Source organism: Mytilus edulis, chromosome 9 (genome assembly GCF_963676685.1).
Source record: "Mytilus edulis chromosome 9, xbMytEdul2.2, whole genome shotgun sequence".
NCBI lineage: Eukaryota > Metazoa > Mollusca > Bivalvia > Mytilida > Mytilidae > Mytilus > Mytilus edulis.
The window spans coordinates 57,545,068-57,617,156 of NC_092352.1; the positions used below are offsets into that span (position 1 = coordinate 57,545,068).

The window sequence follows — 72,089 nt, forward strand, 5'->3', positions numbered from 1 at the left end:
ATGCCTTCTTCCACCACCCCTCTCCTCTGTACAACTAGCTTTCGGAAGAGGTCAAAATGATGAATGAAAAATAACATGAATTGGATTGAAAGTTGTCTCATTGGCACTCATACATCTTTTTATATCTATTCACTTGTAATTTACCTGTAATTTACCTGTTAAAAAAATCGGCGCAAACGAAGAAAAAAATCGGCGCAAATGAAGAAAAAAATCGGCGCAAATGAAAGAAAAAATCGGCGCAAATGAAATGCAGATCGGCGCAAATGCAAAACGCCGGCCATAGCATGTATATGCTTCTTGCAAATAAAGTATTCATTCATTCATTTAAGAACCTGATTGTCTCCACAGCTTAATAAATATATAATTTTTTGCTGATTGTTTAGTAAAGTCAAGTTTTTTTTTATGGCAAACAAGGTCAAAGAGAGCATCTCATCTCTATCAGAGTTAAAATTTTCACATGAAGTTAAAAAAAAAAAACATCTTCAACACAGCCAGAGGAGCACTTTTTGCCAATTCTTTCATTTCGTGGAATATTAGAAAAACAACCAAATTCAATTTGAAGCTTATGATCAGATAAACGTAATTTACAAATAGCTCTTATAAAATCAAAGTTCTTAACCAAAGAGAGATAATTCTCATAGCCAAAATGTTGTTTAAGTTATAATAATTTCAACTTAAATGATAGTTAAACTGTACTCAGACTGATATTTTTACGTTAACGGGTCATTGTAAATTCTCTTTTGTTTATTTTTAGATACATGTATTCACTGTGTCTAAACCACACCGGCAAAATTTGCTCGGACTCGATGGTATCTAACATCCGGCACAATGACGGAACACCAATAGACAAAAGAAAGGTAGGTTTCTCCTTATTTTTTTTATTTTTTTTATGATATCGAAGAATATATATACATATACAACTATTTTCTATTGTGAGATGCAATATTTTCTACAACCGTTCTATATTAACGGAGAAATAAGTCAAAATGCATGTCAAAATGACGAATTGAGTGAACCTTGCCTCGAAATTGTTTAATTTCTCGTTAAATTGTTCACATTGTACGGAATGAAAGGTACGGGAAGAAAGATATTGACATGAAGATTGCAAATTTAGTTATTATGAGCATCTCAATAATTGTATTTCTGTGTATGAAACGAAAGAAAAGGGTCATGTCAAATTAAAATAAACCGGTTTCGTCAATGTTGTTACTACACAATCACCCGGTTTCGTCTATATATATCACCCGGTTTTGTTTGTTTTTTTGAACAAACAATTTATGAAAAGAAACTTTGGCACGGATCTGAACATTGTCTTTCGAGAATTTAAATAAATATTTATTGTAAAGTAAACTTGGCGTGTTAAAATCTATTTTAAACGGGCACTTTTGGACATAGTTAATTATGATAATACACATTTTCCTAATGAAAGGCGTATCCCTTATTTCACTTAACTTCAAACTAATTTTAAATGGAATATAAATAGTTTTTGAGATATGGCGCGACATGTTAAAAAACCCCACATTCCTGTTTCACTTACATTTTCTGTAACTCAAAAAGATTTAATTTGATTTTCACTAAAAGGTTTGCAGATCGTTTGACCATTATAAGAAATAACTATGTTTAATTTTAAGAAAATAAGATAAGCTGTCCTGAAGTTACGGTGCGACATGTTTATGCTGGACAGACGGATAGATAGACGGACAGACGGACGGACCGAATGACTGATAGATGGAGGAAGGGACTGATGGAAGGACGGACGGACAGACGGGTGTATACAATAATGCGTCCTGTCAAAATTAGGACGGGCGTGTAAAAACGTAAAGAAATGAAAAAAACTCGTAATTAAAGGTCAATAAGTTTTATTATGATATCGGCCAAGTCGATTTATTTGTATATTTGTCTGCCTTATCATTTTTGCTATATAACTTTTATATATATTTGAAAAAAATGTATAGAAATCGATAAAAAGAACTTGATATTCGGCATTTATTATAATAAACATAATCCAACTCACATAATCCGATTTCCCGGGTGTCCCTGTTTTCTCATTTCTTACAATATTTTAATTCGGTATACACTTTATAAGATAAGTGGCGAATCTAGATGACGTATAGGTTGCATGCCCGACCCCACCTTTGGTTGCCAAAACTATATTGATTCCTGTATTTAACGATTTTGTAAAGCAAAAAATAATCGCTCGGCGGTATGTAAAAGTTGTTCGAATTACGTCCACTTTGAAATAAACTGAATCCGTCTGTCCGTATATATTGTCAAAATATATTGACCAACGACAGTGTACGATCATCATAACACAACGGCGACAGTACAGACTCGTTTTTTTTTTAGTAATGTTAACAAAATAATTATTATTGAATTTTGTTGATGACCTGAGACTATTATACTAATTTGTACATAGCAGTATAGTTACAATAAGGGATAAAAAAAATTATTTTAATGCATGGTAGTTGTAATCCTACATTCATTTTCTATGTCGATTATGCATGCATATACAGTTGTCTTATTATCAACGTTTATCCTTAAAAAGATTTATTTTTAACGATTGTAGAAAAGATAACATACATAGAATGATTAGATTACTTATAAAGGTGTCCATCCTTTTGTGCGAGAAAATCACATATCAATTGTGTGTTTCGATTTTTAAGACCGTAAACTTTAATTTCAAGTTTAAACATGTTCAACATATTTTCCCATAACTCATATAGAAAACGCATATTTAGAGAGCTTTAATCTCAATATGCTGTTAAAAAAATTTCGAAATGCAAAGTAAATTAAAATATTTGTGTTCTATAAGAGTAGGAATTCAAGTGTTTGCTTATTATTTATTTGAATCTGAGACTCATATAAATAATAAGCCATTGTCCGGTGAACGAACTTGTTTTCCAACGACCCACAAAACTCCTTTTGAACGCTGAAGTTAAATCTATAATACTAAAATTACGAGGTCCAATTTGTCAGCCGTCATCACGTAAAAACGACGAATCAAAGAATTCAACTTTATATATAACTAATATAGTACAAAGGTGTAGATTAAAAATTACACCACTCCAGACCCTTTTGTTTTCCACGTAATTAATATTGCCAATAATTAAGAAGTTCCGGATCGAGTCCGATACCGATACCAATAGTATATTCACCTGTTACCTATTACCTTATCTGACAGGCGCACCCCCAAACGGTGTATTCAGGATTAATATGCTATATACACGGGTCTTAATCACAGGGTTGACACTACTAAATTGTCAAATTGTTACCTATTCTATTGTAGTATTTTAATCAGTAAGAATTTCTAAGATAACAATACGAATACTAAAAATCTGTGACTAAAAATAAGGCGTATAGGTACAGTTTTCAATTTGTTAACGGGCATGACGTAAAACAGCGAATTAAAGAATTCAACTTTATTTATAACTAATATAGGACAATGCTGTTGATTAAAAAATACTCCATTCCAGGACCTTTTGTTTTCCAAATAATTAATATTACCAATAATTGATAATTTCCAGGTCGACGGGTTTAAACAGAAAGATTTGAAAGAAAAGAAAACTGTGTATCTTATAATTGGCATGACTTTATCAGATGACAATACTAATACTAAAATAATTAAGGCTTGCGCATAGTTATATAGTATTACTTTAATTCAGTCATGGACCCGCGATATCACGGGTGTGTTCTAGTAATCAATTATAATGTAATGCGATTATGATTTTTTTTATTTGACCAAACCGGGTTATGCATTTTGAAATCTATGACGAAACCGGGTTGTATACATTGACGAAACCGGCCAGTTCCATTTTGACATGACCCATTTCTTTCGTTCCATACACAGAGATACAATTATTGAGATGCTCATAATAACTAAATTTGCAATCTCCGTGTCAATATCTATCTTTCCATACCTTTCTTTCCGTACAATGTGAACAATTTAACGAGAAATTAAACAATTTCGAGGCAAGGTTCACTCAATTCGTCATTTTGACATGCATTTTGACTTATTTCTCCGTTAATATAGAACGGTTGTAGAAAATATTGCATCTCACAATAGAAAATAGTTGTATATGTATATATATTCTTCGATATCATAAAAAAAAAAAAAAAAGGAGAAACCTACCTTTCTTTTGTCTATTGGTGTTCCGTCATTGTGCCGGATGTTAGATACCATCGAGTCCGAGCAAATTTTGCCGGTGTGGTTTAGACACAGTGGTATTATATGTTCACTTTTCGCGGGGAACGTTTTTCTCGTGCTTGAGACTCAAATTGAATGTCTATACTTGACTATTTAAACCTCGTCTGGACACTACACCTTTAGATTGGGGAAAACTTTCGTACTGGTAAGTTGTAATTTAAATTTTATTTTATTCGTTTTCATTTATTTCTTTATACATTGTATTTGATACATAAAAAAAAATATCGATTCTAAAGTAAAAAACATTAATTTTTTTTTGTTAATCCGGGTAATGTCTTAGAGAAAAAAAATCCTATATATAATACCTGAGACAAGTGCCTGTGTTCTTAATCCATAAATTTACCTTTCCGTTCTAAAAATGGAAGATAATTTAGGATTTAGGGTTTATAAAGAAATGGGGAACATTTTGATAGCGACATTGAAGTAAAATGGTTAAGGTTTATGACCCTTTCTGCAGCCATGTTATGTGATAAAAGACGATGCATAATTGAGATGTGTAATTTTGTACATATACATGGGGAAAACTTTGTGCAAATCTTTATTTTTTTCTATTGTTTCATTGCATTTTATTTTAAAAAAAAAGGGGGGGGGGATTTTGGAGTTAGTTGCCAAATTGCAATGGAAACGGTCTGATAAAAATGACCGTACATCATTTATTTATTTATTTTATTTTATTTACATTAAAATAACATCAAATGATAGTTTTACAAAATTAAGGGGTAAATTCATAGTCTTGATTCCAACTTTCAAAATGATGATTTCTTATTTGTTAAACAGTTTTCCTCCTATTTATTTCCACATGAAATTTTACCTTTTCTTACCAGAATGAGATTTATAAAAAGTGGGAATAGAGGGAATGAACCACCTGACGGATCCCTTCCAAGTCGGGAATAAAGGTGAAGGGAAGTCATTTTTCTTCTAATTACTTTGATACTGTCCACTCAGATAATTAATAGTTATCCCACAAGGACGCGGTGTGTCAGTGTAAGATCACCCCGATGGCCGGAGGCCAGAGGGTGATCTATAACATTGACACACCAAGTCCGAATGGGATAACTGTTCCCAGCTGTTTTAGATTCGACGGAAAACCATTTACAATTCATAAAATCTAGTTTAGAATGCCACACAACCATTATAATATACTTTATATATATTACTATATGATGTATACCCTTAATGACCCTCAAACCCGATGAATAGATATCAAATAATGTAAACTCGCCCCACTTGCCAATCGGCCCACACTATATCGCCACTTTATAAAAAAAATCGACCCACTCTTGTTTACCGACTTGCCCCACTTTTGAAAAAGTGTAAAATCAAATTGAACAATCAGTCTGAAAACTTACTTATTCATGTAATAAACGAAAAAGGTTTAAACCCCATTGAATAAAGGTTTGACAACTCGCGGCCGCCCCACTTATAAAAAGATCTTGCTTCCTTTAAATATGTCAAATTACTATTAATTCGTATCCAGTCGTCCTGGTGTAGTGGTATGTGTCGTGGCTTGATATGCTAAAGGTCTTGAGTTCGAATCCTAGCATATACACTGGATTTTTTCTACGAGAATTTTGATAGATAGTCTTCTCCGTATAATTGTTTGTAAGTTTTATAGTGGATTTGACATTCCCGCAAAAATGTTACAGAACAAAGGAAAGCATGCATAACAAAGAAACTCAAACTGGGATGATCTGGTGAGGGTGGTCCGGCTCAGATCACCCCTGTTAGAACAAAGGAGCTGGGATGTAAACTCTTTAACTCGCCTATAAATGTGTAGAGTAGATATCTATTGTTCATGCCTATCAAGGACAATCAATACAAGACAAACCAGTTCTTACCCGAGAGGGAGCATCTCAAAGTTATATCCCAACTTAGTTTATTTTTTATTTACACCTTCTACAGGAAGGGAAAACAATGCCCAATAAAATCCAAAAAAGATTTCATCTTTCCGATATGCTAAATACATTTAACTTTTATATATCTAGTAGATGCTAGGCCTTAAAACTTTACAAACTGTACAGGTAAGTCTGCACACAGAGTAATTTTTGATTTAAAAATTCGACCATATTTGTCCATTTGTTGTGATGAACCTTAAACTTTGGTGAATTGTTTATATCTGTTGACGTAAATAAGCTCTCTTTCAATTTTCGTGAATTTCTGATTTGACATTGAAGTGATTGCAGATCATTGCACTTCATTCTTCGAAAATGCGATTGGCGTATCATTTGCTCATTGCGCAGCTGCTTATTTGTTATTGCATTTCAATATATAGCGGAGAAAGTTTTTTAAAGCACTTTCTATTCATATGGTAATTTATTTTGTTTTTATGTATCTCTATTTTAAACAAACTGCTTAATTTGGTATATCGTTGTAAAATTCTATGACTACAAATGTACTTAGAACGGAAATTATTTTAATGTGTTTAATCATACATGTACACGTTTTTCTTCGTTTACCCTTAGTGTGCATTTCTTTCTAACAAAAACGATGCAAACGGCTAAGCGCGCACATGTTTTGAACATTTCTTTCAAACATACGTTTGCAAAGTTTACATAAACTTTGACAAACTATGCAAACGATAAAAATGCGTCTGCAGTTTGTCGTTTGTCGTTTGTTGCTACATTTGTTTCTTACTTCAACCTGATGAAACGAAGTATTTGTTTCTACGTTTGTAAAAAGCCTATTTACCAACAACTTGTGCATTGAAAGTTCAAACAGGGTCAGTAAAGACTTATTAAACGATGTATTTGTTTCTATTTTTTTTTAGCGTTTAGAAAACAACAACAAACGCGACACAACGTTTTACAAAATTTTGTTTAGAAAGAAATGCAGCCTAATATGAAAATTGTTGTGATTAAAGTATGCCAACATTTACTTTTCTCAATTGACCGTAAGAATATGTATTTTTGTAGAATAGCGTCTAATGTATCACTACATGAACTCTAATTTAACTTAAATTATTTCATTATTTTTCATTAAAAATAACAGAAATATAAGAGTTGTATTACCCTATTGCTTTAGAATTATTGGTAATGAAGAACCTATTATAAAAAATAATCACAAAGTACAATAACACACATTTACCCAATGAACTGATCTACACATTTTTCTTCAAATTTCTTCTATAGTAGAAATGCATTTCTAACCTTAAATAGTTGATGGACAGAAATGTTGTCCTGACGGGGTTTTGACAGTGCTATTTCGGATCATTCTGACGGATCTGAACGGAGAAAAGAAGTTGATTTCAACTGTAGCGTGAGTGCAGACATATCATAACATATAAGCAAAGTTAACAGTTGTAATTGTTTACTTGCTTGAGCGACACAACGGATATAATGTGTGGAGCATGATATGTTTACCCTCCCCGAGGACCCGTTTTTATTAGGGTTTGTGTTCCTCAGTCTTGAGTTTTTTGTATAATGTTTGTTTGTCCTTTCTGTGAATGGTCTTATTATTTTCATGTGCCACATCGGTATATCCTATTTGTTTGCCCCATTTATGGTTTATAATGTTTTCTGGTCTGTGCCTCCGTTCATTCGTTCGTCCGCCTGTCCCGCTTCAGGTTAAAGCTTTTGGTCGAGTTAGTTTTTAATGAAGTTGAAGTTCAATCAACTTGACACTTAATACACTTGTTCCCTATGGCATGATCCTTCTAATTTTAATGCCAAATTAGAGATTTTACCCCCATTTTCACGGTCCACTGAAAATAGAAAATGATAGTGCGGATGTGGCATCCACGTACTTAGGACACATTCTTGTTTTATTTTATTTTTTGACGAAAAAGTAACTAATTTAACTTTTACATTAATTTCAGCTTTTCCAGGACAAACAATGGCTAGAGTAATATTCATTCTCGCAGTTGTGACATTGTTCGTAGTCTCAGTAGAGTCAGACGAACTTAACTTCTGTGATGAAGTAGATTGTACAGCTAGCTCTTTTTCTTTACGTCCTGAAGAATGGCCTCGGTGGTATGTAGCTATGGGGTTTGACGCAAAGGGTCAACTGCATGGGATTCACAAAACCATATCTCTCGGTAATAGTCACAAATTTAATTTTGAACGCATCAAGGCAAACGAACCATATTTCTACATAACATCAAAGAAATGGCAAGAATGGTATGTTTACATGACCGATACACGAGACGGTTTGATTCAGTCGACCAAAACAAAGCCAGGTGAGGAAGGCGAGTGGAAGATCCAGAAAGTTTCCGAAGGAGTATACACATTGTTTCCAAAGAAATGGCCTAACTGGCACATGTGTATGAAAAATGACTATAAGGGTACCATGTACGGGTGTCCAGAAGGGCGTTTTTTCATAGACAAAAATTGAAATATGGAACTGAATTCTTGACCTTTTGTTTATCAAAATCTATGAATAGAAATAAAATTGAAAAAACATTTATTTTAACTTTATTTTTTTTAATTTGACATGGTACATGTGTAACATTCATGAAACAAAAGCAAAGGGTAAGAGGTTTTTTTTTGTTTTGTGTTACTCATCTCATAAGGATATCGCAAACATTACCTTCACCTCGCTGCGATTTTCAGTTGACTCCTAGCAGACGGTTTGTGGCGAAATTCTTTGGTTGGTGTCAAAAATAAAATATTGTCAAGTTTCCAACAATAAAAAAGAAAATATTGTCAAAGAAATCCAGAAAAATGTTCTTGTTGACTATTCGACAATCACTGTAATATACATGTAGCAACAATCCAACAATTATTCGATTGGGGAACACATCATTATTTAAAATGCATAACTTGGCAGGAACGTACATATAAATGGACCAAATACTTCAATTGGACCGGAAAACAATTCACATAGAAGAGCGCACACGAAAGAGAATGTATCTAAAAAATATTGCCTGAAGAGAGACGAATGGTACTAAATAGACATTCAACTCATAAGCCACAAATAAATGGATAGCGCCCAGGATAAAAAATGAAAAAAGACTAACAAATTAACACTATTACAAAAAACACAACATATGAAATAGACTGACGTCCACTTGTATTTTTGTCCATCTGATGAGTTAAGCCTTTTTCAACTGATTATTATAGTTAGTTCTTATGTTGTACTGTTATACCACTGTCCCAGGTTAGGGGGAGGGTTGGGATACCGCTAACATGTTTAAACCCGCCACATTATTTATGCATGTGCCTGTCCCAAGCATGGAGCCTGTAATTCAGTGGTTGTCGTTTGTTTATGTGTTACATATTTGTTTTTTCGTTCATTTTTTTTTTTTTTTTACATAAATAAGGCCGTTAGTTTTCTCGTTTGAATTGTTTTACATTGTCTTATCGGGGCCTTTTATAGCTGACTCTGTGGTATGGGCTTTGCTCATTATTGAAGGCCGTACGGTGACCCATAGTTGTTAATGTCTGTGTCATTTTGGTCTTTTGTGGATAGTTGTCTCATTGCCAATCATACCACATCTTCTTTTTTATATGAGCTTAACGAGCCGCATCAAAAACTAAATGATTTCATGTGCTCCGGATATGTAAGTAGATCCTGTTCCACATGTGGCACCCGTCGTGTTGCTCATGTTCGTACAAATCTGTTAAGTCTCAATTCTGTAAGTCATGTTTTTCAGAAAAGTGGACGGGATTGCAGTTACGACATAAGGAACACGAGGAACATATCCGCTATCATCTGTGAAACGGATGTTTCGTAACGATTAAAAGTAACTTTTAAGGAATGATTTCAACTTCACCACTTTTACCTCTTTGAGTAATATCTTCCTTGTGAGCCGCAACCTTCTATCCGAAAATCATAATAGGAAATAAAAGTCCTGGATTATCATATCAATTAAGAAATGTATACTCCGTAATCAGGCGCTGCCGAAATATTGATACATAAAAATAGAAAGTTCACAATAGGGAACGGCTGAAATCTTTTTTTCATAAAGTTTTGTTTTCGACCGACCCACATTGTCAATTTTGAGATGTAATTCACAATACGAGACGGACTTGTCTGTATCTGGTGTATACCTTATCTCAACTTTGATGGGATATATGTGTTCAACAGTTACATAGTCACCACATTACAAATATGTTGTCAATCAAGAACAGCCGATTTCATTGAGTATGCATCCAAAGGTATTATCTTTGGTAAGCTTGCTTGTTATCTGAACTGTTAAGTCAATATAAGTTCCGGTATACATACTACCCTAGTTTCGAAGTAGCTTAGTCCAATATACAGATTGGTTATCTGTCGGACAAGTCTACTCTTAAACAGGTCGCTCTTAAACAGGTCGGGACCACTACCTTGTATGGAAATGCATAAATTAGCATACTTATGTTTTCGCACATGTAATTGTTTATTTACATGTGACGCAAATTATTTTTACTTAGGTTTTTGACCAATCCACTAAATTAGCAACAATGCATGATGGACTACTACGTGTTTACAATCAACATATAACACGTGTTATTTACTGGAATACAACACATTTTTTCGTGCAATGCGGGATTCACAATTTCACTTAGTTTTTCATTTTGTGTATCCTCATTTATAGTTCGTGATACAAAGTATTCCTTTCATGCTCAGATTAACGAAGAGTTGTTTCTATTCGAAGAAAAAAAGGGTTTGAATTACCCGATATATAACCATTAATATGTTTGATGATGGCATGTAGATTTCATGTATTCGTCCACCAGACGGCAACGAAAAACACGATTGCCCATGATACAAACTTACTATACAGTAGTGTAAAGTAAGGCGCCGAAAACATCCGGTGCTAATATTCACGAGTGCAGCAATTTGCGTATAGATAATTAAAGGCAAATGTGTGACCCTTGAATTTTTTGTTCGTAAATAAGGGGAAATATTTACATACATGGCAGTGTTAACAAAATCTATAAGACTAGTATTTATTTTTGTCACATTTCAGTATATGAGACTTCCAAACTGTTCCCTTAATTTTGAAGGTAGTTAAGTCAGCAACTGTGGTTTCATTTTGTTTTCGTTTTTTGACGGGCTGGAACATTTGCTAAACTGAATAAAATCATTACAGCTGATTTCCTAATGTTTGTAAAGTAAAACTTTGGTTGGCTTGCTTGCTTTGTGTGTATAGTTGTTTATACAAGCTTTGAAAATAAGATTGACATCTTTAAACAATAAATAAAGGCATAGTTTAACTTGTATATTTTATATTTGAATTTAATTGGTTGTTATCCTAGTAATATGATTATACAATATACAAACAAAGCAAGCAAGCTAACCAAAGTTTTGCTCTACATGCATTAGGAAATAAGCTGCAATGATGTTATCCATATATTATGTATGTGCGACGAGGTGGAAAATTTGATATGTTTTGTGAAAATTGCAGCGTTGGATCTAATATAAAAAAAAGATGTGGTATGATTGCCAATGGGACATCTGTCCACAAGAGACCAAAATGACACAAAAATTAACATGTATATGTCACCGTACGGCCTTCAACAATGAGCAAAGACCATACCGCATAGTCGGCTATAAAAAAAAAAGGTTTGACAATGTAAAACAATTCAAACGAGAAAACTAACGGCCTTAATTATATAAAAAAAAAATGAACGAAAAAACAAATATGTAACACATAAACAAACGACAACCACTGAAATACAGGCTCCTATATATACAACTCAATTTTGATCAAGTGCTCAAAAGAACGAAACAAAGATGTCTTGTTGAAAGCACACCAGTACCAACAATCAATGCAGACGAATTAGTCAAACTACGCAACAGAGACTATAACAACGACTCCGAAAGACTAGGACAACGACTCCGAAAGACTAGTCCAGAGTGTGCCTAGTCTCGATCATCCAGCCGCTTTATTTTTCAAAGTAGAGCGTCTGGATGACAAGTGATATAAAAATGGTAATTTATGACCTTCGGAATAGTATCGGCTTTTTTAGCCTGTTGTCAAAGATAATGTCCAAGACGAATAACCAAGAAGTTGGTTATTGACTTCGGAAGAAATGACATTACGATAATATTATTGAAAAGCCCGAGTGAACCGATTGTTGTTTAAAGCTATTTATATATTTTTGTGACGACATACAATTCATGGAAAACACCATACAGCATGGCTTACATGGGCATGGACGCGAAGGAAAAACCAGCACATCCAACCTTGGTAAGATCATAAAGATGTTATAACAACACACACTGTAACATAAATTGCATATGCAACCTGATACACCGAGTAGTTATATTCTTTCATGCATGTCCGTGCAACGATAACGAGTTTATAATTATACAATTAAGTTGACTGGGACAACTCGAACAGTCGTATACGTTATAAATACATTTTGGGTTGATGTGTAGTATCGTTAACTTTATAAATACTTGATGTAAAACTTCTATTACGCCGACATAGCACCTTCATCCAAGATAAGTTTGTTTATATATCTAAATAAGGGAGCCTGCATCTTGATATGTGTAAAAAAAAAAGGGGGGGGGGAGGTGGAGAGATACACAATGTTGTACACATTCAAAGAAGATGCCATTTTTTACATAGTACACTAAAAGGTCAAAATGATTTATACATTCGATTTTCTGCAAAACAAAAGACAGTGGAACAATATTTTCAGCATCAATGAAAAGAGGTGTCAATGACTGCGACAGCAACCAGTGAACGGAATGACATAAATTACCAAATGTAGACATCATCATGATTAAGAGATTATCATCTAGACTAAAACAAAAAGTGAAGATAAAATTGCCAAAAGCTCAACATTTCACAAATTAAGAGATGTGGTATGAATACCAATGAGAACTATCCACCCAAGTTCAAATGAATTGGATGTGAGCAGCCTTCAACAATAAAAACATCCATGCATATGGTTTGGATAGAGAATACAAATAGGGAATGTGTCAAAGAGACACTGGGTAACCCGACCAAACAACAGTAAACAGCCCAATGCCACCAATGGGTCGGGTCTTCAACAAAGCAAGATAATCTTGCACCCTGAAGTGGGATTTAACTTGCACCAGGACAATAATTTATAAAATATATTTCTATGATGGGTTTTTTAAACAATTTGTTTTTCATATATATGCTATGCTGGTGACTAAAAATTGATATGATTTTAATATTTACTTTCTTTTGTAGACAAACCAAAAATGATTTATGGACACAGATTTTATGTGCAAAATGTGACGAATTAAAACAAAAATGTAATATTAAGGATTTTGTTTGTATCATAAACATGCTTCAATTTTATTAGAACAAGATTCAAACTGAAAGATTTTTTTTTTAATTACTGATGCATCAATCAGTATAAATAGATCATAGAACCAAAAATGTTGGGATTATTTTGACAGCCGCCACAAAGCGAGAGAAAAAAATACACAGACGTATATTGATTAAATGAAACAAATATCAAGAAACACATTGTTGTCAGATATGTTAGGGAAATTAGATTTGTATTAACAAACTAAAAAACGTATGAACAATTAAACAGTTAGTTTTTATTGTTGAATTGCATCTCATTTTCATGTCGGGCCATCTTATAGTTGACTACATTGTATATGGTAGGAAGTTTCTTAATATTGAAGGCCATGCAGTGATCACATTTGCGTATAATATCCATGTCATTTGAACTCTGCTGTGTTGTTGCCTCGTTACAACATGTAGCAATCATACCAATTTCCTTACTTTTATAATAAAGGTTCACAGGAGAAGTTATTGTTCTTGCGAAGCTGTCCTTTATTGCATGCTAATACATGATGGAATTTATAAGAGTTGGAGAATTAAAATACTCTTTTGAGTTTTTATGTTTTTCACAAGTTACTATGCAGTATGGGATAAATCCCATTCCATCTTTTCCAAGTGCATGATTCAAACATGCATTCAAAGAGTATTGAGTTTCATGACTGACGGTTAGTTTCTATCTTTCTCCATGGACACGGGCTACATTGTCAAAGTGGTTTTGTGTAAAGGTTGGTTCTTAAAAATTTTCTTCCCAAAAGGATTAGGCGATTATTGGTGTAACAGCTAAGAAACATTCAGACTTCTGTCGTTTGCAGTTTTAAGATCAGTTAATTTTGTAAATGAAAATTGAGTTGGCTCATTGTGTGATCTCGCTAAACTGCCAGTTATACTTGTTAAGGAACTTTTCTACACATGCAATCTTAGTATTTGTATGAGATGTTTTTCTTTACATAGACGTAATTTGATGTGTGCTTTTTTGTAAGGTAAGTGCATCAGATATATAAAAAAAATAAGACGGCATAAATTATTACAGGAATTTATAGAAATGAGAATAATGAGACAAAACAAGGAAAATTGGATAAAAAATTAAAGAATAGAGACTAACGGTGACACAATATACTGATGGTTGGTTGATTAACGTCCAGTGACAAACATTTCATGCATGTTTAGGATGATGTGATACAATACAAAGAATAGAAAATAGTGGTATTTTATAGTATGAAGATAAGAGAATAAAGTGGACAGGTGTGCAATAATATAAGAATAATTTGATCTTGGGTTGCTTTTTCATCGTCTTGTGGTAAATAATAGTAATGTTCAGGACGAATAGAAATTAACAATAATTATAAAAAGGAGGTCCTAATTTATAGCCTGTTTGGGATACAGGTTGGAGAAATTATGACTCACTAAAAAATATTGTATAGAAGCAGAAATATAGATTTAAGCCGTATAACGGTCCACCTACGGACACCTACTTAAGCGTGCAGAGAGCGTGGTATCCTCTATACACGTGGCTGGTTCAGAACCTGTTATTAGGGAGGGGAACTACGGTCACTCATGCTACAGAGTTTCCCTACATAATCAACCACATTTTTCCTACGAAAAAAATGGGGTGTATGGTGGATCCGCCTATGACGAGTGCTATAATATTTACACAGGGCCGTAACTAGGCCTCAGAATAAAACGAGGCAGGCGTTTGGGTACCGCCGTCTGTGGTACCCAGGTAATGGGGGAATCACGGGTGACACAACCGGCCGATAACTAGAGAAGTAGTTAATGATCAAGTCTTGGATAAAAACCATGACAAAAAAAAAGAGAAAAACTTATATAAAGTACTTTTGATCAACAAAAAAATATCCGAAATGTGAATATAAAGTACACGGCCAATTAAAGCTTACTTTTGACTCTAGTTTATACATCACTCAGTTTCAGACAACGGAACTCTGAGAACAGAAATACGTGTGAAATTGTTTTTTAAAATTTCCCATCAGCAAGTTGGCCAACATAGAGTGCGCTACAAGAATGTCATATACATTTACTACTACACTGTTTACTGTTGTTTTTTTTTTAAATTATATTGGGGATAACGGAAGTGCTATTTATAGATATGTTCTATATTTAATTATTTGTTACGCCCCCTATAAATTTTTGACCAGTCCGGTTAATCACCCCAGACGCTATATTTAAATATGCGTCTGGGTAATCGAGACTAGAGTGTGCCCACCTTTACAACCTGCAAGACATCACACCATACCCGGCACAGTCGGACGATACCTCAACTACCAATTTCAAGACATGAATGGATGATGGAGACCAAGACCCTATCCTGATATTCAGCACCACTTCAACGTGAGCCACTTTACAGCAGCTTCTACTCTTTATGTTGATAGCACCGTTTTACCAGTTGTACTCCATACAAAGCTTTGTGGATGGAGCTATGTATCCACTCGTCTTTGCGTTACTACCAGGAATTCCTGACAATATGCACGTATTGACTTTGTGATGCAACACTTTTCAAAGTTTATGTTATAGATAATGCATATTTTTAGGTTTTTCTTGTCGTAGAACACACCGAGGGGTGTCAGGATTGATTAAATGAAAGACCGACCGAAGGGAGGTCTTTCTTTGAACAATCCTGACACCCCGAGGTGTGTTCTACGACAAGAAAAACCTTAAAATATGCATTATCTGACTTATATACCGTCAAAAAATTATTAATTTTATAAAGATATGTAAAATTAAGTATCCTATTGTACCGACAACACTAAAGTGGAATATTCCTTTCTAATGCGTTCAGGTTTTAATACGCCCTGCAGCTGGGAAATAAAACTCACTAAATAATTTAGATATAAACCTATTAAAAATTATCATCCATACACAATAAAAATATTACTGTAACTGCATGAAGTAAGACACAAATGTATTGTTACCATCCAATAACGGTGTATGACAAATACAAGACACATTGTAAGTAATTTAAATAAATTGTACCACTTAGCTTATGGAAAAGGGGGAGGGGGTATGTTTTTTTTCCTTCTATTTGTTATGTTATTTCTATCGCGGAAAAGTGGTTATTGTTTTAACAATTTTACTTGAATCGAATGAAAAATTCAGAAAGATTGTCTTTTGAATAGCAATACATTTTATTAAAAGATAATCAGGATATAATTATATACCCTCCGCACCCGACCCTTTCGTGAGTTACGTTAATGTTATTCAATAGACTATAAGATTATCTTATTAGTTGATCATTTGATAGAGTAAAAGGTATACATAAATTTTAAAAAGTTAAGAACTGACACGAAGACATTGTAGGTCACAGTATGATTTCCTATTCAGTGTGTATCGTTCTGAACATGCATGAAATACTTGCCACTGGTCGTTAAACAAGCAACCAAAAATCAATCAACCTATTCAGTTTGACTCAATAAGATTTTCAAAATCTTACACACCAATATGTTTAATCTTGATTTATTTTATGAAAGTCTACATTAAAAATCATCTGACATATATGATAATGTTTCTTTATTGTAGCGATAAATTAACAAAACTTAACGTTATTTGTTTCTAAAATTAAAATGCGGGACTACAATGACGATTTCCTTTACACCTATCATCGATTGAACTTTAAAAAATAAATTTCTAAATCGGCAACAATAAACTATTAGACGAATAAAGTTTTGAGGTAAATCATAGATTGCATGTTTATCAAGGAAAATAATGACCTCACACAGGTCATTATGTTATGCCTTTGAGCATATTTCATTGAAACATGGTGTCGTCCGGGTTGATTCTGAAAAAGAATGACCTGTCGTTCTGAAAGAAAATAACTCCATATAGGTATATAATTTTAAGAAAATCCATATTGTTCAAGCAGTAACAGCAAAAAAATACTTTCAACAGCTCGACAAATATCTATTAGATTTAGCTACCTGTAATTTACTTTTCTGTTTAATTAGTATGATTGTTTTGATAAGCATGCACTTTTGTTGTGATAACTATTTGCACCTATTCCTGGAATGCCAACATAATTTTACAGGTAAATTGTCGGTAGATCAAATGATGTTGACATTCAAGAAATAAACCCTATATACGGTGTCTTCCTCCTATTCCCACTTTTTAAAAATACTATTCCTTCTATTCCCAATTGCAAATAACAATAGATGTTTTGATAAATAATTTGTTTTTATAACAATCAAGGTTAATTAGAATTTCACCTAGGATTTACCTGTAAATTTTTTTAAAGCATAACATGTTTGGTACACTGTTTAGGTATAAAGTTTTATCTTGTTTATTTGTAAGGTTTCTTTTTTCTTCAAAGAAAAACTTTAAAAAATAAAGAAGAATTATGATAAATGAATTGAAGTTAAGATTTAATTTAATAAATTTTTGAATGTGTACTGAAAAATAATGAATTGGAGTTAGATTTAATTTAATAATTTTTTTTAATGTGTACTGAAAAATAAAGAAAAATTTTGATAAATAGATTGGAGTTAGGGCCCCCTTTTTAAAATGGCTAAATCCGCCCTGCCGCTTTCATAACACTTATTTTAAGCATACTGAATATTATGATGTTCTTACTTTCAGTTCAGATCCTGATAAAAATTTTACTCATCCAGTACAGATAGAAGTGTTTCAGTGAAAGTGTTTGTGTTTTTCAGAAATGATTTTTGAATGACATTATACAGGTTTAAAAGAGCTCATAAAAATTTCATAATGGACAGTGGTCATTTCATCTGAAATTTCACTTGTTTCAGGTCGTAAAATTATTGCCCAGGTACAATGTATAACAATGGAAAAAACCTGTTCAACAACTTTAACAAGGCGAAATTGAAGGTCGAATAGTGAAGCGCGTAAACAATACTTTTTTAATCTGAGCATGCAAATCGAAGATTATGTTATATATTTTACAATAATCATATTCGCAGAACAAAAACATATATTTTGAGAATCCCAGACACTATATTAGTTGACAGTTCTTCCACTAATTCCACGTGTTTTCCGTTGTAGTAAATTCATAGTAGCCCACAATGCATTGTAGCTCATTGAGTCGATTGGTCAGTTTTTCAAGGCCGTATTGGCCTTGTGTTTGGGAAATTAATATGCAAATATATTCTGACGTAAAGAAATCTAGAGTTCTCGACCTGTTAAAGTATGATAGTTTACCTAACTTACAATGACTTGACGGTTCGACTAACAAGCAAGCTAACCAAAGATATTACCTTTGGCTACACATTCAATAAGATCGGCTGTAATTAAACATCTTGATAATGTCAGTTTGAAAGATATTTTTTTTACTTTACTTTGCGCTACATCTCACTTACTAGTATTAGAATCCATGTGATTTTTTTACATACAGTATAAATGTAAATGGATATCTATATACGAAACACGTGCTAGAAATCTAGCAGCAAAAAGTACAGCTGAAATTGTAAATTAGTTGTTGGTGCCACTTTCAACTTTTTGCATATATCATGGTGGCCAGATTATCGCTTGATGAAGCTTGATAGATGGTAGAGAACCAACGACCAAAACTTGCAATCCAAACTAGAGGCTCTAAAGAGCATGTGTCGTTCACCTTGGTCTATGTGCATATTAAACAAAGGACACGGATGGATTCATGACAAATTTGTGCTTTTATGATGGTGATGTGTTTGTAGATCTTACTTTACTGAACATTCATTATCTTTATCTATAATCAACTTGGCCCAGTAGTTAGTGGAAAGTATTTTGTAAAAATTTACAAAAGGAGTAGGTCCAGTAAGACCCCTTTTTGGCCCCAAAGTATAGCAGTTTTACAAAATTGTTAAAATGTAAGCTTTTAGTTATTTGTTGGAAAGTAGAATGCTTCTTCTGCATAAATATGGGCTGTTTTTGACAATACAATACACATATATCGGGTACTAGTACCATTAATTAGTCATGCTAAATTACTGAAATCTTCACAATTTTAGCATTTCAGTTAAATTTTAGAGATCTTTAGACGGTTGTCGTCCTAAATGAAAGTGGCCGCATTTTTGTTCATTCTTAATATTGAAATGTAAGTTGTATTTGATGATAATACATAACATATATAAAAGTTGAGGATGAACACGGATGCGGCCACTTTCATTTTTGACAAAAACCATCTGAAAAATGACATTTTTTGGCATATTTGATAGATTTTTTATATTTAAGCTTGAATCGGAAGGTTTTTTAAAAATGACTCGATCAGTTAAAATCTTTCACATAAACTAATTGAATCAACTGAATAAAAGTGTCCAAAATCTTTCATCAGATGAACCTGAAATTTGAGGCCAAAATTGGCCATTACCGCCCTTTGTGAAAATTGTTAAAAATTGACTATAAAGGACAATAACTCCTTAAGGGGTCAATTGACCATTTTGGTCATGTTGACTTATTTGAAGGTCTTACTTTGCTGTACAATATTGCTACTTACAGTTTATCTCTATTTATAATAATATTCAAGATAATAACCAAAAGCTGCAAAATTTCCCTTAAAATTACGAATTCAGGGGTAGCAACCCATCAACTGGTTACCCGATTGCTCTGAAAATTTCAGGGCAGATAGATCTTGACCTAATGAACAATTGTATCCCGTCAGATTTGCTCTAAATGCTTAAAACATTTGCTTGTAGAGATATAAGCCAAAAACTGCATTTTACCCTATGTACTATTTTTAGCCATGTCCGCCATCTTGGTTCGCAGGCATGGTCATATGACACATTTTTTTTTAACTAGATACCGTATTGATGATTGTGGACAAGTTTGGTTAAATTTGTCTCGGTAGTTTTAAAGAAGATTTTTGCAAAAGATTACAAAACTTTACGAAAAATTGTTAAAAATTGACTATAAAGGGCAATAACTCCTTAAGGGGTCAACTGACCAATTTGGTCTTACGGTTATTATCTTGAATAGTGTTATAGATAGAGATCAACTGTACACAGCAATAATTTTGGGCAAGGTGAGCTAATAATTAAAAAAAGAGTCCAGCACACCATTTATGAACTGTATTTGCACTGACAAGCTCAATGATCACATGGTAGTCACGGATTACAATTATAAACAAACTAATTCAATCTTGGCATTGCACAAGGTCATGTTTTTCTCTGACTGTTTATGACGTCTTTACACTAAATGCATTGGATGTAGGATGTGTACTGATTGATAATTTAGTCTAAGAATAAAATGCATGATTTTTTTTTTACGAACTGTTTTTTTGTGACTGAACTCTCAGATCTATAATAAGTGTCTTTTTGTTGTTGGGATATACAAGTACCCAGCCACGTCCACTCTGTGTTCTTAAATTTGTGGTTCTCTTTGCCCTTCAAAACCCACGAAAATTGGTATAACACGAATTAAAATGAATCCACAGTATACATATTTGTATCCATCTGATGAGTTAAGCCTTTTTCAACTGATTTTTATAGTTTGTTCTTATGTTGTACTGTTACACTACTGTCAAAGGTTAGGGGAGGCTTTTGATCCCTCTAACATGTTTAACCCCGTCACATTCTATATGTATGTGCCTGTCCCAAGTCAGGAGCCAATAATTCAGTGGTTGTCATTTGTTTAGGTGTCACATATTTGTTTTTCGTTTATTTTTTGTATATAAATAAGACTGTTAGTTTTTCTCATTTGAATTGTTTTACATTTTCATTTCTGGGCCTTTTATCGCTGACTATGCAGTATGGTCTTTGCTCATTTTTGAAGGCTGTACAGTAACCTATAGTTGTTAATTTCTGATACATATACCTGTATGCAGATTTTTCTAATATTACAATAAATAATCTTGTATCTTTTAAGATCGTTTCTTGTTACTTCAAATTCGTTGAACATATATTCAATAAAATGTCTAATCATTTCATAAGTTTAATAAAAACAACAAACAACAACAACAACACTGCAATATGAAACAAAAATGAGATTTACAATAAAAAAAATTAAAAGATTACTAAGGCAGCAACCATTTGATTTTCTGGGGGGGGGGGGGGGGGGGGGGGCTATGGTTTTTTTTGGAAAAAAAAGTTTGTTTCCAGTTTTTGGAGAAAAAAATAATTTGTTTTTGATTCTGAGAAAAAAAATATTGTTTGTTTCACCCTCAGCTGCCACTATATGTAATGCTAAAATTGAAAGAAAAAAATTGTTTTCGACTTGTCGCGAAAAAAATAGATTGTTTTTCGCCACAGGCGAAAAAAAAAATTTGTCCAGAAAAAAAAAACCATAGCCCCCCCCAGAAATTCAAATGGTTGCTGCCTAAAATACTGAAAAAAAATCAAGGTATAAAATCAAATTATTCTAACTATTTGTCAAGAAGAATGATACTTTCTTAACAAGTAACACACTTGATCATAAACTAAATAGTTAGCACCGGCTGCCAACCCCCCTTTTATCAGCCCTGGTGAAAGTCCTTTATAAAGACCTCTGACGCTTCCCTCTTCTTTCATTATTGTGATCATACAGTCCCACAGTCCATTATAATGTCTTACAGCACCAAAACCTTTCCTGGCTTTCTCAAAACCCTGTATTTCTAGTCTCTTTTTAATAACATCCAGAGGGTAAATTATTGTTTTTGCAATAGCTCCTGCACTAGATCCACATACTAAGACTTCTGTTACACCTACAAATAAAAAATAAATTTCTTTCTCATTTACTTAAGTTAGATGATGGTTTAAATTAAAATCCATAGAAGTCTTTTTAAACTAAGATGTCATAATGAAGTTAGATCATGCTTTTTTCAAAAAGAAAACTTCACTATAGAATTTTGAGATACAATATGAGAAGATAGCTCTTATAATATGCTTTCAAATTAGAAAAGAAATAAATGGGTGACTAGACTAATTTTCTTGCTTCGTCATAAAATATATTAATTCACAACACATTCTATTGTAAAGTTACTTTATCTGAATTATTTCCCCTCATATCTCAGTTATCTTCCCTTAGGTAGGCCGTAGCAACTGTAGCAACATTTAAACTAGAGGCTCTTAAGAGTCTGTGTCGCTCACCTTGGTCTATGTCCATACATGTATTAAACAAAGGACACAGATGAATTCATGACAAAATTGCGTTTTGATGATGGTGATGTGTTTGCAGATCTTACTTTACTGAACATTCTTGCTACTTACAATTTTCTCTATCTATAATAAACTTGACCCTTTAGTTATACAGGAAAATATTTTGTAAAAATTTACAAAAATTCAAAAAATGAATGAAAATTGTTAAAAATTGACTATAAAGGGCAATAACTCTTTGAGGTGATCTTACTTTGCTGAACATTATTGCTGTTGACAGTTTATCTCTATCTATACTAATATTCAAGATAATAACGAAAAACAGAAAAATTTCTTTAAAAATTACTAATTGTGGGGCAGCAACCCAACAACCCATTGTCCATTTCATCTGAAAATTTCAGAGCAGATAAATATTGACTAGATACACAATTCAACCCCTTTTCAGATTTGCTCTAAATGCTTTGGTTTCAGAGTTATAAGCCGAAATCTACATTTTACCCCTATGTTCTATTTTTAGCCATGGTGGCCATCTTGGTTGGTTGGCTGGGTCATCGGATACATATTTTAAACTAGATACTCCAATGATGATTGTGGCTAAGTTTGGTAAAATTTGGCCCAGAGGTTTCAAAGGAGAAGATTTTTGTAAAAGACTACAAAATTTACGAAAAAATTGGTAAAAAATGACTATAAAGAGCAATAACTCCTTAAGGGGTCAACTGACCATTTTGATCATGTTGACTTATTTGTAGTACTTACTTTGCTGAACATTATTACTGTTGACAGTTTATCTCTTTCTATAATAGTATTCAAGATAATAACCAAAAACAGCAAAATTTCCTTAAAATTACCAATTCATGGGCAGAAACCCAACAACGGGTTGTCCAATTCATCTGAAAATTTCAGGGCAGATAAATATTGACCTGATGAACATTTATACCCCTTTCAGATTTGCTCTAAATGCTTTGGTTTCAGAGTTATAAGCCAAAATCTACATTTTACCCCTATGTTCTATTTTTAGCCATGGCGCCCATCTTGGTTGGTTGGCCGGGTCACCGGACACATTTTTTAAACTAGATACTCCAATGATGATTGTGGCTAAGTTTGGTAAAATTTGGCCTAGTAGTTTCAGAGGAGAAGATTTTTGTAAAAGTTAACAGACGACGCCGGACGATGACAGACGACGATAGACGACACCGGACGACGACAGACAAAGAACGCAAAGTGATGAGAAAAGCTCACTTGGCCCTTCGGGCCAGATGAGCTAAAAACAGCTGCGCCATGAGCGCATGATATGCCCGACTTCTTGTGTGGAAGTTTTATGCAATAATCATAAATAGTTTCTGAGGAAGTTTTAAGCAATAACCATTTATTGTTTTTGAGACACGGCAGGACATGTGAAACCCCCACCCTGTTTTTTTTTTACAAATATCACTAAAATAAAATTTTAAATCAAACCAAAAAGTATACAGATCTTTAAATTAGTATAACAAAGAAGTGTGTACAGTTTCAAGCAATAATCATAAATTGTTTTTGAGATACGGCGCGACATGTAAAATAAACAGCTGCGCCATGAGCGCATGATACGCCCGACGTCTTGTGTGTAAGTTTTATGCAATAATCATAAATAGTTTTTGAGAAAATTTTAAGCAATTACCATTTATTGCTTTTGAGATACGGCGGGACATGTGAAACCCAAACCCCCCCACCCTGTTTTTTTTTTTACAAATATCACTAAAATAAAATTTTGAATCAAACCAAAAAGTATACAGATCTTTAGATTAATATAAAAAAGAAGTGTGTAAAGTTTTAAGCAATAATCATAAATTGTTTTTGAGATACAGCACGACATGTAAAAACCCCCTCCCCCTTTTTTACAAAATACTCAATAACTCAAAAATGAAATTTTGAATCATCACCAAAAAGTATACAGATATTAAGATTAATATAACAAAGAAGTGTGTAAAGTTTTAAGCCATAATCATAAATCGTTTTTGAGATACGGTGCGACATGTAAAAAACCCTCCCCCTTTTTTACAAAATACTCAATAACTAAAAAATGAAATTTTGAATCATCACCAAAAAGTATACAGATATTAAGATTAATATAACTAAGAAGTGTGTAAAGTTTTCAGCAATAATCAAGAATCGTTTTTGAGATACGGTGCGACATGTGAAAAAAAACACACCCCTGTTTTAGTTACAAAGTGGCGTAACTCAAAAAAATTAAATTTTATTTTCACCAAAAAGTATACAGATCATTTGACCATCATAAAGAACAACAATATTAAGTTTCATGAAATTTAGATAAGTCGTTCTCAAGTTACGGTGCGACATGTTTACGCCGGACAGACAGACGGACGGACAGACAGACGGACGGACAGACAGACGGACGGACGGACGGACACCAGACATTTGTATACCATAATACGTCCCGTCAAAATTTTGACGGGCGTATAAAAAACCCTCCCCTTTTTTACAAAATACTCAATAACTCAAAAATAAAATTTTGAGTCATCACCAAAAAGTATACAGATCTTTAGATTTATATAAAAAAGAAGTGTGTAAAGTTTTAAGCAATAATTATAAATCGTTTTTGAGATACGGCGCGACATGTAAAAAAAAACGCCCCCTTTTTTACAAAATACTCAAAAACTCAAAAATGAAATTTTGAATCATCACCAAAAAGTATACAGATATTAAGATTAATATAACTAAGAAGTGTGTAAAGTTTTAAGCAATAATCAAGAAACGTTTTTGAGATACGGTGCGACATGTGAAAAAAAAAACACCCCTGTTTTAGTTTTAAGCCATAATCATAAATCGTGTAAATTCACATTGCGATAAGACGTGTCACGGTACTTGTCTATCCCAAATTCATGTATTTGGTTTTGATGTTATATATATTATTCTCGTGGGATTTTGTCTATGTGTGTTACATTTTAGTGTTATGTCGTTGTTCTCCTCTTATATTTAATGCGTTTCCCTCGGTTTTAGTTTGTTATCCCGATTTTGTTTTTTGTCCATGGATTTATGAGTTTTGAACAGCGGTATACTACTGTTGCCTTATTTAGTTACAAAGTGCCGTAACTCAAAAAGTTTAAATCTTATTTTCACCAAAAAGTATACAGATCATTTGACCATCATAAGAAACAACTATATTAAATTAAGTTTCATGAAATTTGGATAAGTCGTTCTCAAGTTACGGTGCGACATGTTTACGCCGGACAGACGGACGGGCGGACTGACAGACAGACGGACGGACGGACAGACAGACAGACGGACGGACGGACGGACACCGGACATTTGTATACCATAATACGTCCCGTCAAAATTTTGACGGGCGTATAAAAATGAATCAAACAAAACAAAAAATGTTTTTTTTGTAAAATATAGCAGTAAGTATGATAAAACACATAATTTCATCTGATCTAAACATTAGTTACTGAAATAAACTCTTAGAGATGCTTGATTATTTTTTATCATAGATATATTTGGCTCTATATAAACGGCTTTTTTCAAGTTTAGATGACAAATCCACTACAATATAATCAAATTCTATCTCATGATTGACAGCTATGCAAATTTCAAAACATTTGATCTGCAATACTTGAATCATCATCTGAATAAAATGTGAGGCAACTGAAGATATGCTTATATCTTCATTTGTCAATCTGAATGTGTCCCCCAAAAAAATTTAGACAGGGATTTACTATTTCATGGATAAAGAATATACATTTGATCATAATCAGGCGGAAACTCAGTTGAAACAGAACTAAAGAATTGGAGCTCTTTGTTAGAGAAGGTGATAAATGCTTACTGTAATGTTTACTATAGTAACATAAAAATTAAAAGTTAATAGAAACAAATAAAATGACAATTGTCCTATTTTAAAAACACCATTTGCATAGGTTTAAATTTATCTATTACATAGTTAAGCAGAACAATTACATATCAAGTCGTCGACATATGTATCTATCAAGTTGGATGTAGAAAATGCATAACCTCCAATTTTTTTATAAAAATACCACGTACGGAGAACATATTTATCTATTAGTTCAGTAATTTTCGTGTCTGCCCTTCCATTATTTGACTCAAGAAAAAGTTCTATAAAATGGGTAACAATTGTATTGAAAAGAGAAAATCGAGTGCGCCTTTTTATGTTAGGGCTTGTTTGAGTTGAATATTGTCTTGAAATTGTACAAAGCAAGAATTTTTGATACATCATCTCACTTCAGGACAGATTCTATCATTTTTATATGTTAAAGTTACAGGTTGACTTTATAACACAAAAAAATCACAGTACTAAAAGATGAAATATATGGGTCAAGTGAAATACCAATCTAATGAATCATAAAAACAGATTAAGTGTGTTCGAATAGCTATTTTTTTATTAAAAGTACTTGACGACAGTCTTTCAAGTTGGATGATGAAAATGCATATCTTCGAAAACAAATAATTTTTTGTGTGTGATAACTAAGGTTTATAGTCTTCAACCACTAAAAAAAATCTAGTCTTTTCACGAAATATTTAATTAGACATTTTTTAAATGTTTATAAATTTCCAAAAATTCCACCTGGATGGCTTTCCATTTCTAAGATAGTGAAAATGAACTGGTGTAATGGGGAGATAATTTTGACAAAGTAGAATCCTGACTGCATAATGTAAACAATCAGATATCAAACTTGATTACATAACAGTTCAAGTCTGTTTATTGATTGACAGGTGCAACAAATACAATTTTTTCTAAATCCATTTCCTCTACCTGCATGTGACCTCTTATGACCTGGATTGTCAAACCATCCTCTCCACAATCTTGTAAACAAAGCAAAGAATCCAAACTGGAGGCCCATTTGTGGTCCAATTTGTGCAACAGCCGCACCAAGACCTTTATAAAAAGACAGGAAACCTTCTTCTTTGATCATGGTTTGAATTCCTGAATATAATGAGGAATATATCTGAAAAGAAGAAAATAAGTTCATCCAAATTTTATTTCTAAGATAAGTCGATCTTTTTAAATCTTCTATATATATAGACTTCATATAAGTATTGATAAAACTCTACAAACAAGATGGAATATTGAAAAAAATTTCCAAGCATCAAATGGCCTTTGCCAGCTGTCTTCAAAAAACATAATAAAAACAATATGACTTCTTTTTGTATAAAATGAGAGCTCACAAAAGGTGGATACAGAAACTTTCATAAGGGGGGCCCACTGACAGCCCTAAGAGGGGGCCTGGTCCATTCATGCTTCTGTAATTCCCTATAAAATCAACCAATTTTCCCCATAAAAGTGTCCCCTGCCCCCTGGATCAGCATATATCCACTCATTTGATCACTATATTATAGTATGAATTGAAGAAAATGTGAAAACAAAGTAATTTAAATCTAGATGACAGAAACATCAAAGTACAAGCTGTTCCTTCTTAACTTTGAAGTTTGTGTGTGCATTTACAACCTTGAAATGCAATTTACACTTTTTTCTCTATTTAAAATAATATTTGGACAAAATAATCAAACTGTAAATGATTTGATAAAATATATGAATGCTATTATAAAAGTTGTCTTTTCTTTTTTTTCAATTTTATTTAATTCCTCTATTTCATTTTATTTAATGAACTCTATAAGATAAGATAAGATAAGATAAGATAAGAATTTTATTAATCTAATCAAGAACCCATAAAGGGCATCATTTTACAACACAATATGATTGGAAAAAGCAAAACAGAAAACTAATACCATACTATAACATTATGGACAGGACCAGAGCCTAACACAACATGTGTTTTATATAACTATTATATTAAATCTAATAACAATAAAATATTATATTATTTCATATATTTTGTTTACATCTGGATCTTATTTCTAAACCTTTAATAATGTAATTTCCTAGGCACATGAGAGTTGGTAAATGCTCATTTGTGAACAGCCAGAAATATTTCTTGTCATTAGGTAGTTCTTTAAAATTAGTACAAAAAGTGATAACTTTATCAAATAACAGTTTCCTCTGTTCATCATATAATGGACAATTTACTGTAAAATGGGTCTCATCTTCAATAGAATTTGATCCATGTGATAAGCAGTGATGACATAGACGTTGAGTTTTCTCTATGTATTTTTTACTATATCTATCTTTCTCAATTCTAAGATCATGAGCACTTATTTTCATTTTACATATAGCTCTTCTTATACTAAAATCTTTAATTGATAAATAAGCCTCCTTTACAAAGTCAGTCTTGAGGTTGAAATAATTTTCTAATTTACTATTACCTTTTTGATAAGGTTTCAGATCTTTTGACCAACCAAAATGTTTTAAAACTATTACAAAGTTTACCTTTTACAAAGTTAATTAATTTATTGAGCTTTGTATCTAAATTTTGTATATCAAGTGATTGAAGTACATATTTCATAGATGAATACCAACAATTAATGTTTTCTGCATCTAAAATTTTATTACAAACATAAGCATCATAAAGTAACCCTTTGTCCAACTTGTTAAGCCTGTGTACATATTTTACCATAGATATAATGACAGAAAAATAAAGAGGAAATCTTGCAACCTCTGATAACACTGCTAAATTTGAGGCTTTCTTATTTACACCAAGAATATAGACTTTAAATATCTGAAATGTGATTTTTCCAAATAATCATTTATGTAGATTAATTCAAATAGATAATCACTTTTTTTCTTGCAAGCAGCAGAGTTAATTTTAAATGAACCCCAAATTTCACTACAATATAATAAAATTGGTTTTATTGTGTGATCATATAAATGTATTGCAGTATCAATACTTGGATTACAAGCTGACATGGATTTTTGTAATTTGAATTTTGCCTTTAAGGATTTTTTGAATAGCTCTTCTTTCCCCTGTTTAAAAAGACCACTAGAGGTAAAGACTATCCCTAGATATTTACATTTATTAACACATTCTACAGCCTCTTTATCTAAATAAAATGATTCCTTCAAAAATTTTCCAGGCTTGTTAAAAATTAAAACTTTTGTTTTGGACAAATTTACATCTAGACACCAGTCAATACAATAAGTATGCAATATATCAAGTCGGTTTTGAAGACCTTTTTTAGTGTTTGATAATACAATAATGTCATCAGCGTACATAAGACAATCAATTCTACGCCCATTGATATCAACAGCATCTGGACTTGGCTCAAATTTTGGCGGCAGATCGTTAATGAACAGCTTAAATAAGTTTGGACTTAAAACATCCCCTTGTCTTACCCCAACTAGCGAGCTGAAAGATGGTGTTAATACATTGCCCACTTTCACAGACATTTCATTCTTGCTGTACATATCTTTTAAAATAGTATAAAATTTTCCAGATATGTTGTTTTCCAATAATTTATATTTAATACCACAGTGTATGACCCTGTCGAAAGCCTTTTTAAAGTCCACAAAGCAAGCATAAATTTTTCCCCCTTTTTTGTTAGTATATTTGTCTAATATGGTTTTTAAAACAAACATATGATCAGATGTTCTACTCTTTTTTGAAAAACCAATCTGACATGGATGAATTATATTATTTTTATCAAGATGAATGTCAAGTCTTTTATTAAGAATACTGACTATACAAAGAGAGATAACTCAAAAATATCTAATGGAAGTTTTGACATGTTACAGAGGTAAATAAGACACATGGTGGTTTTTTACCGTATATTATACATCTACAGAAGTTTGTGAAATGCAAGGATACAGCTCTTACCTTCTCATTTCCCTGGGCAACAAATCTAGTCCGCAGTACATCCATTGGTTGTGCCACAGTAATAGCAATACATCCTGCTAGTCCTCCACAAACTGTGTGGACTATTGGACGGTGCTTTGTTGTAAACTCATGTGGACAAAATCTCCATGCAACAGAGGTCAGCAACTCAAATGATGCAAACTAAAATCAAAGAATAAATTCTACATATTATTGAGAAAAAAAATATGAAATTTTCTACATTATCGTTTATTTCAAATCACAGTGAAGACTGGTTATTTATTTTATGATACAATGCTGCATGAACATTTGTTTTCATTTTCGGACAAAATCGCAAACAAAAATATTGTAGTAAATAATACATACAGTTGTCTCATTGGCACTCAAACCATAACTTCCTATATCTATATACAGTAAAGTAAATAATATTGCAAACTATTAACTAATATACACTTTCCCAATAGAGTGCAAATTAAGTAAAGTATACATATAAATACTAGGTTTAACAAAACGAAAAAAACAATATTAAAACCTTGTGTGTCTGAATCGCATCTCTGGTCTCAGAGATAGCAAACTTCAGATTAACTGATATATGTTTAAATTTTGCCTAATCTGTGACAAACTATCTAAAAATTATAACAAAAAAACCAAAATGTATCTATTGTATTTTGTGTAAATATTTTATAATGATGCATGAAACTACATCATACATGTATGATCAAAGCCTACTTGAATTATCATTACTCGTGAAATTTAGACAGAACAAGGGACATACAGACTACAGCATATCGTTTTAAACCTCTTTGTTAAAAATACTACAGATATTTAAAAATTGAATGAATGTGTAAATATATTTGTAATATTTTTATACCTGAGTGAAACCATATGCAACAGATAATATCTGTGCTGGAACATGCCCTTTCCACAATGCAGTAACTCCTTCTTCTTTTATGATAGACTGGAACGCTTGTCGGATTCCCCAATACTTAGAAAATGATGTACTTGTTGGTTTACATACAGGTTCAACTTGAAGCTACAAGAAATCAGAAACTAAAGTAAAATCATGCCACAAGAAAGATAACTCTATTTTATAAGTACATTCACTTGGCTCAATAGAAAGTGTCTTCCTAGACCTGCAAACATTTTTTTATTTGACAACCATCACATTGTACACATATATAAATCCATAATACTTGAAAAATAGCTGTTCCTTTTAATTACAAATGCATTGATATAAACATAAATGTTCACTGTAGGGGAACTTTGATTCATATATCATGATTAAAAAACACAATTTTCTGTTTTTGTTATACATGTATACATTTTTGTATTCAGGCTAATGCATAAAATATAATTTAACACTACATTTGTATACAATATTTTTTTGCTATGAAAAATTATATTAAAGGGAAACTTCGCAAAAAAATCAAAAATTGATATTATGTCCATTCTGTATAAAAAGGCTCAAATTTATAGATATTAAAGTTTTATTCCGCTAGATAAGAGATCAACATCGATTTTAAAATTTGAGTATATATTTTCTACGCTCCGCCATCTTGTCATCTTCTACGATTATAATCACGATATGTCTATAAAACACAAAGGACCAAAACTACAGTAACCGATGTAGTCGTAATTGCGTGTCGATATCTTGTCAATCGTACGATTGTTTTATCTGACTAACTATAAACTTGATACGGAAAATGTTCTTATTTTTTTTTAAATGACCATTATTATATATCTGTTATTTTTAAACTGTTAATATTCGAATTAGTTAAAGAGTCACAGTTCAAATAATAAATAAGTGTTCCGTGAAAATTGTTTTCAAAAATCTAATTCGTTCATAATTCTTTAAAGTAATAAACTTTATTCAAATAAATTCAGATCTTTCCTCATCTGATCACCAGCATGGCTAAAGGTATTACTCCCAAAGGTATTGTGAGGGGTGTGAGGACTCAGGTGACACGTCCGGGTATTCAAGCGATTTCCTGTCGGGCTTGCAAGTTCATGCATCGTTTCACTTCTGTAGGTATTGATCAGTGTACACGGCAGACTTATAACTTTCCATTTTGAACTATCAGGTGTATAATACACATCTCTGTCTTGTGTGTCCGAAAGTGATATGATGCCAATAATTTAACTCGTACGCTTGTTTATAAATAACATTTCTGGTGTAAAGAATATTATTTATGAAAATATAAAAAATACCACAAAAAAAAAAAGATTTGTAGAAATAAAAATCTATATACATATTTTTTCCGAGGGTTAATTTGGGAAAATGTAATTTGTCAATTATAGTAAAGGACAGACTGGTAAAATGTACGCACTTGTCGATGTTGGCTTATACGCCTGGATAGAAAGTTACGGAACTATAGTGCAATTTAAAATATATACATGTATCAGACTATATTGTATACCAAAAGAAGAAGAAGAAGAAGAAGAGAACCAGTTTGATTTAAATACAGGTCGATATATATCTTGCTTTGGTTCATCGAAGTTATGAACATAGTAAAATCCCAGTTTTATGTATCAATTAGATTGTTCTCGAATAAAGGAAGAAATTCGTCATCATCACAATTGTTCCGACATTCATGTAAAATATATGCAACTGGACGTACACTAATAATCCCAAAGGGGTGTGAGTATTTTCTAGGAAAACTATTGAGTATTAAAGTTTCAAATCAATTTCGGGATTTATTTTCTTTCTTGCCGTGATATGATAGCAATTTAATGAATAAACTGCTTGTTCGCTTTAGCGGTATCAGAGACATGTATATATGTCTCTGGCGGTATTCTTGCCAGTTGAACAGCCTTATAAGTTACATTCAAAAATAGGGAAAGATGACATAAAATTCGCTGTCTTTTGTTTTTGAACATCGTTGGTCAAATAGATAGAGTATTATACGTTGTGAGACGAGGACTATTTCAACAAATACTATAAATTCAAGTGGAAGTTTTCGTTTTTTGCAATTTGAGAGTAAATGATGTATCAAACGTTCAAGAATACGCATGTAAAATGTGTCACTGGATATAAAAAAAAATCAATCTCAAAACCTACTTCCGTATGGAACTTCCCCTTTCAGTGACCTGCAAATTTAACAGATGATACACTTTATAAGATTTGCATGTCCAACAACGACCCACTACTCTACATGTGTTACTGACAGCCTAAGATAGTAATTCTTCTGTTAGGTCAATTCTCTTTCGAACAATACCAGAAAACATGGAAAATAAGTTCTTTAAATTTTGACTCTGGAATTAACACCATTTTTTCGTGCGACAAACTTTATTTCTGGCGATGAGCAGACATGGACGGAAAACAATAAACAGATAGGTTTAATATTTGTTCATTCATTTAACATGTATAATATGAATACGATTGTACTTAAAAAAAAACTTATATAGTTAGTTTCAAGAACAACCGGGTTCAGACAAACTGTTATGAAATCGATGCTGTTACTTATGCATTCACCCAATTCAATATTACGATCAAAGAGAGTAAATTAGTGGCAACATAGACATTCCGTTAATAACGACATAAGTATGCAGTTAGTACACGAACACCAATCTGTGTTTTAAAAACTAGCGATGGTTGCTAAGGATATCTTGATTTCGAGAACTTTCTGCAGCTTCCATTTTATGGAGTTCTTCTTCGGTATACCCTGGCTCTAGTGCGTACCCAATATGACCATACTCGTCAAAATCTGACTCTTTTGACTGACTGGAACCACTGTTATAGTACTATCATTCTCCGAACAAGATATTTTTATTTATGATTTTATGATAAATTTTTGGACCATATATAAACTGTTCTATAAAAACAAGCACGCAAAAATCATAAGATAGAAATATAAGTAATATGTGAGTAAAGTTAATTGAATCATTTAAGTTAATATCCTTTGGGCTCGAATGTAGTTAAAACTAATAAATGTGTTTTATAGGATAGCTCAAATCCTCATCCAAATAATATAATCTAGTATATGTAATAAAACCCTTCCTACTACACCGAGTTTTAATGCCAAGCGGTAGACATATTTTAGGTACCAATTAAGTAATTGAATGAGTAATAGATAACAATAATTAATCATGAATGTGCAAAGATTTAAAAACAAAAGTATTTTTCTTTGTTCGTACATATTATACTCCGCTTCGGTAGATTTATCTACTTATCTTCAGATAGTTTCAGATATACATTAATACATGGCTTTCAAAAGTCTAAATGTAAGTGTTCTCGTACATTTTTTGCCTAATAAAGAAAATCAAAATGCTTTGGTAAAGCTATTTCTAATTCCCCCTTTTCAATGAGACATACATCAAGGACAAGAGGTGTATATCATTTCATTCTGACACATGAATTAAGTTTCCCGTCTTAACCGAAAATTGTTTAAATTTTATTACTTAGTAAATTAATTTATTTGAATTGAAATAAATGATACAGCAAATATAATTAAATAATTCCACGGCGATCTATTTTTATTTGTAACAAACTTGAAACTTGAATTAGTATTATAGATGTGTATATTGAATGCTCCCTTGTTTTATAATCCACTGATCCGAATAGACAGTCACACCTGGCAAGGTGTGCCCTAGAGGCGTGGTTAAATACCGAAGTGCAAATAACAATTTACCTTTCAACAAGCCATCTAAGAGTATTCAATTTGCCACAGAACCGTGAATACACACATCGTATAAATCTAGTCAAAGCAGAGATAGTAAAAGGTCAATAAGAGTACACCAACATATTGTCTTTACAGATTATTGTACTTTAATTTGTTCACCTCATATATCAGTCCGAAAATGCATTAATTAATAAATTTATAACTTTTTTGGTTGTCTACTAAAATAATTCGAATATATACGTTTAACATAGAAAATTTATCTCATGAATGTGTACAATTGCACGTCTGTGCGTCTTATCTTCTTATTATCGGATGTTTATTAGATAAACCATAAGTCATCGGCGCGCTTACGATTACGTTTAAATATCATTAAAAACCAAGACTTTTACTGATTGTATTTTAAATCCCGGCATGCAAAAACCAGGAGAAAACGTCACGACCTACAGGAAGTAGTTAAAAAAATTTCATTAATTGTTCAATTTCTCCTTTATTACTGGACATATAGCGATAAAACTTTGTGAATATATATATTTTGTCATAATGAACATATTTGAACCATAAGTAAAAAATCGCGAATTTTCCCTTTAACAGTTGCACAAGGTAGATACGATGTTCAGATGTCATGAGAACTTCAAGTCAATGTTTTATTCAATGTCAAGTGGGATAGTCTCAATGAGACTATAGTCAACCAATCGAAAATCTATTTAGCTATCAAAATTTACATACAATTAATGGATTAATATCTTTTCATACCTGAAATCTTATTTTGAGAACATCAAATGGTTGACAGACAACCCTGGCTACAAATCCAGAGAAAGCTCCAACAGCTGCATACTCCTGTGAAGATAGTTTATACTCTTCTGGTCTATAGCCTACCATTTAATGGACACAGTTTATCAATAGGAACCCTATTAATATAGACGGTCACACAAGTAGCATATGCAAAATAGGTACATTTTTTTAATACTCAACCCAAAATTGTAATTTAATTTGAAATCTCATTTACAAATGTACATATATTAATGTATACATGGTATACATCACATTTTACTGTAACAGCATTGACATTTACACATTTTGTTAGTCCGAGATTGTTTTGAGGTGAAGGCCCCATAGAGTCCTCTTAATGACTTGAGATGTCTCAGTTTGTTTGCTGTACCAACCCATGCTTTCTGTCCAAGGTCATGTGAGATGTGACAATGTCCATGTACAATTTTGTTTCTTACTTGCTTTAAATGTTTCCCCAATACAGTATTTGATACCTGAAAGGATACTGGTAAAATCAGCACACAGTTTGTTTCTTAATTTTATTAAACATGCAAAATAATTAGTTAAGGTGGTATTTCAGGAAAGTTTAAACAGTGTTAAACCAACTATCATGCAAAATGCTCAACTGGTTAAAACATGCATATATAACAAATATCCAATACACATTAAGTTGAACCAAGTATTTGTTTAATAGTAATCTTACTATACAAATTCTTGGTTAAGGTGGTACCTAACACTACAGGGAGATAACTCTGTAAAGTCAGCTAAACGTTTTAATTACGTTGTGTTGTAGAAGGAATATTAAGCTTCTCAATGATTAAAATTTGGGTTTGTCAAACTGCTACATAACCAGTGTAATTTTTCTGACAAAATGGTTGGTTCAAAATTTTTGAAATATTTATATTTTGGTTAAAGGGTCTTTTGTGTGTGTACGCCTGTTTCTGGTATTCATAATATTATATTATGTATTAATTTAAATATGTTTCCATTTTACATTTTCTTGTGTAATTAACGGCGTGTTAATTTAAGTAGGTTTTAGTTATCATGTTAATGAATAAAAGTACAAGCAAAAGTCTTAATTTTTATATCTGACAAAATTCATTAAAATAAAAAAAACACAAACAAGTTGTTAATAAAACACATATATAATTGAAAATAACAAACCCTATTGATAATACAGGCGCTGATCCAGAGGGGGGGTTCCGGGGTTTGGAACCCCCCCTTTTTTTCGGACGATCAATGCATTTGAATGGGGACATGTAATTGGAACCCCCCCCTTTGTCCTGGGTTAGGAACCCCCCCCCCCCTTTAAAATGGCTGGATCTACCCCTGTAATACCATACATGAAATTAGCATACATTCCAAGAAACAAAAAATTAGAGTTTCTTCCCTTGTTCCATGTTTGAATCTCATTTTGGTGTTTCAAGTTAAAGTAAAAGAAACTTTTAAATCTATAATTTTGATAACTGAAAGAAAAGAAAATACACATTACACATATCAATGATTTTACAAATATATATGTCCCTGCATATATTATTTATTAACCAAAAAGATCTTTAAAGTAATAATAATTGAGTTATTTCCCTTTCCCCATGTCCTTTGTAGATAGATTTTTGACTTGCTTTATGAGGGGGGATAGGACCTTTATCGGGACTCCGGGATCGGGTGTTTTTAAGCTCGGGATTTCTGGATTGACCCTTTCGGGATCCGGGAATCCTTTTTTTCCGGATTTCTGGATGTCGGAATTTGCTTTATTTAAATTCGGGACCTCTGGATTTCGTTTTTTCAAGTCCGGGATTTCTGGATCAAGACCCCTCCTATCCCCCCTCCTTTATGAATATTGCCCATTGGAATATTCATGGTTTAAATGAAGATAAATTTCAGGATGATTTGTTTATTGAAAATGTTTGTAAATATGATATAGTTTATTTTACAGAAACAATGTGGAGAGAGTCCAGGAAATCTTCCAGGTGTTACATCTCCCTATATAGTTAAGCCTATTAAGGCAAAAAAAGGGGGAGACCATCAGGTGGCATGCTTAGATTTATAAAAGCCAAATTTAAAAATGTAATTTCTGAAATAAAACAGAACAACTTCTCAATATGGTTGAAAATAGATGGAACTTTTCTCAATTTGGAGAAAAACATTTTCTTTGTTTTACCTACATCAAACCATATATTAATAAGGTTAGTTCTGAACTGACATTCACAAAAATGGAAAATGATATTTCTTTTTTCTTATTGAAAGGTGAGGTGATTTTAAGTGGTGATTTTAACTGGTGATTTTAACGCACGCACAGGAGGGTTAAATGACTTTATTCAAAATGATGGTGTTAATAACAATTTTACAGACTGTCCAGTACCGGAAGATTATACACCTGATCTACCCTTAAAAAGAAATCAATTAAATCAAAAAAACAATTTGCATGGGAATTTACTAGTAAATATCTGTAAGTCCTCTCAAATGAGAATTGTGAATGGAAGATTCCTTGGTGACTCACTTGGCTACTTTACATTTAATAATAGTAATGGTAAGAGCACAGTAGATTATATGTTGACATCACAGAATTTATTTTATACCATCAATAATTTTATGGTAAAACCATCTTCTGATCTATCAGATCATTGTTTAATAGCATTGAATATTTTTAATTATAAAAATTCTAAAGAAATAGATAAGGAAGAACTATGGTCCCTTCCTGGTACTTTTAAATGGACGGATCAGAGCAAGGACATTTATATTGATGGTTTATTAGAAGAAACAGTGAAGAAGACATTCTATCTTTAAACAAACTAATTGACTTTTTTGATGATAATAATTTTAATGATTTTGACTTCTTAGTGACCAAAACTAATGAAATCTATTTAGAAGCTGCAAAAAAAACAGTTTCTTTTAAAGCAAATTTAAAAAAATCCATAATGCAAAGACATACAAAAAAGGCAAAACCTAAAAAAGTATGGATGTCAAATGATTGCTTACTCCTTACTAGAAAAGAAGTTTGTTCCCTTGGAAATAGATTAGCTAACGCCCCTAATAATAATGCATTAAGATTGACTTATTGCAACTGTAAAAGAGAATACAGTAAACTTAAAAATAAACTGAAAAAGGATTTTTTTCATTCCTTCATAAAACAAATAAATGATATAAACCCAAAGAACACCAAAGAATTTTGGGGAAGCATTAATAATTACAAAAAAAAAGAATAATATAAACTGTGAGCCTGCTATTTCTGCCAAAGAATGGGAGATTCATTATAAAAATTTGCTTGCTTCAAGTGATAATGATAAAACTGATACAAATCAAAATATAGAAAACAAAAACCATAACTTTACTAATACATCCCTTAATGTCCCTATTACATGTAAAGAAATCAAAGACTGCATTTAGAAGTTAAGATGTTAAATCCTATGTCTGAAAAAAAATTAAAATCTATTTGTATGTATATTGAAGAAGCTCTTGATTTGAGAGACCACCATACCGTTTCATCAGATAATAATCTTTTACAGTAGTTCGTGCATATCGACATATATCTTATATAGGTGATTGTATATATATATATGTTTTAAGTAAATTTATGAAAATTTAGAATAATACTGATGTATAAGTTTATGGTATCAATATCAGTTTATAATGTAATGGTATACATAGAATTGGCTTATGACTTGTTGTTACATGCATCTTTATTTCATTTATATGTTTATATTATAATTGTCTGTATTCAGGTATTTGGATCACGCCTCTATTTAGCTGCGGTATCATCGCTCTTAGGTCCTTATGTTATTTTTTTACTATTTGCTGACCATAGAGCTACGGATTTTTCCTATTTCAAAACGTTCGGAATTGCGACCCAGGTTCAGGTCGCACTTATTTCCCAAAAATTTATTCTTTATAATCCATGCAAATCTTGTCAATATATCTACATTTTTTGCTAGTTCGTTTCGTTAGATATTTTTCTAGGATAATATGACGTACCTATTTATCATAAAAATTAGATAATAGTGTTAAGGAAATGAATATTCATTTCCTTAACACTATTATCTAACTATTTCCATTTGTATAGGAGATACGATACCGCATCTAGCCTCTATTGTGCTCTTTCCAATAAAATATTGTCAGAATTGAATTGATAATACCAATATTGTGGTCACCAAGTTCAGTTGATCCCAAATTATGTGCATTGATTTAAAAATAGTATTTCAAATATGTTCTTTTCAATTTCTTACCTTCTTTTAAACACTGGGACAAAGAAAGGTTGTATCGATTTAATTTTCAAGTTAAATTTGTTGTCTAAGGGGTTATTCTGATACGGGGAAAGAAACTTGCAATTAGACGTTGTATGTATGTATATATGTACTGGTAGATTCCTCCGTTATTCGGAGCACCCCTCGAGGGCTGCGAGGGTACAGTGGAATCCGTGTACACTCCCTTTCGGGATTTATGGGTACATGCTTAAAATAAAGTTGACCTTTCGCATATAGTATATATGAAACAAACTAATCCAGGAAAACTAAGATTGACCAATGAACCACAGCACAATGTCAGTACTAAATAACTCAAGTGATAAGGAGATACAAACCAAACTCATGGAAATAACATCATCATTCCAACTCACTCAAATCCATGAACAACCAACAAGAGAAGACAACCTCCTTGACATAGTATTAACTACAAACCCATCACTTGTCAAAACATCCAAAAACACACCTGGCATATCAGACCACGAAATGATTGTTACAGACTGTGACACCAAACCTTATTACCAACGTAGCAAACCCAGGAAGTGCTATATATACTCAAAGGCAAACTGGAACACTATTAAAGAGGAGATTTCAATAACATCAACAAAACTCCGTCACATGCAGGATCGTGGAACAAACGTACAAGAAATGAGCGATACCTTTAAGAAAGAACTCTTTCAAAGTATGGACAAACACATCCCATCAAAAGAAATCCGCTCTAAGAACAGCTTGCCCTGGATAAACCACAAAATTAGAAAACTCTTTAAAAAGAAACAGCGACTATACCAACAAGCTAAGAAAACTAAAAAGTGGTCAAACTATAGACAGTTCCAAAAAGAAGTAAAGCGACAAGTCAGGAAAGCAGAATACACATACATCAATGAAACTATCATCAAAGGCCTAGAAACAAACAATACAAAGCCATTCTGGAAGTATATCAAATCCAGGAAAACAGACAACATTGGTGTATCACCTTTAAAAGACAAGGGGAAATTAGTCAGCGACAGCAAAGGAAAGGCAGAAATTTTAATCCAACAATTTAGATCCGTATTCACAATTGACAAATCAACATCAATTCCAAAAACAACAAAATACATACTGGAAACAATACCGAATCTACTTATTACCACAAAAGGACTAGAAAAACTACTCAAAGATGTAAACCCATCGAAAGCATCTGGATCAGATGGTATACCAAACAAAATACTTAAAGAATGTGCTACAGAAATAGCACCAGGACTTACTGCCATCTTCCAAACATCAATAGACACTGGCATACTACCCGAAGACTGGTTAAACGCAAACATCTCGTGTGTATTCAAAAAAGGAGACAAACACGCAGCAGAAAACTATAGACCAGTCTCATTAACATCGGTACCTTGCAAACTATTAGAACATATCATATGCAAGCACATCCTCAAACATCTTGAAAAGCACAGAGTCTTAACATCACTCAACCATGGATTCCGATCTGGCTACTCATGTGAAACACAACTATTAGTCACCTTACATGACTTCATGAAAGCATTTGACGCCGGACTACAAACTGATATCGCAATCCTGGACTTTTCAAAAGCCTTTGATACAGTACCACACAACAAATTATTATCAAAAATGGGAGAATACGGAATTCGAGGACAACTAAACAACTGGCTAAATATGTTTCTGACACGGAGAAAGATGAAAGTAGTAGTAGAGGGAGAACAGTCAGAAGAAGTCAAAGTGGACTCAGGTGTTCCACAGGGAACAGTTCTGGGACCATTACTTTTCCTATGTCATATAAATGACCTCCCGGACACTGTCAAATCATCAGTACGGCTGTTCGCCGATGACTGTCTATTATACAGAACCATCAAAACAGAGAAAGATCACAAACTGCTACAAGAAGACCTAGCTAGCCTAGAAGATTGGGCAAATAAATGGGGTATGCGATTTAACGCAAAGAAATGCTACATACTAAGCATAAAGAACAAAAGCCAGAGATTCTATACACTCAACGGCCACATACTCCAACAAGTTCAGAGCAACCCATACCTAGGAGTGCAGAAATCAGAAGACCTGAAGTGGAGCACGCATATAACAAACGTTGCCAAAAAGGCTAACTCAACACTAGGCTTCCTCAGAAGAAATTTACGATACTGCCCACAGGAATGTAAGAAAACTGCTTACATTTCCTTAGTAAGATCTACAATGGAATATGCAGCAACAGTATGGGACCCCTACAGTATTACAGACTCAAACAAGCTAGAAAGAATACAAAGACAAGCAGCACGCTTTATAACAGGCGATTATAGAACTAGAGAAGATGGCTGCATAACAAACATGCTTACAAAATTAAAACTACAGGAACTTCAATTGAGACGCACGAGCCAAAAGCTTATATTTATGTACAAGGTGGTTGAGGGGCTGGTACCTGCTATTGATCCAGACGACTTCCTCAAATCAGCGAGACCAAGACGAAACATCACAGCTAAAAAGTTTGACAACTATCAAGCCACAAACATTGTTGAAAAACAAGTGAGGAACAATACCAGGTGTTTTGACATTCCTACTAGTAAAACACCGCAACATTCAAATTCATTCTTTGTGTCCACAATAGTAAATTGGAACCATCTAGAAGACACTATTGTACGCGCAACTAGTGTAGAGAGCTTTAAATCTGCTCTCGCGAAACGTCAATAAATCGACGGCGCCTTCACTCCCGTTGTATAAAAGCCAGAATTGGTAGCTGCGACGTACCCATACAGATACACTTGCCTGTGCAATGAACCACGAAAATAGCGGGTCATGGTCAGATGATAATTGCCAGACAGACATATACACCTTACAATCATTACATACACAAAATATAGTTGCCCTGTTGCCAATAGTATGAGAAAAACAGACAAAAACAAAACCTTGAGCAATGAACCATCTAAATGCGGTCAAGGTCAAATAAAACATACCAAACTGACATGCACATCGTAAAATATTTTCAGACACCAAATAAAGTTGACTAGCCATTGCATGCAGTATTTAACAGACCAAAACACAAAAACTTAAATTTAAACACTCAACCATGAAAATGAGGTCAAGTTCAGATGACACAAGCCAGATGGCAATGTACACCTTACAATCATTCCATACACCAAATAAAATTGACCTATTGCATACAGTATAAGAAAAACATTCCATACACCAAATAAAATTGACCTATTGCATATAGTATAAGAAAAACATACCAAACACAAATACTTAACTATAACCACAGAACCATGAAAATGAGGTCAAGGTTAGATGATATCTGCCAGTTGGACATGTAGACCTTACAATCATTCCATACACCAAATATAGGAGACCTATTGCTTATAGTATCTGAGATATGGACTTAATCACGAAAACTTAACCTTGTTCATTGATCCATGAAATGAGGGCGAGGTCAAGTGAAACTGACTGTCTGACTGATAAGAATGCTAAAAATCTTAACTTTTTTTCAAGTAGTCACTGAACCAAGAAAAGGAGTTCAAGGACAATGGACATATGAAAGACGACATAAGGCATCTATATGCAATTCCCCAAATGTATGAATGATCTAGGTCTTCTACCTTCTGAAATTTTACGCTTTAAAAAGGTAAGTTGACGCCGCCGGATCACTATTCCTATGTCGAGCTTTTTGCGCTAAAAGTCGCAGGCTCGACAAAAATCAACGAAATAAGGCAATTGTTTCATAAAGAATAATGCAAGTTTGTTACGTAAAGGAGGAAATATAACTTCGGAATCATTGGCACAGTTTCTGTTTCACTGCCACTGAGTCGGTTTACTATCTCTTACAATCAATACTCATGTTTTCGGCGAAACTTTTCAGCATGCGTACATTTTTTGTCCTTTTCAACTTTTTTGATTCGAGCATCACTGATGAGTCTAATGAAGTCGTCTGGCGTACAATATTTTAAGCCTTGTCTTTGTGAAAATTCAAAAGATAGCAGTTCTGTATTCGCTCAGATGAAATCAAATGATAGATGTGCCTGAAAATTTCATATATACAGGCGTGAATCCAGGATTTGATGTAAGGGGAGCACATCCGAGAATTAGGAGTTTGAATACCATTTTTTTGTAGTACAATTATCCTAATCAGTGTAATACATTACCGGCTTTGACCCATGCTAATATATAGTTAGCTAGACAGGAGTCGAAACGGTTAGATTTCAGTGACAACTCTGGAAAGCTTGCACCACTTTCGGGTTTAATAGGGGTTCGATATGTCCAAAGCAGAAGTTTTTGATCTTCGTCGGTGAATGTGACTTGAAATTTCGATAGTTGAGGAAGAGGAACCGCTTTCTGGTTTTCACATTCAATGGGACTAGGAACTTGGACATACAGGGTAATGGTATTAAGGTACGTCGACAGGTTAAGTTTTTGATTACAAGCAAATCCTGATTAAACAATACCCATTTTTACATACCGTTAATGCATTTTCCCGGTATTACTAGTCGACCGGCGGAACAATTCATTTGTTTTATAACAAATTATACCACACTGATATTTTATAGTGTGTATTTCTATGTTGTGGTGTTACACTATTGTTTCAGATAAGGGTGAAGGGTGGTACCAACTTAAAACGTTTAAACCCTCTACATTTCTTTGCACCTGTCCTAAGCTAGGAATCTGATTTTTAGTAGTTGTCGTTTATTGATGTGGTTCATATATGTTTCTTGTTTCTCGTTTTTTATATATAAGATTAGACCGTTGGTTTTCCCGTTTGAATGGCTTTACACTGTAATTTTTGGGACCCTTTTAGCTTGCTGTTCGGTGTGAGCTAAGGTTTCGTGTTGAAGACCGTACTTTAACCTACATGTATAATGGTTTACTCTTACAAATTGTGACTCGGATGGAAAGGTTTCTCATTGACACTCATACCACATTTTCTTATATCTATATATCAGATCAACAACAAAAACTGAATATACTAAACAAAACTTTCATTTACACAAAACAGTGAAAACCCGAAGCATAAGGAAACATATACCAGATATATATCCTGAACAAATACCACTTACATAGAAGACCTCCGCTATGACAAATGCTTTGGCAAAAAGATCGAACATGTACCTCCCTTGGACGTATTTGCATATTATATGTGTGATAAAAGTGCAAAAAAAAACAACCACGGGAATATACTTTGTGGATTGCATTTTTTTTTTAATTAAATCAAGTTGATCATCTTTTAAAATGACAAACAAAACTACTATTCAATTGATATGACATATTTAATTGCTATATTCTGTATACTTAGTATACATTGAAAGATTGTTATATTGATTAATGCTTATTTCTGGTTAAAGCACTTAATATTCATCTCCTTCTTCTTCTCCCTCTTCATCTACTGAATCTACACCGACTTCTTCGTAGTCCTTCTCTAGAGCAGCCAAATCTTCACGGGCCTCTGAGAATTCTCCCTCTTCCATACCCTCTCCGACGTACCAATGAACGAAAGCACGCTTGGCGTACATCAAGTCGAATTTGTGGTCAAGACGAGCCCATGCCTCAGCAATGGCAGTGGTGTTACTCAACATACATAATGCTCTCTGTACCTTAGCTAAGTCACCTCCTGGTACAACAGTTGGTGGTTGGTAATTGATGCCGACTTTGAAACCAGTTGGACACCAGTCGACGAACTGGATGGTTCTCTTCGTCTTGATGGTAGCAATGGCGGCATTGACATCTTTAGGAACAACATCTCCTCTGTACAACATACAGCAAGCCATGTATTTGCCGTGTCTTGGATCGCATTTGACCATCTGATTTGCTGGTTCGAACACTGCGTTTGTTATTTCAGCTACAGATAATTGTTCGTGGTAAGCTTTTTCAGCAGAGATAACTGGTGCATATGTAGCAAGAGGGAAATGGATACGTGGGTATGGTACCAAGTTGGTTTGGAACTCGGTCAAGTCCACATTCAAAGCACCGTCGAATCTGAGGGAAGCAGTAATTGAACTGACGATCTGACCGATAAGACGGTTAAGGTTTGTATAGGTTGGTCTCTCAATGTCCAAGTTACGTCTGCAGATATCGTAGATGGCTTCGTTGTCTACCATGAATGCGCAGTCGGAGTGTTCAAGAGTTGTGTGAGTGGTCAAGATGGAGTTGTATGGTTCTACGACGGCAGTGGAGATTTGAGGTGCTGGGTAGATGGCGAATTCAAGTTTTGATTTCTTTCCGTAATCAACACTGAGACGTTCCATGAGAAGTGATGTAAATCCTGATCCGGTGCCACCACCAAAGCTGTGGAAGATGAGGAATCCCTGGAGACCGGTACATTGATCAGCTAATTTACGGATTCTGTCCAAAACATGATCGACAAGTTCCTTTCCGATTGTGTAATGGCCCCTGGCGTAATTGTTTGCAGCGTCTTCCTTCCCGGTTATCAGTTGTTCTGGGTGGAACAGTTGACGATAGGTACCAGTTCTGACCTCATCTAAAAGAGAAAGTAACATAATGTAAATTTGTATTAAACTATACATGTAAATGAAAAACGGAAGCCGGTTAGTGTCAGGGTAGAGTTTTATTTTTAAGTCGTTATAACGACTTACCTAACTTGTTTAAACGACTTAGCTAAGTTGTTATAACGACTTAGCATATTTATCTTGTTATAACAACTTAGCTAACTTGTTTTAACGACTTAGCTAAATTGTTTAAACAACTTAGCTAAGTTGTTATAACGACTTAGCATATTTATCTTGTTATAACTATATAAGCCATATGAAAATAATAAAAGAAGTCTTGCATGGCCAAATAATCAAAATTTCAACATTTGTCTGAAACCTATACTTATATATATATCAGTTCCTGGCATTTTTTTTTCTTATCCGAACAGTGCATATTACAACATCTTATAAGCTACAAACTGTTTAAATTGAGGTGGTGTTTTTTTCTTCTTCAAAAACAATGTTATTTTATTTGTTTAATTTAGGATGCTTTCGTAGTTTTCTAGCTCTTTAAATGGTATTATTGTGGGGAAGTTCTAAGCAGTACATTCTTTTCGTCACATTATGGAACGACCATTTAACTTCAAGGGGTTGGGTTGGGGATTATTGATTGTTTTCCTACAAAAATATTCTTATTCTGATTCCTAAATTGATGGGGGGGGGAAATATTCTCAATCCAGATTTTCCCCATATCTTATAATGTTATTTAAAAAAAAAATCTGATTGATAGCGTTGAAAAACTAAATATAATTGTGAAATCGCGGGAAAAAATCTGACTCAGACAAAAGACATACCCTCTCTTGAAGTTAAATGGTTGCTCCCTTAGCGTTTTCAACTTAATCAAGTGACCGATTTCATCCTACGACGTGAAAATTAAATGTTTGCTGCTGCTAATATCAATAACGTTTAGCAGCAGGAAATAAAGGGTATGTAAACCAATTTTGTTTAAAGATAAAACAGTATCTTAGTACTTCCATCGAATAATGCATATTCAAGTAAGGGGACGACCATATAACTTTAAAAAAAAGGGGGGTATGGTTTCTTTTCTAAAAAAAATATTCTGATCCCCAATTTGATGAAGAAAAGAATGTTCTGGTCAAGCAGATGACAAAAAATAATTCTGAATGCAGATTTCCCCCATACCTTATAATGTTAAATTTTGAAGAAAAAAAACCAAATTTGATTGATAGCGTCGAAAAACTAAATATAATTGTGAAATCGCGAAAAAAAATATTCTGACTCAGAAAAAAACAACACATAACCCCCCTTGAAGTTAAATGGTTGCTCCCTAAAAGGGAGAACATTCTCGCTACATCACTGCAACTTATAAGGCAAACGATCAGTATTTCTTTCACAACATATATCTTTTTTTATTTATATATATTCTGTTGTTTACTATCTACGAGTAATAAAATTATCGTATAAAAAATTAACGGAATCCTCATACGCAAAGATTTGATATCAACTTACCGACTACAGTAGGTTCCAGATCAACAAAGACAGCCCTTGGTACGTGTTTGCCAGCTCCTGTCTCACTGAAGAAGGTGTTGAAGGAGTCGTCACCACCTCCAATGGTCTTGTCTGAGGGCATCTGACCATCAGGCTGGATACCGTGCTCCAAACAGTACAGTTCCCAGCAGGCATTTCCGACCTGAACTCCGGCTTGCCCGACGTGGACAGAAATGCATTCCCTCTAAAAAGAAGTAACATACAATATGTTAAATAATGATCAAAAAGAGAAACATACATATATTTAAACTATCATTTTTCAAATAATAAAGAACTTTATTTGACAATTAATGATTTTTACAAATATGAAATAGTAACGCAAAGGGCTATTTATCACAAGCAGATTAATAAAGAAAACCTGATCTAAGTTTAACTTTTGAATTCTGAAAGAATAATTAAAAAAAAATCAAAATGTTTATGTAGAACATCTTCGTATTCCTTAATCTTGTTAAAAACTGAATAAATTCTAAATCATTCGATTCAAACAAATATAAGCATACCAATTATAAAAATAAATTATGAGATTGTAATTAAACAATGATAAATATATAAACAAAAAAATACTTAAGGGGGCTCGCGGGTCTAAATCAAATTTTTTATTTAATATAAGAATTCGCTATATTTTTCGATAAATGAACTTTATCTTATACTTAATTGAAAAATGAAATAAAAAAATGGGGTCACCGTTCATTTACGCTCACAATCTACCTTCGAAAGAAGCATACATTTTTGTTAATGTCCTTTTTTTCTGTTGAACTAATAGGAGAAATAGCGGTAATATCGAAATAAAAAAAGAACTAAATTACAGAAATCGCTTAAATTTTACAATTATGTAGTTTAGGTACAGCTTATTCGAAAACAGCAATAAAAAATATAGATCACCGAAGAGTTAAAAAAAATATTTCAATTTTAATGTAAAAAAATGGGATTTTTGCACCAAAGGGAGATAATTTGGAGCTTTTTCAATGATAATTATCTACATTTTAAAAGTCACCAGGGGCCAACACCAACTGATTTTTTTGAATGATTTTTGTACCATATGGTAAAGTAACAACTACTAAAGGTAATTTAAAAAAAATTGTAATGAAAAATAAATGTTTATTTTTTTTTGAAAATCTTATACCCGCGAGCCTCCTTAAGACTAAAAGACTTACCATATTTGATTAGCGAAGATAAAGGTCTCAGTAAATTTTCTATGAAATCTCTCAGGGAACTCACTAAGACGTTAATGTGTCGTTGTGAGTCTTTATGTGTTTGTAAGATAGTTTGAAAAAACTTGAATATATACACCCGTGTTATCCCCTGGGTTACAAAACACAATTCAAGTCGTAACATACATGACATAATTATTTAGCAACCTAATGACAGTAGTACTTTTTTTGTGTATGTTTTTGACAGTTTAACGGATTATAAGATAACTGTCTAATATAATTATTTATATATATATTTATTCCCACAAACCAAATTGCAAATATATAACAATAGATAATTATACATATTTCAAAACAATTACATAAATAAACGATGTGCGAAAGCAGATGGAGGCATTTACAATAAATTAGTTAATCAATAACAGTTTAATTTGTTATTGATCTCTTTAATAAGTTTACATAACTCATTCAGTTTTGAACATGTTTGGAATTCTCGAAACTTCAACGTGTTAGGTCTATTCCTTTAATGAAATGCAAAACATTGGTATTTTTTTTAACAATAATCAAAAAGCTGATACCGGCTCAAGCGAGAAAATCAATCTCGTTGAGATGATCAACGATAATCTATAATTAACAAACAAACTTAAATAAGGCCGTGTTCACATTGACCTAAACTCGGTGTTGTGTAAGTGTAAACACTGTGCGGGACAAATTTGCCATTCCGGTATCGGCAAATCTGACTTTGTCGGTTTACAAGATATCAAAACAAAATTTTGCCAAGTGATAGATTATTGAAAAATTTAAAAAATGCCATATGTCCCAACTTGTCACTGTTGTCACTCTTGTCACTGCAGCTGATTAAAAGTACATTTCCCATGGGAAATTTGATAATTCCCATGGGAATATTAGAATTTCCCATGGGAACATTGAAAGTTCCCATGGGAAAAATTACTTTTCCCATGGGAAGTTTAGAGTTCCCATAGGAACTTTAAAGTTCCCATGGGAAAAGATGAATACAAAAAGTTCCCATGGGAATTAATTCTTCCCATGGGAACAAATTTTCTTCCCATGAGAACAATTTTTCTTCCCATGGGAACAATATTTCTTCCCATGGGAACAAATCTTCTTCCCATGGGAACAATTTTTCTTCCCATGGGAACAATTTTTTTTCACATAGGAACAATTTTTCTTCCCATGGGAACATATTATATTACAATACGAACATTATTTTCCATTTAAATTTTTTTCTTCATAAAAATTACAATTTGTTGCAAATACTGGATATATGAGAATAAAAGAGAATACACTTCTGCCTTAGCTGGATGGAAAGCTGTAGGGCATAACACATTTTTGGAACCTTATAAAACATCTCAGAAAAGCAGATTTGTCTCGGGGACAAGTTTGCAATTCCGCTGAGAGCAAAAGTTGTTCACCTTAATTTTTGGAGTTAAGTCAAAATGAAGTTGATAACTTGGTTGGTATTGGTTCCCTGATATTTGTCCTAAAATTTTTTGGCTCTAGCACCACTGTTGAAAAAGTTATGCCCCTTTTTTCAACAATTTCCTTAAAGGAAAAGTAGTTTTCCTCAAGGGAAATCAAATTTCCATATTTAAAAGGAAAAAGATTTTTCCTCAAAGGGAAATTGTTTTTTTCCTCAAGGGAAATTGTTTTTTCAAGGGAAAAAGATTTCCTTCAAGACAACAAATTTCCCTAAAGGAAATGTTTTCCCTTAAGGAAATGTTTCCCTTATTTTTACTTGTTAAACATTTCTTCGCTATACCATGTATACATATAAACAGTATGAATATATATAATTATTACAAGACTGTATAGTTGATGCAAATGATATTCAAAACTTTCATAAATGTTTGACTCAACATTTTTTAATGACATTGAAAATTGATAAAGTCTGACTGTTTAGATCTAGGTATTGTTCATACTTTTTATAAAATTTAACTTTGATTTATAATTTTTTTTTGTAGCAAATGATTCTGTTTTCTTTGTAATTGTTTCAATGCAATACATTAATAAGCAACCAATTTGAATGTCATACCATTTGTGGTGTTCTAAAGAATTTGTTTATATGTTTGCAGATTAAATAATAAAATAAACACTTTTCGTGTTATTTTAAATTAAAATTTTCTTCTGTTTCAACTTCTGTACAGTTATTCAATCCACTACGTAAGAATTCAGTGAATACATTATTCCATTCACTTAACATTTTCCTTCAATTCTAAGAGGAAACATTTTTGCAAATTGTTCTTCAAGATCTTCTTCCGTATATTTGATATGAGGGAGCGATGTAAATGAGTGGATAAAACTGGTGTTCCTTTTTCAACAACAAAATAGTATTTGTTCTGCATTCTCCTTTCTTTCGATTAATATATATGATATGTTGTTGCTTTTATGCAATAGTGTTTTTGTGTATCTATGATAGAACTCCATTTTGTTTATGGGCATTATCATGTGATAATGATGAAATTTCCTGTTTCTTTTTTGCAGGAAAGCACACATTCCAGTTCAAATTAATCCAATTATGCACTTTGTAAATAAATTTCAACTTTAAGTTTCCTCTTCAGTAATGACCTATTGATCATGAAAACCAAGATGTCTGATCACCTATAAATACACAAAATAAACAAATAAAATGTTATAAATGGAGAGAGAAACAGCAATAAATGTTTTTCATATGTATCTTTCTTTATTAAAATACATTAAGTAAACTTGAACCTCGCAAAAAATGATTAGCTGTGATGTAGACTAGAAAGTATTAAATGCAAAATAAAGTATTCGCAAAAAAATAAGTTGATTTACATTAGTCCAGTCTGTGTTTGCAGGAAATTAACATCATTAGTTGCCATATTCCTATTGTGCCTGTCCAAAGTTCAGAGCCTGTAGTATTTGTAAGTTTAGTCTGACACTAAAATTTAGTGGTTGTTGTTGTTGTTGTTTCATATCGGTCATATTTATTTTTTGTAATTTATTTTGTAATAAACTAGGCAATTAGTTTTACAGTTTGGATTGTTTCAATTTTTCATCTTTGGGTCTTTTATAACTGCCTACTTTGACTATAGGGTATGGATTTTCTCATTATTGAAGGTCGTCACAGGCCTACAATTGCTTTCTTAAAGCCATGATAGTTTTCATATTTAATACACCACATCTTTTTAATTTTCATAGTAATCAACAACTTTAAAAAAAAAAATAAAAGTGGTCTTACCATTTAGGTTTAGTTTGCTTCTGCAAATTTTAAATTGCCTATCATTTCTGCTGTTTATAATTTCTCTGTATCTTCTATATTTCTTGTCCTATACATAAAAGAGTAAAAGTTATTATTGAATGGCATCTTGCATCAATATTTTTTTTGCTGTTTAATGTACATGATGTATATTAATGTGTGTTTAAAAAGAAGAGTGCACACCTGAAATGTCTTGCCTTCTTTTACTAATCATTGATAATATGTTGATAGTCCTAAGTATAAAGCTTTATCACAACTGTCACATAAACTTAACATTAACCAAGATAAATAAATAAAGACTAATGAACCATGAGAATGAGGTCAATGTCAAATGAACCATGCCAGGCAGACATATACAGCTAATAAGGCTTCAATACAACAATTATAGTTGACCTATTACTTATAGTTTAAGAAAAATAGTCCAAATCACAAAAACACTGATCAATAAACCATGAAAATGAGATCAAGGTCAAATAAAACCTGCACCACTGACATATAGATCATACCAAGTTCAAAAACACCAATGTGTTTGATATTAATTTTAAGACATGTATAAATGTTCCAGACCATATCAGTATTTGGATCTTACGTTTACGGTCCAGAACTTACAGTCCCACCATATGTGTACAGTCAGACCATTTAAGTATACTTGTACTGTCTGGTACCAGCTCGACCAAACCTGTGTTTTTATTTTAACTGCAATTAAACTTTTTGTATTAATCTATTAAAGATTTCAGTTATGTTGATCTGTACTGTACATTTGTTTCTAATAAACTTGACCAACTTCTTAAAATTGGGCAGACTGTATGCGTACAGTCCAAATACTTGTATGTTCTGGAACATAAACATGATTAACAAGTATTTGGCAGGATGTCATGCTAAAATCCCATTAATATAATAGTACTAAATTTTGAGTATATATACATGTAAATCCACAAGTTACTTACTGAAATTCATGGCGAACACTCACCAAAAACTTACAATTTAGAGGAAAGACTGGACAGATGAATGCACTTACACTATCAAAAAATGAGCCTAAAACTTACCAAAAAACAAGATGTTTTACATTTATCCAGGAGCAGGATAATTGAAAAGTTGTTTTTTTCTTTCTCTGCCGTCCATCATATAACCTTTGAATTCATTCATGCAAAATATGAAAATCTGCAAAGGTAAGACCTTGAACCTCAGCTTATCCACATTTTGAATTTTGAACTGCGTACTTGTCCTTTTCATCTTGCTGACAACCTAAACATAAAAAAATGATAAAAACATAATTCTAGATTGACTTTGTGTTTTTATTTTTGTTGGTAGAAACAATGTTCCCAACTTTAAAACGAAAACATCATCACCAAAAAAGAGGTCATACTAACCTCCGAAATATTTAAACAACAAACCGAAATTATTACTTGATTGAAGATCTTGTTGTAAATTAATGGCATAGATACTCTAATTTTTGAAAACTTGATGTCTATTGCATACTTATATTCCTTTGTTTCGAGAGTATGCATATTTAGATGGACTCCATGGACTTTAATGTTAAATAAGCATGATTAATTTTACAGTTTTTCAGCTCTATGTGTACATTTTGAGAGAATCTTGCAATACTGTATATTCTGATATTCAGAACTTATTGTGAGGTTTTTATTAATACAACTGAAAGCTGTATCTCATTTTCATTTCTGATACATATTTATGAGCTGAAGACCAGTGCCGAAAATTTCAAACTGCATTGAAGACCTATAGGTGATCTTCGGCCGTTGTCTGCTCTTTGATTGGGTTGTTGTCTCTTTGTCAAATTCCCAGTTTCCACTTCCCATTTTATAACATGTATGCTGATTTTTCTCAAATTACAATATTCAATCATGCAATGTTGTCCATTATTGAAAATACGGTAAGCAAAAATAAATGCACAAAAAATCTAACATTGTTATATATATGTAAAAGGCTTTTTTTTTAAATTCAAAACAGTTGCCTACACTGTTAATTTCCTTGTTTGATTTCATATTATTAAAGCCTTTAAAGCTAGCTAGATGGTATGCCGGGGCGGATCCAGCCATTTTAAAAAGGGGGGTTCCCAACCCAAGACAAAGGGGATGGTCCTATATTCATTTGGTTTATTTTATTGTCTCATACAAGAATATATATGGTTTGAGGGTGGGAAACAGGAATCTCGAATTTTTTAACCTACCCACTGGGAATCTCAACCATTTAAAAGTTTCTCAAACATGTGGGGGTGGGGGTGACCCCCATGGACTCTCCCTGTATTACATTTTATTTGTTTTATTGTTCTATACAAGAATATATATATATGGTTTAGGGGTGGGGATCTTGACCGTTTACAAGTTTTCAAACTACTTACTAGAGGGGGACGGACTTCCTTTTTATTTTATTTTATTAATTTTATTGTCCCCCACAAGAATATATATGGTTTAGGGGTGGGGATCTGGATCGTTCACAAGATAATAGCACATTATCAAATTGAACAGGGTGGGGTAACCCCCAAACACTTCCTTTTAATTTCATTTGATTTGTTTTATCGTCCCATTCAAGAATATATATATGGTTTAGGGGTGGGGATATGGACCGTTGACAAGATAATAGCATACTCTCAAATTGAAGGGGGTGGGGATTACCTGCCATGGACTCACCCTCCCTTCTTTCTTACCCCCAAAATACCTTTTAATAGTTCCCAATGCACAGATAGTTAACATTATTTTCCCTTGATTTACACTTTAGAATATACACTATAGAGGGAGCTAGGGTAGGGGGGCTCCTAATCCCAAAATCCCAGCTTAAAAACAACATAATCCCAACGTCCCAAAATTCGAATAAAGAATTCCCGGATCCCGAAATCCTGACCTTAAAAACACCCAATCCCGGAGTCCCGATAAAGGTCCTATCACCCCTCACTATACAGGTGTAATTTTTTTTTAAAAGATAATACAACTGAAGACCACAGTGGTGGGATCCAGAATTTTTCATAAGTGGGGGCCCACCGACTGCCTAAGAGGGACCTGCTCCTGACATGCATCAGTGATTCCATGTATAATCAACCAAATTTTTTTCCCAAACAGGGGGCCCTGAACTCCTGGTCCCCCTTTTTTTCCCCTCTTTCAATCACCCTGATATAAATTTAGTTTTATCACTTGCAATAGGAATGGTTTGAATTCCCATATAATTCTTATATACCATTAATATCAACATATTTCATTTTTGATAAATGAATAGCAAAAGTTTTCTATGGATAGAAATGGATAGTGGCTAAGTGGGAAGCTTTCAGATTCACATCATGCCGGTGGCTGTGTTCAAAGTGCTAGGTTTTTATGAGCTCGTTGTTTGCGGACTAACTATTTAGGCCAGTGGTGGATAATAGTGTGCGTGCATTAATCTTCTATACCTTCTTAATCAATATATTCAAATACTGACGGCAAGTGTTGTAATGTATCAATGTCTTATTTGAAATCACCGTGCTATTTACATGTGGGATCGAGAATGCAGGGGAAAGAAACTTGTCAATTATGTTTATTTCTAAGCCAAAATAAATGAGCCGCCGTAAAATTAACCTTGGTCTAATCCTCAAATTGGCGAAAGAGGCTTTACGGGCTGACTACTAATACATGTCTTAATCTCAAAATAACTCGGCAGCGTCAAATAACAGTGCATGTAAGGCTCGTCTCGGAAGGGGGGTGTCCTTTTTTCTGTCTTCTTTTTTTTAGTTATATTTTTAATAACTTACACTTTTTTCCATTATTCTCTTTCTTTCACTATTCTTTATTCCTTTTTTTTCTTTGTCCTTTGTTCTCTATTCTGTTACTTCACATCCATACCCTCTTATGTGGACTATGTAGTTTATTTTTCAGTTCTGGCAGAGATATTAGATACAATATATATGTCTCTGGTTCTGGTATTATACGATAAGTCAATTTCTTTTTCATGCAGTGTCATGAAATATAATGGTTTTATGCATATCAGCCAAGATTGTGCGTAACATTTTAATAAACAATTCAACACTATATACACGTTATGTGAATTTTATTAAAATCGATGAAGAACATGAATTTGGCAGCTAAATGTAGTGCCCCTTAAACAGGTAAAGTTCAATTAACAAATTCTGATCTACTGGCATTCAACCCCAAATTACTTACTTGCTGTATATTGATAAATGTGATTGTATATCGTCAATACCTCAACATCGAGAATACGTTTTATCGGACCACAGATGAATTATCACGTTTTGATTTTCTTTAATTACAGATAAATGTATTTTAGGTTCAGGAAATGATTTATTCTTCGGGTACGTCTAAACAACCGCTCAGGACCTCCTGAGTGCACTCAGGACCCATTACCGTCATCGTATCTGCACACATGATGGATGTTTATATTCGTTATACGCTTCTTATTTTAGTCTAGAATTAAATTTTGGAAGAATTTGAAATCGCAGGGGCGGATCTAGCCAGTTTAAAAAGGGGGGTCCTAACCCAGGACAAAAGGGGAGGTTCAACTACATGTCCCCATTCAAATGCATTGATCGGCCAAAAAAGGGGGTCCAACCCCCGGAACCCCCCTCTGGATCCGCGCCTGAATCGAACTTAGATAGATATGTTAATTCTTATAAAATAATGAGGGCACGTGTCACTGATTACACAACTACTGAGCCATGAACTATCCAATCAACAAAATTGATTGGATTATCTTTATTGTTTTTTTATGAATTGTATTGTTAGTTCAGTTTTACCTTTAACATGAATTTGCACATAGAAAAAATAAAATATCTCATTCGATGTACTTTTTCAGTTTATTTTTCATGATGACGGGTAAATATATTTGTTGTGTTTTGCAGTTCACGAATAAAGAAAATTATTTTATATATAGTTGCGTTTTTTCTGTAACAAGTTCGATTTTTGTTTTTCATTGTGATTCTTTTCTCTCTCTCTCTCTAAATCAAGTTTTTCAACAAACACAATGTTGAATGAATATCAAATTTTATTGAATTTGTATATCTTTACTCTCAACAAACCTTTATACGAAAACTTAGTCGTGGCTTGAACGGATTTCGTGTCAATAAACTGTCTTCGAAATAGTCTTTCTCGCTGTAACAAAAATCATTTTTTCAAATTAAATTAAGAATCTTACTACAATCTAACTTACATATTGTTTAGAAATAATTATACCCAAAATATCATAATTTTCAAAAAACGGAGACGAAAACGGTGAAAAGTTCATTTTCAAAATTTATTTTCACATTGAAATTCGTTTCAGGCTTCTGAAACTGGACAAAACGACTTTAATTAGAGAAAAAAAACCTTAATAAATGCGGATTTCTTAAAACATTCGTATAACTCAAAAATGAGATTCCTGGACAAGTTCCATAAAAATGAGAAATAACATCTAACTACATGTATATGAGTTTGATTGTTTGAAAAGTACGGCTTTTACAGTTAAGAACGGATTCCATATACAAATCTTTAATTAATGTAAATTCTTTAAAAGCATGAACATTTATTTCCCTTTTCAAACTCGTGCAAAGAATTAATTACTGCGGGTCCAGGACAGGATTATAAAATTAAGAATAAAACTTAAAAATTTATGGAACGAAATTTTAATAAAATACGAAAATCTTAAAACCTCGTGATATTCAGTTTAAACGTCACAATATTACTTCCCGCATGGTCACACTGTACTAACAACACAATCTATAAACAATAAAGATAATCCAATCAATTTTGTTGATTGGATAATTCATGGCTCAGTAGTTGTGTAATCAGTGACACGTGCCCTCATTATTTTATAAGAATTAACATATCTATCTAAGTTCCAATTCTACCAAATTTAACTCTAAAATAAGAAGCGTATATAACGAATATATGCATCCATCCTGTACATGCGATGACTATAAAGGTCCTGAGTGCACTTCGTATGTCATGAGTGCAATCAGGAGGCCCTTCAAGCGGTGTTTAGACGTACCGTTATTCTTCTGGAGGCTTCAATTTTTTTTTTATCAATAACTTATACACAAGGAGACATTTTTTTTTTGACAGCATGCTGAACCCCAGTTAATGAGCAAACACAAATCTGTGACTACTATAACACATGTGTTATAGTAGTCTCAGCACAAATTAAGAAAGAAAATCGTTTACAATTAAATTCTATAGAAGGAAAAATAGGGGGGCGGGGGTAATAAACAAATTTTATTTACGCTCACATACTTCTAAAAAAGATTTGCATATGTAAGCTCTCTATAGATAATGTTGAACTATTTCAAGAGTTTTGAAAAAAGAATATATATACAGTTTAATTTCGACTAAAGTAGTGATTCTTTTTATAGATTTAGTACCTCAGTTTCGACTCAACATTTCTTTTTGAATTGAAGCGCTCAAACAACTCTTATATATAGGTGGCGTATTTATTAATATTAGAAAATGATTTTTTAATATTAAAAAATCAACCTGAATATTTAATATTAAATATTCATTTTTTAATATTAAAAAATAAGACCATTTATTAATATTAGAAAATGATTTTTTAATATTAAAAAATGATTTATAAATATTAAAAAATGAATATTTAATATTAATAAATAGGATCTATTTTTTAATATTAAATATTATTTTTTAATATTAATAAATCGAATATTTAATATTAAAAAATGATTTTTTAATATTAGAAAATAAAACCTATTTATTAATATTAAAAAATGACTATTTTTTAATATTAAAAAATATTTATTAATATTAAATATTCGATTTATTAATATTAAAAAATAATATTTAATATTAATAAATGATTTTTTAATATTAATAAATAGGGAATAAATTCCACAACGGCTTGCCATAGATGGCAAACTCTTTAGGAGAATATTGTATCTGTTCTTTATGTAATTATGGTGATATTGGCGATAAGATTCATTATTTTATAACAAGGCCTTGTACAAATCCTTGATTATAGAATGTTTGGCAATATAAAAAGACGAAAGTAGACAAACCTTCATTAAGCAGGGTTTCACAAGTTAATCTCCAAGCGGCCCACATTGTACATCGAATAAGATCTATATTTTTCAACGTTTTCAAAATGAAATAACTTGAATTGAAAATCTCCCAACTGTGAAAATTTGTTATTTCTAAACGTCTTTAATTATTATTTCGGAAAGAAAAAAAATATTTAGCATATTCATATAATTTCATAATTTTTTCCAAGGAAACCTTTTTTTTTGCAAAGTTTACTTCTATATGTTTTTAACCATCACCAGCGACATATTCTCTGCCATCACCAATTAGTCCTAATTATTAAAGATCAATTGACAAATTCAAATGATGATTGGTATATCGTATTAAATATGACCATCGGTCATCCGTGACGTATCTTAAATAACGGCGCATACCGATAGATAGATAGTTTATTAATTAGCGTTTCGCAATTTAAATTTCATCAAGGCGACTTAATTAAACCAGTTACTATACAAATCTTGAAAAAACGATGTACATGTACTTTTTAATATTTTCAAAACAAATTACGAAAAGTTTAGTGTAAAAATCACCGAATATAAATGTTTCTTTCTGCCTAAAAGATATTTGCAGGTTTTGGCATTTGTAAATGACATTAACGTTTTGGAATCCTAATGCAAAAGACAGTCGATTCAAACTGAAATAACTTCTTAAAAGATGGTTTGATTTTTTCAGAGACACATGTATATATGTCCATGTATTATATATGTCTCAATATATGTATTATATGTCTCTGATTTTATCAAAACAAAAATTACAAAATTATAAAATAAGTTATCAATCGAATGTAAACCCTGAACTCTCACTATTATATATACATGTCCTAAGTTACTTAATGTCCTGTGTGCAACCAGGAGATCCTGGACGGTTTTTAGACGTACCATTATTTTATACGCATATATTTAAAGCTGTTCTTAATTATATGCATACTAGGTATCAGTGGCGGATCCAGGGGGAGGGTTTCGGGGGGTTGGAACCACCCCTTTTTTGAACGATCAATGCATTTGAATGGGGACATATGGTTGGAACCACCCCCTCCCCCTTTTGTCCTGGGTTGGGCCCCCCCCTTTTCAAATTGCTGGATCCGCCACAGAGGTATATTTATATATATATGTGTTTATCAGACCAAATGACTTCCCAATTAGCAGAGGCGGATTTCGTTTTTTTCCAGCACCCCCTTAATCTTGGGAAACAAATGGTAGATTATATAGGGAATCACGGAAGCATGACTGGACGTGACCCCTCTAAGGCAGGCAATGAGTCCCCACTTATGAACATTTCTGGATCAACCATTGCTTAGTTCTAGTTATCGTAGGTCCTAGTGTGATCTAAAGCCAATGGGTCTTTTTAAACACATCTTAATTCATACATGTATACGTTTTCTCACGGATTTGTTCATGCAATATTGAAATTATGTTTACTCAATGCGTAATTACTGAAGTTTATATTTGCTTCTTTTCTTCTTAATTTCATATAAATTATTTTTGGATTTTTTTTTCTTCGTAAAATTAGTGGTGTTGAAATAGGGAATGGACACAGATACCTTATCACATTTAACAAAAGAAATGTTGTATAATGTCACCAATCTGTATTACACGTAGACAGGATGTTCTCTAGAAAACTATACGTTATACACACCCGAGAATACACGCACTGTCGTAACAAATGGAAGTTTTTAACGACCTTGACTGGCTATACAGCCCTTGCACGGTCGGCTACTGTCGTAATGGAAAATTACTGTATGTTATAGTTACCTGTAATCAGCTTTGCAACACGTGACCATGTCATAACAGTTCAAAAAGATTTTCTCCAAATCAAAATGGAATATTCATTTTTTCTTTAAAATTTAAAACTTTAAAAAGAAGACTTTGACAAAATTATGAAATAGAAAGAATTGAACAATTTAAAATCGTATTTTAACAAAGATTTAGATATAATTTTACAACGATCCTTAAAAAATACCCAACCAAACGTTGTATCAAACGATATGAACCTACGCAGTTTTATATCAAAATACTGACACACACCAGTTTGCCATCTCAGTATGCAAGGCAAGGGTGCTTTTTAGCATTATTATTTTAAAATCATAAGAGGATCCCCAGCAGTTACTTGCAAATTTAACTCTAAAATGAGAAGTGTATAACGATCTATAAAGAATATATACATCCATCATGTGTGTAGATACGACGACTATATAGGGTCTGTCATGAGTGCACTTTGTATGCCCTGCATGTGTGCACTCAGGAGGTCCTCCTGAGCGGTGTTTAGACGTACCGGGAAAATCTTATCTGTTTCATCGGTTACACTCCCCTGTCACCAGTGATTCTTTTTTGCTGACATTCTGAAAAAGTATTGTGTAGTCCCTGTGTAAGTGTTGACTCTCAATTTGCACATGTGATTTTTTTAACACTCCCTGGACTTCTGAAAAAAACCAGTTATTCAGTTCACTGATTAAGATGGAAGGTAAACGAACAGAAAGTCACAGGACATTCCGACAAAAAGTCACAGGACAAAAAGTCAGACACATGTCTGACTCAGACATAAAGTAACAAAGTTGATAGGACAAAAAGTCACAAACAATTTGTTGACAATTGTTTGAATATAAATGAAAAAAAGGTCTTGAAATATCTTCTTTTTATTACATATATCCATTTTTAATTTAAAGAAATTGTTCATAATAATATAAAAAAGAAGATGTGGTATGATTGCCAATGAGACAACTGTCCACAAGAGACCAAAATGACACAGACATTAACAACTTTAGGTCTCTACGGCCTTCAACAATGAGCCAATATAAAATAGATGTGGTATGATTGCCAATGAGACAAGTTAACTGTCCACAAGAGACCAAAATGACACAGACATTAACAACTTTAGGTCTTTACGGCCTTCAACAATGAGCCAATATAAAAAAGATGTGGTATGATTGCCAATGAGACAACTGTCCACAAGAGACCAAAATGACAAAGACATTAACAACCATACTAGGTCACCATACAGCCTTCAACAATGAGCAAAGCCCGAGGTAAAGCCCATACCGCATAGTCAGCTGTAAAAGGCAATCATACCATATTAAATTATGAATTTTTACAAAGTCTATTTTTATATGCCATGTCCTTTGTAACAGTTGTATCATTCCATCAGGTCCTTAGTGCACATTTTTGTTCTTAGTGCACTAAGGAGGTCAATTTGCGGTATTACTACAGACCCCATATATTTGAAGCTGTTCAAAATACTGTGCATTATAGGTACTTGTATCAGATTGAACAACAATTGTCATATATATAAAAAGAATAAGTTATCTGGTATGAAATATGTCCACTGGAACGACCGTACAAGTGCTATATATATATTATAGCCAGTCAAGGTCGTTAAAAACTTCCATTTGTTGTTGTCCACTGAAAATAAGCTCTTGAAAATATTATGGATGAAATAGCAAGTAAAGGATGAAATTAAATTGGATGAAATGTGTCAATTTTTTTGGTAAAGTAGTATGTCAGAAGTTGTCAAACTTAATTATAGACCCATTCAGGGGCGGATCCAACCATTCTAAAAAGGGAGTTTCTAACCCAGGACAAAAAAAAGGGGGGGGGGGTAATTACATGTCCCCATTCAAATGCATTGATAGTCCAAAAAAGGGGGTCTTTGACACATTCCCCATTTCCATTCTCAATTTTATCATGTAGTCGTCGTAGTCCAAAGACACTTGGTTTTCGCATAATTACTTTAAGTATAATTTAACAGAAATCTATGAAACTCAAACACAGGGTTTGTGACCAGAGTTTTTGTCCAGAGTTTAGGAATTACATGAATTAGGGGCGAAAAGGGGCCAATATTAAACTTTGTTTGATTTTATAGAAAATTGAATTATTGGGGTACTTTGATATATATATATGTTCCAAATCTAACTGTGTATTTAGATTCCTAGTTTTTTGGTCCTGTTTAAATTGGTCTAAGACTATCTTAAGGTTCAAAGGGTCCAAAATTAAACTTATTTTGATTTTGATAATATTTAAATTCTTGATGTTCTTTAATATGCTGAATCTGAATATTTACTTAGATTTTTAGTATGGGCCCAAATTTCAAGTTGGTCCAAATTGGGGTCCAATATTTTACTTTGTTTGATTTCCAAAAAATTGAATATATGGGGTTCTTTGATATGCCGAAACCTAACCATTCATTTAGATTTTTGATATTCTGGCCCGTTATCAAATTGGTCCACATTGAGATCTAAAGGGTCCAAAATTGAACTTTATTTGATTTCATCAAAAAATGAATAATTTGGGTTCTTTGATCATGTTGATATGCTGCATCTAACCATGTATTAAGATTTTGAATATTGGAACATTTTAGAGGTTAATTGTCAATTTAAAATTTTTAAGTACTTGGACCACTTTTATTCAATGTCAGAAACCTATGCTGCATCAACTATTGAATCACAATCCAAATTTAAAATTCAGAGTTGTATCCAAATTGAACATTGTGTCCATACTTGTCCCAACTGTTCAGGGTTTAAAGTGTACGTTTGTATCTAGCTGAGCCATGCATAGCATTCTTATTGGTTATTTTATATATTAATTTGAAATTTTGACGAGTGAGACACATACAGATTATACTGTAAACAATATTTCAGAGTTTAACGTAGTCAAGCAAAACAAATCATAGAAGAATAGTTGAATCATGTTTTTGTTGTCCAATGAAAAATTGGTACGAACAAGAAGAAAAAGTATGGGAATGTTTGTTTTTTAAACTATTGACCAGGGTGAAAGTCTTTGAAAGTCATGACTGACAAAAAGTTTGTGAAATGAAATAGCACAAATATTCCATTCTTATTAAGTATTATTGTATATAAAGAAAATACTGATGTTTAATAATAGTTTTTACCCTTTTCATGTTTTATAGGACAAGAAATATAGAAAAATAAAGAAAAATATAAACAGTTTCAATAGAAATGAGCGACAAAAGAAGATAAACAGAATACAACAAGGCCTAAATGGTAAGACCACTTCTATATACTGTAAATTCAGACATTATTGCTAGCATTTATTATTGTGATTTTTTAGGGAAATGACAACTCATTGTGATTACTAAAAAAATCTGCATCAATTATATATACATGATATATATGTATATGTTTCTGTTATCAAAATATGATTTTTTACATTACTCACATTACTAAAAACCTTTGGATGATTTCTGAATTACAGTAATAAACATGATAAAAGTAATTGCCTTTGAATGATGACTCTTATAAAAATAAGAAGATGTGGTATGGTAAATGAGTGACTTATCCACTAGAGTTAAAAAAAAAGTGGATGCAAGAAATTAAAGGCCAATGATGGACTGGCCTTCAATAATGAGACAACACTTCCTTCAGGGGCGGATGCAGGAATTTTCCAAAGGGGGGGTGCTATCCCAGGGCAAAGGGGGGGGTGCAAAACATATGTCCCGATACAAATGCATTGATCGGCCAAAATAAAGGGGGAGTGCGAACCCCCGGAACCCCCCCCCTCTGGATCCGCCACTGTCCTTTATAGGTCAGCCAATAAAGATCCCAACATGAAAAGATTTAAACAATCCAATTTAGTTCAACATGTTCAAAAACAATAAAAATTAATAATAAAAAAATCATGTCTGTGAGCACTCAACCTCTTACCTGACCATAATATAGGACAGTGGTTCAAATAACACAACATATGAACATTCTATAACAACTTTTGCAAGTGGCTAAACTTTAAATATCACTGCAAGGCACTAAACAACGAATATTAAATCTTGGACACAAAGCACTGAAATAAGAGTTCTAACTCATATAAAGCATGACAAGTAAGAATATCAAATGAAAATTTCTCAAATGTTAAAGTCATATGAAACGAGTGAGTGAAGAAAAATAAAGTTTGTCCAATTTTTGAACCAATGCATGTATACATCATAAACTTCATTCACAAGTATATCATATAAATCGTCAATTTTTTTTCTCTCTGTTTGTTATGATTTAACAAATAATGCTGCTCATTAAATGCTGTGTTTTGAAGCTGAGTTTTACCGATTGTCACCTTATAGTAAACAAATCCCAAAAAGCATGGGTATTGAGCACGTGTTAACATGTATAATCAGCTATTTGTTTATTTCAATGACAGATCCTTGCATATTTTGTGGTCACCGGATTTTTACGAGGAGGGTTACGCTCGGGTCACTATGCATATGGAAAATATATATCGGCGAATTGATTCCTGGAAGCAAGCAATTAAAAATAAGTAAACTTCTTCTAAATGTGGACAAATTAAAGAATTTTCCTCAGGAAAAAGTATATGTACTTAAGTTGTATAATGAAAACTATCCATTTAGTTATAAAAAACATATGCATATTTTTTTTTTAATTTGAGGTTTCTCATGACTTTAATTAAAACATGATAAAATAAGCTTATTTATATTTCTGTTTTTTTATGCATTTATCATGTTTATAACTTTATTTTTTTTATTTTGTGTATTTATAGGTCAAATATCTTGGTTTTTATGATCATCGTCAGGTCCTGCAAGTCTATACTGAAGAGGAAATTTATTTGTTAATACTTTTCTACATAATGTGCTAATTGGATTAATTAATGTGAAATGAACTCAATTGTGTGTTTTTCTGGAAAAAGAAATAGAAAAAATTCTACAAAATTGCTATAAACAAAATGAAGTACTATCAAAGATGCACAAGAACACAATGGTGTAAAATGTAACAACCTACATATTCACTGATGGATTATGGAGAAATTAAGAAAAAAAATAGTATCTTTGTCATGTTTGTTGTTGAAATAAACACATGCGTTATCCATTCATGTACATAATATTATGTACATGGCTCTCCATCATATCAAATATACAGAGAAGATGTTTGAAGAACAAGTTGCCAAAATTTATTCAACCAATTGAAGGAAGATGTCTTGTGGATGGAATTATTTATGCACTGAACTGTTCTGTAGGGGTTAGAATAATTATACACAGCAGCTGAAACAGAAGACAAGTTAATTTGACATGAAAAGTGTTTATTTTATTTAATATATAAAACACAAATATAAGCACAATATTAATAACATCACAAATAGTATGATATTCAGTGTTTTGCTTATTATTGTATTGTCTTAAACATGTTAAACAGTCAGCCTTTTGTTTTTGTATGTTTAATACTCACCATGAAAAATTGTATTAAAGTTTATATTATCTTTTGTATCAATAATTCAGTCTAGGAGAAAATATATTTATACTGTTTGTACTGTTATGAAATTTCCATAGAGGAAAAACATTTTCTTAAGGGAAATTTGATGTTCAAAATTTTCCTTAGAGGAAATTTGAAGAACAATGATTTCCTTAGAGGAAATTTCCTCAAAGGAAAATTTGAAGCGGCAAATTTCCTCAAAAGAAAAAGAATTTCCTCAAAGGAATTAATTATGCAGCAAATTCCCTAAGGGAAATCTTTTTCCCTTGAGGAAAACTCTTTTTCCTCTAAGGAAATTGTTGAAAAAAAGGGGAATAACTTTTTCAACAGTGGTGCTAGAGCCAAACATTTTTAGGACAAATATCAGAGAACCAATACCAATCAAGTTATGAACTTTATTTTGACTTGACTCCAAAAATTAAGGTGACAACTTTTGCACTCAGCGGAATTGCAAACTTGTCCCGGATACTGTTAATATTCTTATACAAGACCTGTTTATTGTCTCTTGCTTATGACCTTAGATATTATATATTAGCATAAACATACAGCAATAATATATCTAAGGTCATAAGCATAAACATACAGCATTAATAATAATATAATTAATGCTGTATGTTTATGCTTATGACCTTAGATATATTATTGCTGTATGTTTATGCTTATGAAATTAGATATATTATTGCTGCATGTTAATGCTTATGACCTTAGATATATAATTGCTGTATGTTGATTGTCACTTGCTTATGACCTTAGATATATCATTGCTGCATGTTAATGCTTATGACCTTAGATACATTATTGCTGTATGTTAATGCTTATGACCTTAGATACATTATTGTTGTATGTTGATTGTCACTTGCTTATGACCTTAGATATATTATTGCTGCATGTTTATGCTTATGACCTTAGATATATTATTGCTGCATGTTTATGCTTATGACCTTAGATATACAATGTATAATATTGCTGCATGTTTATGCTTATGACCTTAGATATACTATTGCTGCATGTTTATTGTCACTTGCTTATGACCTTAGATATACTATTCATGTTATTTGTGCAGGTTTATTGACACTTGCTTAAGTTATTTTATTGCTGTTAGTTTAGTTTTCTGTTTTTGTTTCATACATTTTAACTTGATGGTGTTATCTCAGTGAAAGATGAAATATTAAAACACAAGTGCCTTATTTGTTATACCAATTGTACAGTTTTTTTCTTTTTGAAAATGATATTCTCAAATGTACATAACTTAAATTAAGAAGTGTTGAAATTAAGTAAGGATATGGTATGTGATTGCCAATGAGACAACTAAAAACCAGAGATAAAGGTATTTTCAGCCAGTGACTGAACAGCCGTCAACAATGAGCAAGACCTATCAACATTTAAATGTCTGCATGAAAAAAAACACAAAAACATTCAAATGGATAAACATAGAACACTGTGTGAAAGCTAAATATGCAAAACTATATACTGAAAATTCAGAAATTATTGCTAGCAATTGTAAGTGCGATTTTTCTCAATTTCATCATTTTTTTGTGTGCAAAATTTAGAATAATCCTGTTTAGTTCATAAAAAATTTAAATATGCAAGTGTTACTGTGTATATTATTGTGTGTAACCCTGTCACTATTTTCACAATAATAAAAACAGCAATAATTTCTGAATTTATAGTAGTTAAATTTTTGAAACTCGATTTGCACTATGACACATAGCAATTAACTTTCAATTAAGCATGCTAAGACAAAAATCGTAGAACACACAATTATACATTTCTACAATTAAGATACAAAGAAATATTTGTAACCATAATAACTTAGTCCGTTTTGTGAAATTGCTTCACTCATGCAATGAGAGGATTTTTTTATGTTTTCTTTTTAGTTATATCACTTCCCATGTGAACAATTATTGTTCCCATGGGAAAACATATTGTTCCCATGGGAAAAAATATTGTTCCCATGGGAAAAGTATTTTCCCATGGGAAGAAAAGGAGTTCCCATGGGAAGAAAAATTCCCTTGGGAAATTTAAAGTTTCCCATGGGAAATTTAGAACTTCCCATGGGAACAAACAATTTACTTATGTTCCCATGGGAACTTTAAAGTTCCTATGGGAACTCTAAACTTCCCATGGGAAAAGTAATTTTTCCCATGGGAACTTTCAATGTTCCCATGGGAAATTCTAATATTCCCATGGGAATTATCAAATTTCCCATGGGAAATGTACTTTTAATCAGCTGCAGTGACAAGAGTGACAACAGTGACAAGTTGGGACATATGGCATTTTTTTAATTTTTCGATAATCTATCACTGGGCAAATTTTTTTTTGGGTATCTTGTAAACTGACAAAGTCAGATTTGCCGATACCGGAATGGCAAATTTGTCCCGCACAGTGTTTGTAACTCACACGTAAACTAAGCAAAATTACGTTCCCATTGATAAAACTCAATGTTTTCATGTAGTGTAAATCATGTTTTGTCTACATGCAGTCGATACTCGATGTAGGCCTTGTGTAGATTAAGTGTACACAAAACTAGGCATTTAAAACATTAGTTTCACCATGCATATTTAAGGAAGAAACGATTTTTTTTAATAAAATTGATATTTATAGCAATTATTTATGAAGTTCTTTACAGAAATATTTGTCTCAACTTGATATATTTATTTGTTTTGTTTAGAAATAAAACTTAACGTAGCTTTATTAAGCCCTTATCAAGACTCAAATCAGCATCATTGCCAAACACATAATTCATTTGAAAATTAGGGTCTTTTCGAATCGACTTGACTTACACAGAAATATTTCCACTGGTCTTTACTCAAACAACGATTCACTCATAAATGCATTACTTAAAAAGTGTGAGGTAAATGTATTGTTTGTCTAGTATCTCGGATCCGTGAGATTACACATAAAAAGTTAAAAAAAAAAAACACATTACCCTCTTCCTTTGCCAAATACTTCTTGGAGAAGAAATACCATTTGAACAAACAGAAAAGATAGAAATATAGTGATCCCTAATATATCCTTCTTCGTCTGTAAGCACGCTGTTGCAGCCTACGTTTTCTAATGCTTAATCGAGACATCTTTAGTATCTTTAAACTACTGCAAATCATCAAAATGGCTTTCATAAAGAAGCAACCACTTAACTTTAAAAAAAAGGGGGGGCATTTTGTTTAATTATCAGAATCTTGCCGCGCAAACGTTTTATTCCGGGGTGGTTTTTTTTTCGATGCTGGTAATCAATTTTTTTCTCTTCAACATTTAACACTATAATGTGTGGGATTACTCTTGATTCAGAATATTTTTTATCATCTGTAGAACCAGAATTGTTTTCTTTATCCAATTGGGGTTCGGAATGTTTCCATCCCCCCTATTTAGAGTCAAATGGTCGTTCCCTTGCTGCTAGAAAAGTTGTCCGAAAACGTTTCATTCGATTCTACGTAATAAACATTTTTAAATGACATAGAGTTTACAAATGTGAACAAATCTTATGTACAGGTAATTAAACAAGGTGTATAGAAGTGAACAAATCTAATGTGAAACCAATGTCCAGTTCATTAAACTAATTGTAAACAAGTTTACTGTACATGGAATTTGGTGTGAACACGGCCTTGTCTTGTATACATATATGATATATATATGTTCCAGACCATATGAGTATTTGGACCGTACGCGTACGGTCCGGACCGTATACGTATACTCGTACGGTCCGACCATACGCGTACGGTCGGACCGTATGGGTATACGCGTACGGTCCAGCTGATGTTTTGGGATCATATGGGTTAAATATAAAAAGTTCCTTTATATTCTAAAACGATTGTCCTCCCACTCTATGTTTACTTCCGATAACTTCAATTTCAATTAGCATACTTGGCTTCAATTTATGAATTACTGACATGCTAAACACAGGAGATTAACAGATTAAATAAACGTGATTTTTTAAAATAATTATAACATTATTTTGTTTTATTTCAATTTCAATTGAACTTTTTACATTAATTTGAGATATGAGTTATGTTGATGTGTTAAATACATTTGTATCTGATAAACGTGACCAACTTCTTGATATTAGTCAGACCGTACGCGTACGGTCCGACCGTATGCGTATTTTGAAAATATACGGATACGGTCCAGACCGTACGCGTACGGTCCAAATACTCATACGGTCTGGAACATATACAAAATGTAATAGACAATTTCTGGGTTTTTTTGTTTGTTTTTGTTTTTGTTTTTTCAATCTTTGAATTTTATTAGTATTGACATATAAATAGCGTTTTCTCTTGTCTATGAGACTACTATATCATAGAAATTAGTCATTCGCAATAAAATACCTGATTCGGTCGTACGGTTTTGCCTCGTTGACCATCCTTTTGAGTGTTTGCAATGTCTTATGGTTTTGCTCTCAAATCGAATACAAATCAAAAGTGTTTTCTATACAAGAGCTTTGCGAAGGGTTGAACCGGCTTCAGCTATACTTTATTTTTGTTATAAGCTCTTCATATTTTTTTTTTTTTTTTTTTTTTTTATAAATTTTGGATGTTCAATTATTTTGGCCTTGGGCATCACAGTAGAGACTTTTACTTTCGAAACATTCCAACAGATTGCATTGACAAGTCTAAATTTCTTAACCGTTTTTTTTTTTAATTTTATTATTTGGTAAAGAGTATAGAGCATCAAAATAACATAATGATAGTCTTTAGTTTGCATTTTTTCTAAATGAAAAAGAGCTACATTGCGTGTGTTGTTTTTTGGTTACCTCCCTTTAACCACGTTGCATGATTTACATTGTGGGAAGTCGAACAATCAACATCGACGAAAGAGGTACTGTACTGTACTATACAAGGTCTATACATATGTCTTCCTAAATTATTCCTCAAAAGAACCTTTTTCTAAAAGTTTTGTTCTTAGGTGCCTTCTATGAAATACATGCCATCATTGATTCAAATATGTACCTAATGGTTTCAATGTCAGTTTGGTGTTTACCAATTTAAAAATGCATAAACATTATTTTGACAGATTTTGGCCAACTTTTAATAATAATTAAACACACATGTAAGAGATGGACATTAAAAAAAAGCGATGCATGAGAAGAAATGGTTTGTGTTTTCATTCGAATACAAATTAATTCGTTTTGGTTACAGACCGCGTTCGGTGCAATATTTTAGACCAAACAAAACGAAAAATGCAATGTTGTCTTCGCAGCAATGTGTACACTGAATGTAAATTTATATTATGTTGAAATATTTAAAATGTTGACAACTTGTGACACTTTTTAGTGATCCAACCGAAAAGGGATGAGGTCTGGGGTTTGGAACATCCCTTTTAAGGACGATCTATGCATTTGAATGGGGACTTATAGTTGGATCCCCCTTTTATCCTGGATAAGGCCCCCTTTAAAAATGACTGGATCCGCCCCTGTTGAATATAACTTTCATGTCGATAGTTCGTACCTTTTAAAGAAGGAACACAATATAAACTTTCCTAATTAAACTTTTCAATATTTGTGTCCGATGTGTGTCATACTACAGATTACATTTGTAATAAGATAAGATAAGATAAATTTTATTTTCCAAATTAGGTCCCTAGGGGGGCATATACACATAACATATATGATTGATACAACATACAGTATTTTACATAACATTGTAAAATAAACTATTGAAATAGTCATACAGGTATTATTTGTTAAATAAAAAAGTATTTGAGAGTTGCTACTCCAGAGATGTGGCAAACCCCATTTATTTATTTACTTTTTTTTCTCACTTGATTTGTAATATACAAAG

General features: G+C 32.6%; 2 protein-coding genes and 3 long non-coding RNA genes across 7 annotated transcripts; 2 read left to right on the top strand and 3 right to left on the bottom strand.

Annotated features, from left to right (window-relative positions):
* The first annotated feature begins 4,227 nt into the window (after positions 1-4,227).
* Positions 4,228-8,605, top strand: LOC139488622 (uncharacterized). The gene is made up of 2 exons (XR_011656050.1): positions 4,228-4,349; positions 8,019-8,605. It is a non-coding gene; the product is annotated as an uncharacterized lncRNA (long non-coding RNA).
* Positions 8,606-12,006: 3,401 nt separating this feature from the next.
* On the top strand, positions 12,007-13,657 carry LOC139490376 (uncharacterized). The gene is made up of 2 exons (XR_011656303.1): positions 12,007-12,317; positions 13,296-13,657. It is a non-coding gene; the product is annotated as an uncharacterized lncRNA (long non-coding RNA).
* A 7,980-nt stretch (positions 13,658-21,637) lies between these two features.
* LOC139488623 (mitochondrial thiamine pyrophosphate carrier-like) lies at positions 21,638-39,855 on the bottom strand. The gene is made up of 6 exons (XM_071274355.1): positions 39,734-39,855; positions 35,496-35,681; positions 30,995-31,156; positions 30,127-30,306; positions 27,171-27,363; positions 21,638-22,017 (listed from the first exon to the last, which is right to left on the bottom strand). The coding sequence occupies exons 2-6, from the start codon at positions 35,619-35,621 to the stop codon at positions 21,707-21,709; spliced, it is 972 nt and encodes a 323-aa protein (XP_071130456.1). The 5' UTR covers positions 35,622-35,681; positions 39,734-39,855; the 3' UTR covers positions 21,638-21,706.
* A 5,120-nt stretch (positions 39,856-44,975) lies between these two features.
* On the bottom strand, positions 44,976-47,889 carry LOC139488624 (tubulin alpha-1A chain-like). The gene is made up of 2 exons (XM_071274356.1): positions 47,683-47,889; positions 44,976-46,202 (listed from the first exon to the last, which is right to left on the bottom strand). Exons 1-2 carry the CDS (start codon positions 47,801-47,803, stop codon positions 45,073-45,075), a joined length of 1,251 nt encoding a protein of 416 aa, XP_071130457.1. The 5' UTR covers positions 47,804-47,889; the 3' UTR covers positions 44,976-45,072.
* A 3,097-nt stretch (positions 47,890-50,986) lies between these two features.
* Positions 50,987-56,093, bottom strand: LOC139488625 (uncharacterized). Of its 3 annotated transcripts, none has more exons than XR_011656052.1 (4): positions 55,847-56,093; positions 53,157-53,355; positions 52,093-52,180; positions 50,987-51,491 (listed from the first exon to the last, which is right to left on the bottom strand). It is a non-coding gene; the product is annotated as an uncharacterized lncRNA (long non-coding RNA). The 3 variants fall into 3 exon arrangements; XR_011656051.1 differs by having other exon boundaries at positions 55,508-56,093; XR_011656053.1 differs by lacking the exon at positions 53,157-53,355 and having other exon boundaries at positions 55,508-56,082.
* Between the last annotated feature and the right edge of the window lie 15,996 nt (positions 56,094-72,089).

Excerpts from the sequence above, each read along its gene's own strand:
- LOC139488624 (XM_071274356.1), bottom strand. The coding sequence starts at position 47,803 with ATGCCCTCAGACAAGACCATTGGAGGTGGTGACGACTCCTTCAACACC. Across the intron at positions 46,203-47,682 it reads TCTGGAACCTACTGTAGTCG|ATGAGGTCAGAACTGGTACC; the intron begins GTAAGTTGATAT and ends TTTCTCTTTTAG.
- LOC139488623 (XM_071274355.1), bottom strand. The coding sequence starts at position 35,621 with ATGGTAGGCTATAGACCAGAAGAGTATAAACTATCTTCACAGGAGTAT. Across the intron at positions 31,157-35,495 it reads TTCTCAAAATAAGATTTCAG|CTTCAAGTTGAACCTGTATG; the intron begins GTATGAAAAGAT and ends GATTTCTTGTAG. Across the intron at positions 27,364-30,126 it reads TTGCCCAGGGAAATGAGAAG|ATATATTCCTCATTATATTC; the intron begins GTAAGAGCTGTA and ends TCTTCTTTTCAG.